Raw genomic sequence first — 72,089 nt, 5'->3', positions numbered from 1 at the left:
ACTAATTTCATATACAAAAGGAGAAAAAATTTATCCAATAAATAAAAGAAATATATAAATTAGATCCAACGCTGCAATTTTCACAAAACATATCAAAGTTCCCGATTTGTCGCACATAAACATAGATAACATCATTAATGATTTTCTAAAGGTTAGCAAATGTCCGTGTCCGTGAAAAAAAAACTTTGCAAAGACGAATACAAGATGTAACTACATTTGCTTGCTTCACTACCTCCAGAACACGGGGAACAGTTTGAAAGTTCCAAATACTAAAATATGGCAAAGATCAATACTTATAGAATATGTTAACACTGTCATGTATGTAAATATTTCATAATTGAAAACCAAGTCTTAGCACCGGCTGTTTACACTAGTAAGTTTGTCTTATTGGTAATTGTGTTTTTCACTGCTGTTTCGTTGCTGTTTGGTAGAAGCATACATGAAATCTCCGTGTCATCACCAAACATATTAAATTTAAAATACCCGATTATATAGCCATTAAAACAATGGCTAGTTATCGGGTAATTCAAACACTTATTTTTTCGCATAGAAACAACTGTTCGTTTATTTTAGCATTGGACGAATACTTTATATCAAGAACTATAAATGGGGATGCAAAAAATGAAATAAAAAATAACAAAATTGTTAATCAAGCATTGCACGAAAAATGTGTTGTCTGTCATTAAATGACACGTGTCGTTATTGGTTGATTGTAAACACGTAGTAGTCCATCATACATTGTTACTCATTAAGTGGATTGGTAAAAAAATTGGGTAAAAATAAATTACGTCACACGTAAATAGAAAATTACATGTGCGAGGAAATAACTATGTTAATTCATGCATTTCCATATAAGGTAGTGTGCATGACCTGTTTAATGCTGCTATAATTTAATTTTTTGATTTAAGAAATAAATTGCTATCATCTGCTAACTAGGAAATTTTCAAATTATGTTTTGAATGGTCAAGTTTGATTTTAAAACCTCTTTTGTTTTAATCATTCTTATTTTACATGCCATGATTTTAACTGCGATCACGAAGATCATGTAAGAGAAGGGGCATTCTTGGTCCGTGTATATCTGCGTCCATTCGTTTTTCGTTTTGAAAAATCAAAAACAAAAAACAAAAAACGAAAGTGTTTTCATTTTTCGTTTTTGATTTCATAAAAACCAAAATGAAAAACGAAAGTGTTTTCATTTTTCGTTTTTGATTTCTTAAAAACCAAAACGAAAAACGAAAGTGTTTTCATTTTTCGTTTTTTGATTTCTTAAAAATTAAAATGAAAACAAAAGTGTTTTCGTTTTTTGTTTTTGATTTCACAAACAAAAAACGAAAAACAAAAGTATTTTCATTTTTCAATTTTGATTTCACAAAAACAAAAAACGAAAAACGAAAGTGTATTTATGTTATCTTTCCAACACAGTTTAATTGTCATTCAAAAAATGACAATGTTGTCATTTGTCATTCATTTAAAGGTCGTTAAAGTATACATGCACAGCGGTTGTCAGATCAATACTACTTTAATCGAAGATAATGTCGACGGATGCAAAAGTCTTTAGCAATCGAGACAATATGGATGCGTGAACTTTATTACTTTTAAGTTTAGAAAGGTCGATCCAAGATTATTAGAATTGATGACCAAGATCCATCTGCCAGTATTTTACGAACTACGAGGACGATAATGTATTTTGCTTGATTTAATTTTCAAAATTTCAGCAATTTCACAATTCAAACTGGGATATTAAATTGGTATGTCATTAGGAGCCTATAAGGTATTAATTTTGCTTATTTGTGAAGACTATAAGGTGACATTAACTAGAGGTCGTTGATGGGGGATTATGGAATTGAGAATAGTAGACGAAAAATATAAATAATAGAGACAATGGACAAAGAAATAAATAAAATAGCTGGAATAATGGTGTTAAAATGTAATGATCAGAGAATAATTGTCAAAAAGTATAAAGAATAGAGAAATATGGCATAAAATATCAAAGAATACAGAAATTAGAACCCCGAATCCAGACCATCATACTAGTTGCCTTAATGAACGTTAGTTTGTCTCTGGGAGATTGCTATTGGTTATCATATGGTTTCTCTTGATTTCTATGTCTATTAATTCAGAATAAAATTGAGAAAGGAAATGGTGAATATGTCAAAGCGACAACAGAAGCATGTTTTCATTATTTACCAACATTTTACATAATACATTATAAAAAAAAGACTATTATTTTGCAAACTACCATAGATTTCCGGTAATTGTTCTGCATAGACCATACCACATTAGAGTCCCTGTAATTGTTTTTCAAGTAGACCGCAGTTACCCACCCTACCCCATCATTACATAAAAGTTAATGAACAAATGTCTACGGAAATACTTCTGTCCGAACAATGTGTAAAGGGGAGCTTGGTAGCTGATGTCTGCTTGAGAAAAAAATCAAGGTTGCTGTTTAGCTTTTTTTTTCAAAGATAGGTCCAAAGTTGGGGTCGAACACCGAACCCCATCCTTACCGAAAATGTAATAAAAATTGTCCTCACTAGGTGCAAAGGGAAGCTTGGTAGCTGGAGTCTACAGTAGAAAAATCCAGGGTGTTGTTCTGCTTAGTTTTTTTTTCTAAAGTAGGTCTGAAGTTGAGGTCGTATACCCTACAAAAACCCTTACCAGACAGTTAATAAAAAATTTCTGCGGCAATACTTTTATCTGCTCTAGGTGAGAACGTAAGCTAGAGATCTAGGGCCTACTTGATCAAAATTACAAGTTAATTTATAGCACGGATCAATCTTTGTTAAGCTAATAAATAATTTACTTGCCCACCATACTTTGAATACAAAAAATAAACCTTTTGTCCAGTAATATTTAAGCGAAATCCACTAGTTCAGAGGTAGAATGTTTTGTAAAAACAGTTTTGTGTGGCAAAAAAAAGTTAAAGCACGAGTGCAACTTTCTATTCTTTTAATGCAGAATTATTGTTACTTTTCATGAACTATTTGACATGATGCCGAAAATAAGGAAAGGTATTTCACCCAATAGTGCAATTTTGCCATCATTAAAAAATTCATAATTATTTTCGATTCTATAAACACGCCAAGTGTTGACTATTTAAAATGTAAAGCGGGCAGTACGCTGTGTATTATATCGAAAGCGATTGATTTTGGCTTTATATAACTAATAATAACATAAGATGTATGTTTCATTATAATTCGTTATTCTGATTGGCTAACTGCACATCTCATGTTACATTACACAACGAAAATCATTATTCATGATGACAAGAGGTCCAACAATAAAGTGCAAAGGTGAATTTAATAAAAACTTGATAAAAATCGTGTTTCATTATCTTAGCTAAAACGTGTAATTATAAATATTGAATGCTTCGTTTTGTAACTTCATAGGGTTGTAAAAGCGTTGACCGTGCGTACATTTTCAGACTGAAGCGCTTCCGCTTTTCATACAAAATGTATTTCGGTTATCGCTTTACACCTTAATGAAGTAACAAACAAAAAAAAACATTCAATTCTTTAATAAACCAGAAATGAAAATTCATTGAAAAGTGTCTTTGACTGCTTAATTTTATTTTAAAAACTGATGATATAGTGGTTTTATATTAATAAAAACATTTTAAGTATGTTTGAGTCTAATGCAATATTTGTTTTTATATATTTGAAAACTGACTGCTACCGACTGGTTACTTGAGCCTGGTCTCACAAACTCTGCATTTTCATTACAGCCGATTACATTTAGTGTGCAGACAAAGGTAATATCTTTGGATCAATTGTTTGTTAGCTGAACTATGAAGTAACTAGGTAAGGTATACCACCCTCCTGTAGAAGGAGCATAGTCCTACAGACAGATTGATTGGTTTTTTGTCGAAATAGTCTACTCTTAAAGGAGGGTAGTTTACCGAACCTAATAATACAAGCAAGCTAACCAAGAATAGGCTACCTTTGCCTACATACTCAGTGCAATCGGCTGTAACTTTTTTACATTACAGGTTGCAACACCTTGCCAAATCATTAGGTTCCAATAAACGTTTGGAAAATTTAGTTAATGTGCTTTCCCATAGGGTTTTATGCAGAACAATTACCGGAAATCTATTATGGAAACTTGCAAAAACAATATCGAAATCTAAGTGAACAATGAAGTTACTCACATTAAAAAAGGTTGAGACATTGAAGGCCAAATATATTTTTTTATTCTTGCGTGTCTTATTATAATCAGACGGTAATTTTAGAGTTTACAAAGAAATTTAATATTAAGACACACATTAATGTCGAGTTTCATTGGTGAAATTAACACTACAATACGAATAAAGGATTCTCAAATGATCATGACTTTTGCTTGTAGTAAAATGATCAATCAATCAATCAATCAATCAATTGATCAATCAATAAAATTGAGAATGGAAATAAAAAATATGTCAAAGAAACAACAGTCAGCCTAACCAAAGAGCACAGCCGAAGGCCACCAATGAGTCTTCAACACAACGAGAAATTCCGGGCTTCAGCTAGTCTCTAAATAAAAATATATACTAGTAATGTGAAAATGGACGTCACACTTAACTTAGACAAAAAAAAACTAACAAAGATCAGAGTCTACTGTCTTGGGACATGCGCAAAAATACGGCGGGGCTAAACATGCTTTGTTAGATCTCAACCCTCCCGCTATACAATAATATCTAGCTCATGTAGAATAAACAAACACACAACAATATGCACAGAGAAACTCAGATTAAAAGAAATCCGAGTCCGATGACAAAATAGTAAACAAAAGAAACTACACAAAACGAATATGATTCATAAATTAACAAAGACATACTAGCAGTAACTGACATGCCAGCTCCAGACCCCAATCAAAAATATCGAAAGAATATATAGATATAAGAAGATGTGCATGGTATGAGTGCCAATGAGACAACTCTCCATCCAAGTCACAGTGTGTAGAAGGAAATTATTATAGGTTAAAGTACCCTCTTCAACACGAATCCTTGGCTCACACCGAATAGCAAGTTATAAGGATCCTCCAAAATGACTAGTGTAAACCATTCAAACGGGAAAATCAAAGGTCTAAACTCTATATATAACTAGAGGCTCTGAAGAGCCTGTGTCGTTCACCTTGGTCTATGTGTTTTTGGTGATGGTGATGTGTTTGTAGATCTTACTCTACAAAACATTGTTGATGCTTACAATTATCTCTATCTATAATGAACTTAGCCTAGTAGTTTCAGTGGAAAATATTTTGTAACAATGTACAAATTTATGAAAATTGTTAAAAATTGACTATAAAGGGCAATTACTCCTCAAGGGGTCAATTGACCATTTTCGTCATGTTGACTTATTTGTAGGTCTTACTTTGCTGTACATTATTGATGTTTACAGTTTATATCTATCTATAATAATATTCAAGAAAATAACCAAAAGCTGCAAAATTTTCTTAAAATTACCAATTCAGGGGCAGCAACATAACATCAGGTTGTCTGATTCATCTGAAAATTTCAGGGCAGATAGATAATGACCTAATAAACAATTGTACCCATGTCAGATTTGCTCTTAATGCTTTGATTTTTGAGATATAAGCCAAAATCTTCATTTTACTCCTATGTTCTATTTTTATCCATGGCGACCATCTTGGTTAGTTGGCAAGGTCACCGGACACATTTGTTATACTAGATATCACAATGATGATGGTGGCTAAGTTTGGTTGAATTTGGCTCAGTAGTTTCAGAGGAGAAGATTTTTGTAAAAGTTACGACGATGGACGACGGACGCCAAGATATAAGAGAAGCTGACACTTCGGGCCAGGTGAGCTAGAAAACGAGAAGCGAGAACGACATCAACAAACGACAACTACTGTTTTTTGTGAGATTTTTTTATTACTAGACCAAATATTTCATGATTTTTTATTATCAAGGACTGTATTTATGATTAACAATTGATAACCAAGTTTAATAAAATCATATGTGTGTATAGCAAACATATTAACTTTGGCTTGAAAGACGTCTATTTAATTGTTTTCGACTCGCTCTGCTCGGTCGGAAAAATTGACAAGAATAAAATCCTAAGATTGAACGTGTTCGTTCAACAATCTTATTAAAATTTATATATATATTAATTTTCTCATACACATAAGTATTACGAAATCAGAGATATACATTTTGATTAGATTAGTTCGTCTAATTTACAAATGTAGTGTTATCTGTAGTAAATTTACTGACTTTTTTAATAAAGGATTTGAATAATAATGTGTCCATACCACATAAATGCCCCACTCGCACTACCATTTTCCATGTCTAGTGGACCGTGGAATTGAGGGTCAGAACTCTATATTTGGCATTGAAATTAAAAAGATTATATGATATAGAATATGTGTACTGAGTTTCAAAAAAAATATATATGTACATTAACTTCACTTTCAAGTATATTGATGTGATTTTTTTTCTGAGACAAGTGCTTATGACAATCCAAAAGAATTTGCAGTCATTCGATGTTCAGTACTTCAGTACTTTGATTGTTTGAAAACGAGTTAAAAATACCCTGACACATTCGGTATGTGTTTTTGTTAGACCTTTTTTTTCCTTCTGTTTTGTATCGATCTCATACGTTAAGCCCTTTTCCACTGATTTGTATAGTTTGTTCTTATGCTGTGCTGTAACAAAACTGTCCCGGCTGTTTACAAGCATGTTAGACGCCACAATATATTGCATGTGCCTGCTCCAACTCAGGAGCATGTAGTTCAATGGTTTTCGTTTGTTGATGTCTTTTATATGTGTTTTTCGTAATTCATGTTGTTTTAAAATAGGCTGTTATTTTTCTCAATTGACTTACATCTAGAAATTGACAATGAGGGTCGGTTGAAAACAAAACTTTACGACAAAAGAGATGATTTCAGCTTTCCAATTGTGAACTTTCCATTTCTAAGTAGCAACATTCCAGCAGCACCTGCATACGGGGTATATATCTCCCAATTGATACGATATTCCCGTGCTTGCATTTCCTATCATGATTTTCTTGATAGAGGTTTGCTGCTCACAAGGAAGCTATTAAACCAAGAGTTCCAAATGGTGAAGTTGAAATCATCCCTTCGTAAATTTTACGGACGCCATCACGAGTTGGTTGACCGTTATGGAATAACCGTTTCACAAATGATATCGGATATGTTCCTTACGTCGTAACTACAATCCCCTTCCCTTTCATGAATATGACCTACCGAATTAGACTATTTACCGGATTTGTAATCACATAAGCAACACGACGGGTGCCACATGTGGAGCAGGATCTGCTTACCCTTCCGGAGCACCTGAGATCACCCCTAGTTTTTGGTGGGGTTCGTGTTGTTTATTCTTTAGTTTTCTATGTTGTGTCGTGTGTACTATTGTTTTTCTGTTTGTCTTTTTCATTTTTAGCCATGGCGTTGTCAGTTTGTTTTTGATTTATGAGTTTGACTGTCCCTTTGGTATCTTTCGTCCCTCTTTGAACTGTTTCCTATTTTTCAATTCATGCACTATTGTAGCCGACAATACCGTATGTTTTTTTCTCATTGTTGAAGATTTTATGGTTGCCTATATATAATTGCTTACATCCACTACATTTGAACTTTGTTGGATAGTTGACTCATTTGCATTAATACCAAATCTCCTTATTAAAAGTTAAAGGGGTGTGTGTGTTTCTTTGGAAAATTTCAATGTTTTTCTCCCAGGTCACCCAGTTTGAATAGAATATTTTGACATTTTGCTGTGCTCTTGGATTTGAGTTAAGAGCCAACCAAAGCTCACAGCCTATTGGTGGGTAGTTGATGACTATATGGTAAGCTCTGGTTGTTTTTTTGAGTATTGCATACGGTGATTTGGTGATGTCTTCATGCCATGCATTGTCCCATTACTTTATATAGACAGCTTATCATTCAACCTGATCTTTCAAGTAGCTCTCCTCGCCTTTTGTATAGTCAGACGAAAAACAAGATATAAACTGACTTAGCTTGGTATATACATGTTTATTTAATATACTCATATAGATATAAAAAAAGAAGATAACTATAGGTCATCGTACGGCCTTCAACAATGAGCAAAGCCCATACCGCATAGTCAGATATAAAAGGCCCCGAAATGACAATGTAAAACAATTCAAACAAGAAAACTAACTTATTTATGCACAAAAATTGAACGAAAAACAAAAATTTAACACACAAACAAATGACAGCCACTGAATTACAGGCTCCTGACTTGGGACAGGCACATACATTTTGAATGTGGCGGGGTTAAACATGTTAGCGGGATCCCAAATTCATGTCAAATTGATATTTTAAAACAACATGAAAGTTAAAAAGTGTAAAAAAAAAAATATTTTAATAAATGTTGAAAATATTATTGTGTTTAACTACTTAAAATTGTAGAAATATTCAAAAGTAGCTCTCGCGTTTTTGTTCTGCGGCTACGTTAACGGAACATCAATCAAGTAGTCGATCTTCATGACTATGGCTTCAATATTTAATGGTATAAAATATCATATTCTGCTTGTCGTAGACTCAAAAAGACTTCAAGTTGGAATAGATCTACGAAGACTAAAGAACGTTAATGTGTGGTTTAGCAATTGTACATGCCCATGAAACCGACGTCCAGATATTGTTTGGAAGATGTTTTGAGAAGTTCCGATGCGACCGGACAAGTAAAATTAAACTGTTACAGTATATTACAGAACACAAAACTGGCTATCTTTGCTGTAAATACAAGTTAAAAACCTGACATGGTTTACATAAAAGCTAAAAAAACCAATCCCACGGTATCAAATAATTTAAAAAAAAAACATATGACCTTTAACATTGGAGGTCTAAACTAGCATTGAGCCCTGTCCAGGTTCGAAATAGAAAATAAAGAGATGTGGAGTAAATGTACAGGGGACAAAATCGCACACAATATATAAAAAAAATACAAATTATTAATGAACAGGGCTTTTATGCCTGTTCTTCATCTTGAAAGGAGCTGGAGGGTCTTCAACGAGGAACTAGATCATTGATCCTCATTATACAAAAGTAACATAGGTTAGTGCATCGGACTATACAACAACATAAGTTCCTGGTTCGATCACCGTTCCGGTGAGAAAATTTCCAATCCACTATTAATAAATATGTTTAAACTAACAATAGCCACACACCTGACTTTGTGGATTACATTATTTTTTTCATCATCCTACATATGTCTTTTGATATTGTTCATACATGTAAATACTAAAAGTCTTACACTGTATCTATATATTTTGCTCCGAGACCAGAACATAATAAAATAGATAAATTAAAACTTGCGCTTTAGATTAAGAAAGGGTGTGAAAGATTTTGTATCATTTTTTCCAGTTCTTCTGGAGTCCTTGAGCCCTTCCCTCGCCAACAATATATAGTTTGCTTTATTTGTAAAAGAGGCTAGTTACGCTACAGTATTATAATCTTAGATTAACCTCTCCAAACTTAAAAGTAAAGATCACGCACCCTTATTGTTTAGATTGATAAAGACTTTTGCATCCGTCGACATTATCTTCGATTAAAGTAGTATTGATCTGACAACCGCTGTGCATGTATACTTTAACGACCTTTAAATGATTGACAAATGACAACATTGTCATTTTTTGAATGACAATTAAACTGTGTTGGAAAGATAACATAAATACACTTTCGTTTTTTGTTTTTGTGAAATCAAAAATTAAAAATGAAAACACTTTCATTTTTCGATTTTAGTTTTTGAGAAATCAAAATTGAAAAATGAAAATACTTTTGTTTTTCGTTTTTTGTTTGTGAAATCAAAAACGAAAAACGAAAACACTCTTGTTTTTCATTTTAATTTTTAAGAAATCAAAAACGAAAAATGAAAACACTTTCGTTTTTCATTTTGGTTTTTATGAAATCAAAAACGAAAAATGAAAACACTTTCGTTTTTTGTTTTTTGTTTTTGATATTTCAAAACGAAAAACGAATGGACGCAGATATACACGGACCATTCTTGACGTACCCCCTTCTTATACTAATAGATGCAGAAATCCATCCATTATTGAACACTGAGCTATTTAAATCAGACTATAAGGTCTTGATTCAGTTAATGGATGAATTATTAAAGCCGAAATGTTCGATAGTTTTGTACATAAAGGTCCATTTTAAAGTATCAAATGTATTTGAGAAATCTAGAAACAAAATAACACTTTCAACATTAAATTTGTCGGCGTAATCTATGATGTCTTGTATTTATTGTCATTTATTTTTTACTTCGGTACTGTTAACATTGTTAATATATTTCCATGATTGGGTAATGTTTTCATTTTCCTTTGAATACAGTTTTTCGTAAAATTTCTTTTCAATTTGTGGTGGGTTTTTTTTCTAGGCCTGAAATGTAAGCTGAATTTTTTCGCCCTTTTCTACTCAATCTTGTTTCGATCTTAGTTGGGCGCCTTTACCTTTATATTCATAATATTTTTTCTAACTGATTTTCAATTTGATTTATCTTTTGCAAAATGTCGTTGTTTTCATTTTTCTGATATTTTTCAGTGAAGCTTGTTAAAAAATTTTCCATTTGCTTTATTTTATTATTTTTATTGTAAGCTCTACTTTTGCAATAATTTATTGCAAACGGTTTAATACCAAGTTTACTCGCGTCCCAAAGAAAGATGTACATCCGTAGTTGTGTCTTCTTGCATGATGGTTTTGTATTTTGCATTTTTAATTTCTATTTCGTACAGTTATTAAATTTCCAGTATCCTGAAACTCTACTTTCGGCTGTTACGATTTGTAATTTAAGAGAAACGCCTTTATTAATGCGGGTCTTATGTAGCTCAATTTTCTATTAAGCACAATATCTTTATTAATTAAAAAGTAATCATATTCGACTTGCTTGACTGAAGTTTTGTCTTTTCCAGGTAAACTGTATTTTTGGGGGATACATATATATAAATACTAGCATCAATCCAACAGATAGGAATTGTTGCACGAATATTCAATATTTATAAATGTGAATGTTTAGTTAATTACAGACATAACCATTACAACAAAATAATTAAAAAAAGACAGATCTAATTTTTATTAATTTTTTTAGTACTAGAATGTAGGGAAATATTACAGCACAAACTTTTCTTCACATTTTTTAAAATTTGATTGCCGTGATAGATTACAAAAACAGATGAACTAGCATAGTGTCAATCAAAATGCATGTACCAATAGTTACCAAAGATACCAGGATTATAATTTAGTCCCCCAGACGCGCGTTAGTCAGGGACATGACAGTTATTGTTCGTTTGATGTGTTTTATCCTTTGAATTTGCCATTCGATTATGGACTTCCCGTTTGGATTTTTCATTGCAGTTAAGTATTTTTGAGATTTTACTTTTTGTCATTGTTCCTGACCTTGAATGATACTATAAGAAACTAGACACATTGTGTATTATCATATATACTGATAAGAAACCCATGTTTTTGTTTAAACATTTGATTGTTAAGAAATACTTTGCGTCCCTTGATCAGCATGAAATGACAGATTTATAGCTTTAGTTTACAATTTTATAATTGTAAGAAGATCTGAAATTTTAATTTTAAAGGGATTGGAGGCAAGACTAGAGTCAAATTATAAAAATCAAATGCCCATCTACGAAAGATCTAATTAATCCCCTCAGATCAATTTTTATTTACTTAAATGGACAGCTTTATACATGTTATAAGCAATTTATAGGTGCTGAGATTGGAGCAGTACCGAACCCTAAAATGTGTGATATTTTTATGTACATAATTTTGAACATGAAAAACATATCTTTTGCTGATATTTTTCAATTTCTCTGGAAGGTTTTGTTAAGATATTATATTAACAAAACAACGGCAACATTTAGGAAATTTAGGAAATATTAGAGTAAGCAAATAATCAGCACCCGTTCCTACAGAAATTATTTTTCTCGAAGTTAATATTTTCAAAGAAACCAAATTCTAATGAAAACCTACTTGATGTAAAAGCACACTTTAAATCAACAAAGCATTCATTTATCTTGTCGTACAAGCTGCCATAGTCGACACGTGTTTAGAGGTTTTATAAAGAGCGAGGTCATCACAGATACATCAAAACTACAAATGATGATGATGATTTACAACATAGTTTGTTAAAGTTCTGATTGAAATTTATCAATGGAGGATATAAGGAGATTGAAATTCAAAAGTACATAAATGAGGCATTAGCAAGTGACAGATCTGATTTAGTAAGAAAAAAGGTCAAAACATACACAAAGAAAATTCCTTAGTATTGGCAAAGAAATTCAATCCGTGCATTCACATATTCAAACATATCATCATTAAACATTGGGATCTACTCAAACATGACGAGATTTGCATTTTTTTCCAAGTCAAACCAATAATAGCTTATACAAAGCATTAACATATTGCCACTTTTTTAACGCCGACAAAATTCAAATACTATTATAGGTGAATCACGTATGATGGCGGGCCTAAACATTGCCAAAACCCATTCACAAATGTAATACATTTATATAAAGTATATAAAAAAAAACCGCTGAAACACGAAATTACTGTAGGATTTGTGTAAGCAATTACAAGTCGTGTAATACTGGTATCTTTTTAATTGTGATATAGTAATATTATAGTAGTCTTCTGAATAATATTGTTTGTTCATTTGGAATGTTGATGGATGTGGGAATGCGTGGACGTTAGTTGTCATTTATATACCACGACTTTCAATGCAAAGTGAAGGGGAACCCAACATGATCTATAATTAGAAAATACGGACACAACTCATCACATGATGCGAGATCAATCTGCTTGCGATCGAAACAGTAATGGTAAACAGTCCGAGACACCAAATGTTTTCGGTAATGCCAATATTTAAGCATTGAGCGGTTGGGCTTCTATCATCGTAACACCTGTTTCTAAATACAGATTAATTAAGATTGGTATTTAAGAGATAACTGTATTGTATTTGAAGCTTTAAGGACGTCCATCAGTAGTTTTACTCTCGCAAATTTAGTTTACCTGGCGACACGGAACGGAGACAGGCAAACGGGTATTTGTGACAGTAAAACTACAGATGGACGTCCGCAAAGCTTCAACTACAATACAGTTATCTCTATTCTAAGCAAAACAAGTTTATAATTAAATTTCAATCATTATTTCGGTGTAAAATGTTCATTAAAGAAAATTCCGCGAAAAAATGTTATGTTCTTTGGTCCCTACACTAAGTGACGTCATAGGTATGCTTCCGGCGTCAAACATAGACACCGGGCGTTTTCTGGCTTCTGTGCAGCTTCAGAATGTAATAAAATTTGATAAAAAGAAGATTTTTAGGCGCAACAAGTGAGTTTTTTGTTTATTATTGTAGAAATAACATGTCAATACATTCCGAAATTCAAAATGTCGGCTTCCTTAGTTACAGAAAGGAGATAGAGAATTTTACGCTTGCTGTTATCCAATCAGAACAATTGTTACAAAATAATTGCATTAGAATTTTTGTTTTACTTCGTTGCACTAAACACATGCGTCTGTTTCCAAAATTTTGATTCCAAATTATATCAAATAATTTGTTTTGATATATATTTATTGACACCTTTTGCATGTTCTGCATCAGAATACGACTGTAACCACGAAGCATAATGTGTTCTCAATATATCCTAATACACAAAAGGTTTCAGTACATAGTATAAGAAATAGGATTTTTCAACAAGTGTTAACATCAACTGAGCAAATCAAATCTTGATATCCAGTTGAATCTTATTCAAACAACCTTAATCCCAAATATGTATGATGAACACACTAGATCGAAAACGTATTTGTGATGACAAGTCATTATCATCTGCGCTGTTTGATGGGTTATTGTCTTATTCATGCTATTAGCGCTTATATTTACAGTCATGTGAAAGAGAAGACCTACACCAACTTGTTTAAACATTTGTATATAATCCCAAAATCATCACAGTACATAGATTTTGATAAAGCATGTAAGTGTAGTACAGCAACATTTGCAAATATGCAGATATTTGTAAAACTTTTGGGGATTTTACCAAGAAGATTAATGACTACATAAAATATCTAGAACATTAACTTACTTAAATAACGTTATCAAAAGGCAGGAGGGACTTGTAAAAACAATGTAAAAAAGATATATTTATTTACAAATGTCTGGATGACTTGTTGATTCATATACTAGTATTCACTTTCAATGCACGTTATGCATCCTTCTTACGACAAATACAATACAATCCAAACCTATAAGGAAGTGGCATATTGTATAAATGCAATAGTAGTATACCGCTGTTCAATCAATAGTCTTTTATCGATTAAGAGAAAACAAACCCGGGTTAAAAAATGAAACAGACTATAAACGAAAATCAATGGAACAACGGAAATACTGAACTGTGGCAAATACCAGAGATGTTGATCTGAACATAAAAAAGGAACAATTCAAACAACTTTTTTCAGTATGCTAGATTCAAAGGAAGTATTTGTTTAGCAAATGTGTTAATCGATTTATAAAATTTGTTCTATGCGAGCAAGATGTGTCATCTGTGCTGTATGAAATCATGGCAAAAAGTTATGATATTAATTAAAATGACAATGAACTTTCAAAAGTCACACAATTTTACCAAAATGGATAACCTTTAGTAGAATTTTTAAACTTTTAAAACGTCATTTTTCATCTTTTTATTTCCTAGAAATTCTCATAGATTTAAACACATTATAAAAAAAAACTTACCTTAGCTTATTTCTTTAACTAATTCACCACAAAAAGTCAATGTTAATAGCTCATCAGTCAATAGAAAAATAAATGTAATCGTATATAGTGCATTATATATGTTGTTATCTGTCTTTAAACAAGGACATCCTTTGATAAATGTTACACTGTCAATTTAGTGCGCAATAAGTCGTTTAAGCTTAGTAGTATAATATGTGATGAGTAATATTTGATATCTGATTTGTAAATATGACAGCACTCTAACAACGCTTAAGTAACTCGTTTTTATGACATTTGTTTGAATGTTTGTGTTATATGTAATTTGAAATCCATTGAGACAGTAGCCCATCCCAACAATTATCATGGAACACATGTCACATTTTTACTTGTCCGTATTTTATGTTTAAGAAATATGTTCAAAACATCCAACAGAAACCAGATACATTCTCTAATCGACTCATAATACAAACATTAAATTGCCAAGACATGGATGAACACTGTTAATGTTGTACTGCCTATGTGCCTCTTTTTAGAAATATACTTATTTTTACTATAATCTGTATAATAAGATTACAACAATGGCATAGTGAATGATCAATTGCGGTTGTGTGTGTCATAATAGAATGTGCAAGACCCTTGTGGGTAGTCACAGTCATCATTAGAAATGTTCAATATACATGAACGTTGAATGGTTAGATGATATCATTTATATTTCCTTTAAGTTTTACTTAAATAGAGACGGATAAGTTTGGTTCATAATTCAAACTATATGATACCACGGGACACGAAGATATTATACACCGTGAAAATGAGAAAAAAACACACTTTCCTATAGAGCACAATGTCAGTCAGTGGTGTAAGTAAGGTAAGGTTAAAAGTTAACAGACGCAAACTTTCATTCTAACCGTTCCAAAACCATACCAACCATGTTTAAAAATCCCTTCATTGGAAATGGCAGCATAAATAAATATGGAGGTAGTGATGTTATTGTTGGGCAATTATAGTGTATTGTTCGATTTATAATTTAACTTTTTTATAAATTTAGTTATTTTATTTGTAAATTTGCCATACATGTCGGAAGTATATGATAACGTGATTAATACATGGCCTTTTTCATATCGGCCCGGTCCGATATCGAAACGGTCATATATTTATCTCTTTATAATAGTTCTTGAAAAAACTGGTCATTATCGTGATATATTGATGGCCCACAGGACAGTGTTATTGACTAAGATAGTGATAATGACTGAGCCGATGTCTGGAATAAAAACTTGATAAGATTAATATCATAAAAATTTCTTTAAAAGACTATACAACTATTTTTTAAATGTATATATTTTATTGTTGAAATGCATTGACACCTTATTTGCACAATGACGTCATGATAATCATTATTTATTTTTGACAAATGATTCTATGTTTTTTTAAGTGTTGAGATATGCGCCATATTCAAGCATATCCATGGAATATAGACTTTATCAATAACTTCATGTAGTTTTGTCCTATTAAATCGGTTTGCTATTCTTTTTACCATGTGCTTTCTCTTCCGACATTTTGTAAACAATCAGAACCAATATTGTATCAAACACTTTTCTAATGAAGGCAAAATACACCTTACTCAAATAGATCATGGTTACCAGGGAGTGTTTCATTGCAGTAAGCTGTATATTGTTGAATTCATTGTATAATAATGACAACTATGGGTTGCTTATCATTGTGTGTAAAGAAGTGTTATCCTCTTCACCTCTTTCTTATTTGTTTGTCTATTTGCTCATATAAACGAGGCAATAACAAGAGAGAGAGAGAGAGAGAGAGAGAGAGAGAGAGAGAGAGAGAGAGTATTAATATGGAAAAAAACAGATCTACTGAGAAAGCAGAATTAAAAAGACAGTAGTTTTATTGTAGATATTCACCCCACACGTACCAAGTTTTCGATTAGTTTTTTTGACATACAATAACTTCTTGGTATTCCTTTACGGAAGATTATATAGACCGAAGAAGAAGTATACTCAGTTATTTTAATATACCTGCGTATAATCAGTCAGGGGCATTACTTAAACAAGTAACTTTTAAAACTACCTATATAAGTAATGTTTAACGAGGCTATTTTAAAAATTACTTATATAAGTAACTTTTCTAAATATTATTTTTATAGGTGACCAATTTCACTAGTTTTAACAAATTTTTACAGACATCTGATTATTTTTCCAATGAAATATAAACTCTAATTGCTTTTCTGACGCACTTATCTTTTACGCTTCTTGGTCAAAGATTGGTCTCTTGGGACTTTTAAAATATCGTTTTCCATCAAAAAATTGAAGGTAGACAGATATAAATAGATTGAAACTTATGAATGAATTAAGACTGGAAGTTATTTATAATTTGTAACCCAAAACAATTATATGTGTTCCTAAAATAAGTGTTATTACTTATTCTTTCAAAGATTTAAAAAATAACTTATTCAGGTAACATTTGTGTCATTATTTTTAAAGTAACCCTTTATGTCTATTCTCCTCTCAAATCTTACAAATTCTTAAATTTATGATATAAAATGATGTAAAATTTCACGAAAACTATATTTAGTCCCTGCTTTTATTGAAATTTAAAATAACTCTATTGAGAAATTTTATATCTTTAAAAACAAAAATTACCTATATAAGTAACTAAAAAAAGTTACTTGTTTAAGTAACGGGCCTGACTGATAATATGATGTAATTTGTTTTTCATAGTGTTTTTTTTTTTTATTAAATTTGTTGAACATTTCACAACGGTTTTATACTTTTACTTTAATCCTTCCTTATTGTTATTAGCTATGTATTTTCATTGTATCACAAATCTATTCGTTCATTGTGTGATTTTTGTTTTCTTACTACGTTTTTTAATTGTGTTTAGTCATTCCAATTGATATTCTATAGTGTGTATTTCTTCGTTGTGATGTTATACTATAGTTTCAGAAAAGTGAGAAGGTTTGGCACCATTAAAATGGGTAATATGCTGTAATTGTTTGCACCTGTTCTATGTCAGGAATTTGATGTTCAGTGGTTATCGTTTGTTTATATGGTTCATTAGTGTTTCTCGTTTTTTGCTTTTGGTGCCCTTTATAGCTGCTGTTCGGTGTGAGCCAAAGTTCCGTTTAAGACCGTACCGTGACCGAAATCCAAAGAAGTTTAAGTACCAAGACCGTTGAAGAGCTATATGTCAAAAATACCTAAAATAAATAGCCAAATTCATCTTAAGGCAACTTTGTCTGAAGGAGTTGAAACATTAGTTTCTTAATATTAATGTCTAACAACCCGTGCATAGGAAAAATACGTCTTAAAAAGATATGCATATCTTACACAGTTACAGAATGATATGATTTGTTATCAGACAGTCATAGAAAACAGTCTATATAAAAAAGAAGAAGATTAATTGTGACCTCGATGGAAATTTGTCTCATTGGTACTTATACTACATTTTCTTGTATCTATATAGCAGAAACATTTAGCAGAATTGCATAATTTTAACTATGACAAAACAATAAGAAATATAACACAATAACTGATGATAACAGACCTACGATTAAAACTCATTAAAGAATCCGCCGACACAATACTTACGTATATATATAAAAGAAGATGTGGTACGATTGGCAATGAGACAACTCTTCACATGAGACCAAACATGAAACAGATATTAACATCTTTAGGTCACCGTACAGCCTTCAACAATAAGCAAAACCCATACTGCATAGTCAGCTATAAATAGGCTCCTATGTGACAATGTAAAACCACTCAAACGAGAAACTAACGGCCTTATCTATACATTGTGTGTGTCTCTTCTCCTCCTCCCAAAATAAATTAATTATCATGCCTCTGTATCCTAAAGGTACGATGCATAGTCGCATTTGTCATCCATTCTTATGGCTTTTCAGTTTGGTTTATTTTTGGAGAAAAACGAAAATAAAGGCGTGCGAATATTGTTTCCGTTATTGAACTGACTTTTATGTCAGACATGACTTCCGGTTTTAACATTGAGAACCAATGGTATGACAGATAACAAAAATTAAACAAAAATTAAGCCAATCAGAGCGTTGTCCATATTGTGGTTTTTATATCGTAAGAACCACTACTATTATACCTTGGTTTTAATTTTCACAAAATTGTCATAAGTACTCGGACGGGGAAAGGACAATTATTTTCACTTTTATCTGCATATATACTATGATTAATACACTACTATAATATATAGAGACTATATAATCTATATAATAAAGCAGCGAGTTTCCGTCATCGAATGAGACATGACTACCGGTTTTTACATTGAGAACCAATCGTATGATAGATAACAACAATAATAGATAAATAAGCCAATCAGATCGTTGTTCACATCGTGGTTTTTAAACCGTAAAAACTACTATTTATAAACCTCGGTTTTAACCTGCACATGATTTTCATGAGTACTCAGTTTATCGGCATGTATCCTTTGATTAATATACTACTATGATATATAGATTCTGTGTCCGAGCGAGAACTTCTCTATTTTCATTACTTTAGGAATATTTATCAAAAAGTAGTATTTTATTATTTAGCCCCATTGATATATTTAGTCAGACGTCAGTCGCTACCTTGATATACCTTATCTTGAAATAAATTTGTCGGGTAATTTATGACAAAAAAGCGTTTGACGTCTTTAGTGGAACAGTTTTCTCATTTTCATATTATTCAGTTTACTGTGTGCTGTTTCATATGCTGGACGCCAGTCTTTGCTCCTTTCTAATAAAGTCCACTTACCAAAAACAAATATGAAGCTTAGAAATTGAAAAATATTAAATACTAAACTCGTTCAAGGGATATCTACACGTTGAAATCTTCGAAATCGCTTATCTAAAAATGCTACCATCGCTAACATTTTAACATTTTGGTTACCCTTCTATCGATAATTGCCATGCCAAAAAAATACTTACATGTCCCCGTCTTTCCACCAACAATACGGTACGGTCCACGTTAAATGGTCGCACATTTTCTTTAAATTTTGAAACTGATATCACTTGAAAAACAAACAGTATTATTTATTTACTCACATGAGACAAACCTGGACGCGGTCTTCAGTACGTAGGTAAAACTGGACGTAAGTTATCTAAATGCACGCAAGAAGTCCTGTATCGTTTTAATGAATAAGACCCAATCAATTCAAAGTATCATTTATCAACATCTTAAGAAGCACAATCATCCTATTAAATATTTAACAGTTCAACCTTTATAAGTAGTAAATAAGCAGCCTGGTGAAACTCATTCAAAGCAACACGACGGGTGCCACATGTGGAGCAGGATCTGCTTACCCTTCCGGAGCACCTGAGATCACCCCTAGTTTTTGGTGGGGTTCGTGTTGTTTATTCTTTAGTTTTCTATGTTGTGTCATGTGTATTGTTGTTTTTCTGTTTGTCTTTTTCATTTTTAGCCATGGCGTTGTCAGTTTGTTTTAGATTTATGAGTTTGACTGTCCCTTTGGTATCTTTCGTCCCTCTTTTTGTACGATCACGGAAAATAATTGAATTAAATTATTCAATAAAAATATTACAGTCTACCCTCTCGGTCTTAATGATGATATCATGGGAATTGGTAATATATCAAGAACCGATTCTGTTAACATTTTGGATATAGTTTCTAAAACTGTTCGTAAAATTCGTTCAAATGAACGTAGAAAAAATCGGTCCAACTATACAAATATTTCGGACCTAATTTCTATTTCAAAAAAACAACGGCAGACATTATCTGCTAACTAAGGTCTGTTCTTTACCTTTAAATAGATTAAATAAAATTTTAGAGGATTGCAACACAATTTCATATTGCAGTCCTAAGAATGAAATCGTTCAAATTATAATGGCATATTCTATTTCAAAACTGTTTCCCAAAATTGATCGCTCTAAGGATCATAAAAAAAACATTTTATTAAAGTAAAGTATGTCAATAAAAGAGGGACGAAAGATACCAAAGGGACAGTCAAACTCATAAATCTAAAACAAACTGACAACGCCATGGCTAAAAATAAAAAAGACAAACAGAAAAACAATAGTACACACGACACAACATAGAAAACTAAAGAATAAACAACAATAAAGGTTTAGATTTTGTTAATATTGCCGGTATTTGTAACGACCGTTCTGTTTAAGATCAAGTTTCTGGATATTTTGATAATACTGAACTCCCTCTTAATTGTGATATTTACAAGAAATCTACCAGGAAAAATGTGTTTAGTTATAGCCATTTATGTAAAGATGTAAATATTAGTGAAAATAGACCTATGTCATGTAATTTCAGTAATTCCGATTACACTTATTGTCCCGTTTCCCATGTCATAAGAGGAGACCGTAACATCGTTTGAGACCGAGAGTTAAAATCATTCCTTAGTAAAGGGCCTAAATATCGTTCCCCGTCAATTATTAATTGAAATGAGTGTCGCAATATCATTCACGACTCACTTACTGTTTGAAATTGGTAAAACGGGTAAAGCTGACAAAAAATCTTTGGACTCTTTTGTTTAATTCAGTAATAAAGATAGCTGATATTCGTATAAAACATTTTAAAGAACATTTTACTCTTAATAACAACCATAAAAACCCTATTTCGCGTATCAAACATAAACTGAAAGAACTAGCCAAGGAATTGTTTTTGTCCCGGCTGATTAAGCTGCTAATAATATCATTATTGTTTGACGTAAATTTTATATTGAGGTTCTGCGAAAAGAAATCACGAATTCACCAACATTCCAACTACTTTATTTTCAGAAAACGACATCTGTAACATACACAAACTTTTAGCTACTTATTCACAAGCAGAATCAAAATACAATGAAAGTCCACTACTAAATTGTCTATTCTACTTACTAGTACACTTGGTACAAAAAAAAACCCTGGTAATAGATTGTTCAAATAAGGCCTTTGAAAATAGTGGAATTAACTACTTTTTGAGTGTCAAAAACTCGTTGGAAGTACTTGATTAATTGCATGCATATATTGGTGATGTTGAATCTGTTCAAAGTTCATATTCTTATTAAGAAAAAAATAACTTCCCTAATTAACTGGGCATTTAAAAAGTCAGAATGCGAGTACATATGTTCAAACTGTTTTAGGTAATTTTTTAATAGCAATAAACAAAAGAACTATGTCAATTGGACATGCTTTGATACTATATATGCGCTTGGATTTTTACTTGATAACATTTTTGTTCGTTTGGAGATTCCGTATATCGTAAAATCATTGGAATTCCAATGGGGACTAACTGTGCACCATGTATTGCGGACCTGTTTTTGTATTGTTATGAGTTACAGTTATGACTAAAATTAGCAAAGACCCATCGAAACAACATTTGATACAAAAATTTAACAAAACTTTTAGATATGTTGGATGATATATTGGCTCTCAATAATGACGACTCTAATATGTATACTACAGAAATTTATCATGTTGAACTTACTTGAAATAAAGCTAATACTAACAATGACAACTGCCCTTTCCTCGATCTTGATATCTATATCATTAACGGGAAGCTTAATACAAAATTTATGATAAAAGAGATGAGTTTTTATTTCCAATCGTTAGTTATCCATTTTTAGATGGTGACTTTCCCTTGTCACCATCTTATGGTGTTTATATACCTCAACTTGAACAATTCGCTCGTGTATGTAATAACGTATAATATTTTAGCGAGAGAAATTTATGTATTTCTGAAAAATCATTACACCAGGGTTTTCGATATAACAAACTAGTCAAAACATTTACTAAATTTTATCATCGGTATAAGGAAATAATTCGTAAATATAACTCAACAGGCAGACATCTTATACGTTCAGCTATTTCATATCCAATCGTTTATGGTAATATTCTTTACAAAGCACAAAATGTCAGTATTTACCTCAAAAGCTTACAAAACCTTTAAACAGACTTATTAGGAAGGAATAAAGATGTCAGGTCATTAAACATTGCATATTTTGGCTTAAATATTGATTTACTTATAGGGTCTTTGCATTGGAACTAAACACATATATTTAAAAAAAACAGGTGTTGTCATGTCACGGGTTAGGTTCTTCTCCTATATGTTATGATAGTATGATACTAAATCCCTAACGGAGGGATTGTGTCTGATATTCATATGATGAAGACATAATCTTTCAATCAGTTTAATTGATGTCTGGCATGTCAGTTAACTGCTAGTAGTTGTTATTTATGCATTATTGTCATTTTGTTTATTTTCTTTTGTTAAATCTTCTTACATCAGACTTTGGACTTCTCTTGCACTGAATTTAAATGTGCATATTGTTATGCTTTTACTTTTCTACATTTGCTAGAGGTCTAGGGGGAGGGTTGAGATCTCAGAAACATGTTAAACCCCGCCGCAAATGTGCGCCTGTCCCAAGTCAGGAGCCGCTGGCCTTTGTTAGTCTTGTATGATTTTTAATTTTAGTTTCTTGTGTTTAATTACGAGTTTAGTATGACGTCCATTATCACTGAACTAGTATACAAAGGGAGTCAGCTGAAGGACGCCTCCGGGTGCGAGGGTTTCTCGCTACATTGAAGACCCATTGGTGCCCTTTCAGCTGTTGTCTGCTCTATGTTCGGGTTGTTATCGCTTTGACACATTCCCTATTTCCTATTTCGCCATGGAGAAAAAAAACTTTATAGAATTAATAGTTAATAGAGAGATTTATACGCTTTAATAATTATAACATAGATACGTATGTTCATAGTATACAGAAACGCAAAAAATATTAGAATATAACAGAAAACAAAATAATAAAAAAGATAGGGCTTTAATTAGCTACCAAAGGTATCAATATTTTAATTTTATACGCCAGACGCGCGTTTCCTCTATATAGGACTCATCAGTGCATTCCGATCAAAAAAAGTTATAAATAGAGGTATTGATTTTATTAATTTGTCTAGCATATTCAATGACTTTTCTGTCTATAGCTTAATACCTCCATATTTTGATAATATAGAACAACCCATTGTTTCGTATTCTTATAAAAAACCGAGCAGAAATTTGATTTTCAATTATACGTCAATTACAACAGACGTCAATATAAAAAATAATGTTCCTTCCACTTGAGATTGCGAAACATCTAGTTTTAAATATGTTCCCTATGGTCATGTTATCACAGGAGACCTCAACATCGTCGATGACCGTGAAGTCATAACTTTTCTAAAGAAAGGACCGAAATACCGTCCTCCATCTACAATAGATTGGAAACAGTGTCGTCAGGTCATTAAAGACGCTCTGTCTGCCTATTGTAAAAATTGGTGCAAACGTGAAAAATCCGATAAAAAATCTTTAGACAGTTATTTGAATAAAATTATGAATACGGTTGATATTTGAATATCTCATTTAGAAAACAATTCTAAAATTAATAATAGGAACCATGATATACCCATTTCTAGAATAAAAAACAAACTCAAGGTACTCGCAGAGCGGTTTGTGTTCGTACCGGCAGACAAGGCAGCAAATAATGTAGTAGTGGTGTGACGCATATACTACACGAAAGTTTTTCAAAACGAAATTATCAATTCCTCTACATTCAGGTCAGTGCGCACCACAGAGAGTCAAATCGTTAACAAGCATACCACTGCCACTGCCCAGCTTAAAGCATCTTCCGAACATTTGAAAGTCCCTACCATGTACTGGTTACCGAAATTACACAAAAAACCATTTAAATTCCGTTTCATCTCCGCTTCCAGTAAGTGTTCTACTACTAATCTATCAGTGCTTCTAACCACCTCCCTTACTACTATCAAAGAACTGGTTATTAACTTTTGTAATAAAGCTTATAAAAATAATGGTATTAATTATTTTTGGAGTGTTAAAAATTCTTTAGAGGTTTTAGATAAAATACATGCTTTCAATGGTCCTTACAATTCTGTTGACAGTTATGATTTTTCTACTCTGTACACTACACTTCCACACAATCTTATAAAGAAAAAGTTTTTGTATTTGATAAAATGGTCTTTCGAAAAATCTCATTGTAATTTTATTTGCTGTAACTCGTTTAAGGCCTTTTTCTGTAACGAAAAAGGAAATAAAATTGAGAAAGGAAATGGTGAATATGTCAAAGCGACAACCACCCGACCATAGAGCAAACAACAGCCGAAGGCAACCAATGGGTCTTCAATGTAGCGAGAATTCCCGCACCCGTAGGTGTCCTTCAGCTGGCCCCTAAAATATGCATAATAGTACAGTGATAATGGACGTCATACTAAACTCCGAATTATACACAAGAAACTAAAATTTAAAATCATACAAGACTCACAAAGGCCAGAGGCTCCTGACTTGGGACAGGCGCAAAATTGCGGCGGGGTTAAACATGTTTATGAGATCTCAACCCTCCCCCTATACCTCTAGCCAATGTAGAAAAGTAAAAGAATAACAATACGCACATTAAAATTCAGTTCAAGAGAAGTCCGAGTCTGATGTCAAAAGATGTAACAAAAGAAAATAAATAAAATGACAATAATACATAAATAACAACAGACTACTAGCAGTTAACTGACATGCCAGCTCCAAACCTCAATTAAACTGATTGAAAGATTATGTCTTTATCATATGAATATCAGGTCCAATCCCTCCCGTTAGGGGTTTAGTATCATACTATCATAAAATATATGAGAAGAACATAACCCGTGTCATGCCAACAACTGTTTTTTTAGAAATAAATGTGTTTAGTTCCGATGCAAAGACCCTATCAGTGAATCAATGTTAAAGCCAAAATATGCAATCTTTAATGACCTGACAACAGTATCGTAACTATATCCCCTTTTAATAAGTCTATTTAAAGGTTTTGTTAGTTTCTGAGGAGAATACTGACATTTTTGTGCTTTATAAAGAATATTTCCATAAAATTTTGGATGTGAAATACCTGAACGTATAAGATGTCTGCATGTTGAGTTATATTTACGAATTATTTCCTTATACCGGTGATAAAATTTAGTAAATGTTTTGACCAGTTTGTGATATCGAAAACCCTGGTGTAATAATTTTTCAGTAATACATAAATTTCTCTCGCTAAAATCTAATACATTGTTACATACACGAGCGAATCGTACAAGTTGAGATATATAAACACCATAAGATGGTAAGTATGCTAGATACACTTACCGGAAATGTGAGGATATGATTGAAGCTTTAAACTTTCTGCTTGATAACATTTATGTACGTTTCGGCGATAAAGTGTATCGTCAGGTAGTAGGTATTCCTATGGGCACCAACTGTGCCCCTTTAATAGCAGATTTATTTCTATATTGCTATGAATCTCAGTTTATGACCAAACTCAGTAAAGACCCATCATTGTTACATTTGGTTGATACATTCAAAAATACCTACCGTTATCTGGATGATATTTTTTCGTTGAATAATCCAGAGTTCTCTAAATATACTTCAGAAATTTACCCAAACGAACTTACTTTAACTAAATCTAACATAAACAGCAGCAGTTGTCCTTTTCTAGATTTAGACATTTCAATTTCAAACGGGAAACTTCACACTAAAATTTACGACAAAAGAGACGATTTTTCATTTCCTATTGTTAATTTTCCTTTTTTAGACGGCGATGTGCATTTGGCTCCATCATACGGTGTTTATATATCGCAACTCGTTCGGTTTGCCCGTGTGTGTTCTGATGTCATAGATTTTAACGAACGTAATCAATGCATCACTGGTAAATTGTTGTGTCAGGGATTTCGATACCATAAATTACTTAAAACTTTTACTAAATTCTTTCATAGATACAAAGATTTGATTAGTAAAGGAGTAGGTCCGGTAAGGACCGATTTTGGCCTCAAATTTCAAGTTTATTTTCTGAAAGATTTTTACCACTTTTTAAACACTTAAGTGTCTATTTCATTTGAATCAATTAATTTATGTGAAAGATTTTAACTGATATAGTCATTAAAAACAACCCGATTCAAGCTCAAATATGAAAAATCTACCAAATATGCCGAAAAATGTCATTTTTCAGATGATTTTTGTCAAAAATGAAAGTGGCCGCATCCGTGTTCATCCTCAACCTTTATATATGTTATGTATTATCATAAAATACAACTTACATTTCAATATTAAGGATGAACACGAATGCGGCCACTTTCGTTTCACACGAAAACTGTCTAAAATTTAACTAAAATGCTAGAATTGTGAAGATTTCAGTAACTTAGCATGACTTAATGGTGCTAGTACCCGATATATGTGCATTGTATTGTCAAAAACAGCCCATTTTTATGTAGCAGAAGCATTCTACTGTCCAATGAATAACCAAAAGTTTACATTTTAACAATTTTGTAAAACTGCTATATTTTGGGGCCAAAAAGGGGTCTTACTGAACCTACTCCTTTGGCTATACCTGTAGAAAGCTTATTAAAAATGGTATTTCACATCCTAAATTTTATGGTAATATTGTACTTAAAGCAAGGAAATCACTATGTGATCCTTGTAAACTCATCGAACCTTTAAACAAACTTATAAGTAAGGGTTATCGTACCAATATTGTAATAAGATCTCTGAATATAGTTCACATTGGCACTAATATTGATATTGTCATTAGCAAATTAAAACATAACTAAATTTCATTATCTTTTGAGGCGAGATGTATAGAGACACAGACACGTTAACTTTTATTTCTAAAGAAGTCGCTCTTCACTATACTACTACCTGTCGATACATTTATTTTTGGCATTGCACAAGTCATGTCTTCTTTGACTATTAATGACGTTAAAATATTAAATCCCTGTGATGTGTTTTAGTCGATTTTAGTCTCTGATGCATGATTTTTTATTATTAATTGGTTTTGGCTTTTAACTAGCTGTCAGTAACTGCGAGTACTCTCTTATCGTATTTTCTTGTTAATTCGACCTGTTGATACTGTTTATAATGCTTTTTTGTTATTTTTTATTTATATGGATCTTGTCTGTACACCAGCTTTGATTATTTGTAATATCTTCAATTTTTCACTTATTCTTACAACATTTGTATAAACTTCAAGATTATAAAAAACCGTTTTTTGTCTAAAGTGAACATTGATTGGTTAAATATTTCTCAGTCATGTCCTGTGTTTGAATTTGTTTGTTAGCTTTTTGGTCATGAATGTTTGTCTCTAATATTTAATTAACTGTGCATTTGTATTCAGATATCGCAGATCAAATTTATTCGTTCATTGTTTAATCATACGTTTTTTGATTGAGTTAAGTCTGCCAATTGATATTTTATCGTATGTTTTTCTTTGTTGTGATGGTATGCTATTGTTTCAGAAAAAGGGAGAAGGTTTGGATCCATTAAAACGTTTAATCCCGCTGCAAATGTTTGCACCTGTCCTAAGTCAGGAATCTGATGTACAGTAGTTGTCGTTTGTTTATGTAATATATACGTGTTTCTCGTTTCTCGTTTTGTTTATATAGATTAGACCGTTGGTTTTCCCGTTTGAATGGTTTTACACTAGTAATTTTGGGGCCCTTTATAGCTTGTTGTTCGGTGTGAGCCAAGGCTCCGTGTTGAAGGCCGTACTTTAACCTATAATGGTTTACTTTTTAAATTGTTATTTGTATGGAGAGTTGTCTCATTGGCACTCACACCACATCTTCCTATATCTATAAAGCCAAACAAGTACAAAGTTGAAGAGCATTGCGGACCAAAAATGCCAAAAAAATTGTGCCAAATACGTCGAAGGTAATATATTCCTATATAATCAATATTTAAAATATTGTCCTCTCTCCATGTACCTATATGACTTTTGATATCATTTCTTAAAATCTTTATACTCAAATCTTTTACAAAAATTCATCCTAAAATAGTTAACACATTTTCAGCCAGGCTTAAAATGCCCGCGATTTCGCTTTTAAGTGAAACATGACATCCGGTTTTGAACTTGCACATAAATTTCATAAAAGTAATCGAGGACAGGACAATAATTGCTGCGTTGATATAGATTATCCATATAATATAGCAGTGATCGCCTAGGAGAAAAAATTGATAGTTAATAGCAAATACACTTTACTTATAATATACAGAAACGCGAAAATAATGAAATTTAACAGAAAGAAATAACGGTCTTAGGAAACAAGAGAGAGGACTTAAACTGTTTCAAAGTACCTATGAATTTTGATACCTTTTCTGGAAATCTCCGGATATGAAATCTTTTGCTGAAATTCTTCAGACACAAAATTTCACATTCTATAAATGCATGCACGCGATTTTGAGGGTGTGTTCTAGTTGATACAAAAAAAAATTGAACAAAAAACAAATATGTAACACATACATAAACGACAACCACTAAATTACAGGTTCCTGAATTGGGCCAGGCACACACATACATAATGTGGCGGAGTTAAACATGTAAGCGGGACCCCTAACCTCGGACAGTGGTGTAACAGTACAACATATTAACGAACTATAAAAATCAGTAGAAGATTGATGCAAACAATTATACAAAGTTATCCATTGAATTCTAGAATTATACACCCGAATATACTAATACCTAGTGTAGAATGTGTTTTCATTCAAACATTGTTTTCATAGTATGACATATATTATATAAAGATGAGGGAATACATTGCTATTATAATTTAAAAGCGGTTTGTCCCTCTTGAGGTAAGATGTTTAAACAATGTACAGTTTAAGCGTGTTTGACACCTCTCTGAATATATCACTTTCGTTTTTCAATGCACTGCCTTCAAAATTTGGTGTAAGTGAACAACATCCGAGCGTTAAGAGGCATGATTACTCATTTCCGTTGTTGAGCTAGCGGTGGAAACAAATATGGTGCTATATTGCACGGACTATTCGGAGACATACATTATTCTAATTGATAATCCTCACATCTGTTATTTGAAAATTGTAATTAAATACCTATAGAACAAGAATTATTCTGCATAACAACGATCACACAGACACTTGGTGAACTATAACAGAACAGGTATATAGGCGCTCGATTTTGCCTTGTAAATGAAGTCATAAAAGCGCGGATAATTTAATTATTTATTCGGGAGCTACTATTAAGAGAAAGAGATTCATCACTACTTTTTTACCGAATGTCTTAGTTGTCTCTGCGTACTTTAGCTTCCTCTAACAATTAAACCTGACTATCATGATATGGACATGAGTGATTAAAGTACACTTAAATCCAGTAATCAAGCTATCAATCAACATTATTGGCTAAGTTTTACCATTTTACAATCAAAATGTTATGGTCATTTTAATTACTAAACCAATAAAATGCAAATGTGTTTGATAATACTATCCAGAAAGCATTTGATTCTGAAAAAATGCATTGTTCAGCACATTGTAGTGACGACAAAAGTTCAAAGCATTCGACCTCATTAAAAATTAAGAACTTGTAATTGTTTTTATCAACAAACAAAACACAAAAGCACACACACACATTTCAGAACAGTCAAGTACTGTTTAAACGATAGGGCACTCCATGTGACAGGGAACCTATTTGTTTTAATTGAAAAGTTATATTGTTTCAGCAGTAACTAGTGAAGATCAAAATACTAATGTTGCTTGGGAGTAAACATGTACAATCATATATTGTTTAATCATTTTAAGAGAAACGTCAGAAACATCTTATTAAATGTTTGTCTGATGATTTAATTGATGAGAAAGTTAAATGTCACGTTGATTGTTTTTAAGTAATTTTGAACAGAAAATATTTATAGGATGTTATGAAATAACTTTGTTTGGAGACTTCAAATAATCATTTAAAAAAGTTTTTATATTATAAATCAAAATGTATTTGAAAAAAAAATATAAAAATAAAAAATGGCCTCATCACTGGGTCGAACTGAAAACTAAATTCAAAAGTCATGATTTCGGAGTTATATCACAAATATTGTTTATACCAACCCTTATAAAATTGAAGGTAACACTATGGTCTTACACCAGCCAAGTAGTCAGCACCTTTAACAAAAGATAAATATTTTTAAGTTAAATAGGCTATGGCAATGACTTAACTCTAAAAACCAAACCAAAATTCTCAACAGTCATATTAATGTATGTCCTTTTAAAATGATAGCTTATCCTGGATAAACTTCTTTCTATAAAAATTATCATATTAGCATCAATAAACTTCAATAAACTGTAAACTATTATTTACATATATATATCATGTAATAATATCATGTATATACATCACATAAGAAATAAATAGGTTTTTAAATAGTGTTTATGCATGTTTTTGAATGCTAATTTATCTTTATTTGAATGTAAAAAGAAATGAACATTGACGTTTCTTCAAGTTCTTTTATCCATAAATAAGTTATAACGAAAGTAACAAGAATGAGAAAATCTTTTTAGAAGCAAAAATGAGTCAGTTATATTAAAACTGAAAAGTTCAATAACACATGCTATTTATTCATGTTATTATAAAAAAGAAGATGTGGTATGATTGCCAATGAGACAAATGTCCACAAGAGACCAAAATGACACAGACATCAACAATTATAGGTCACCGCACGGCCTTCAGCAGTTAGCAAAGCCCATACCGCATAGTCAGCTATAAAAGGCCTCGATATTACAATGCAAAACAATTCAAACAAGAAAACTAACGGTCTTATTTATATAAAAGAATGAACAAAAAAACAAATATGTCACGCATAAACAAACGAAAACCACTGAATTACAGGCTCTTGACTTGGGACAGGCACATACATAAATAATGTGGAGGGGTTAAACATGTTAGCGGGATCCCAACCCTCCCCTAACCTGGGACAGTGGTATAGCAGTACAACATAAGAACGAACTATAAAAATTAGTTGAAATAGGCTTAGCTCATACATGTCATACCAATAAAAACGATCGTATTACAGTTGTAACGGAGGGGGTCGGTGACGAAACCTCCCGGGACGTGTAGCGGCCAGTACTTCGCCCCTATTCGACCATCGGGATACCTGATATCAGATTATGGCTGAATAACAGACAATAAATCAAATGAAAACTATATTTTATTTACAAATGTACAATAATTGCATGAATTTAAACAAAGTCGGAAATAAACAGGAGTCAAAAAACTGTCTTAAATGAAGTTCAAAAATAAAGTAATTTCAAATGTAAAATGAAAAATAGAGTGTTCCCAGAGTTAGTCTTAAAAGTAAAGTAAAGTAAATTGGCTTCGCGTTGTGTTTTAATGTAGTAAAATTGCACCAAAAAGGGGTGACTAACTCTGGCGAACTGCACCGAAGTGGTGGCTAACTCTGAACTCGGGTGGGCTGATGAGTCCGGCGAGTATTTGGAGGCCTGTGCAAGGCCGACTCCGACTGAATATCAAATGATATCCTAAACTTGTCATTAATCAGGCTAACTTTAACATAAAAGGTACAGAAGAAAAGTTAAATAAACGAATATTCTTAAAACATTATAAAAACATCAAAAGTTAAACAATGAAACAGTTAAATTAACATTCTTCACTTTTATCCTACTATATTTAAATCAAATTTAACTTAAAATAAACATTTAAATACTAAATAATTAATCTGTCCAAATTAAGGGGAATTAACCTAGGCATATCAAGGCACATCGATTACAATCCTCCACCCTTAGGACAAATATTAAAGAAATTAATATTTGGGAAAAGAACTATATAAAATAGATGTGTTGAAAACAATAAACAACAATATAAATCAATCACAAATGAAATGTCAATAAATGTCACATAATCACACAGTCCAACCATAGGAAAAGTTCCACACAGTATAAATGTCCAGGAATAGGCGGTAAACACAAATTATAAAGTACGGTCCATAGAATATAAATGTAAACGGACACAGTTATACAGCATTCAATAAAACACAGTTCTAGATTCAAACGGAAACGGAATGTTAAAACGGATAATCTGCATGGTCCAAGTTGTACCAGGTATAGTCCAACAATTGTTGTTCTCACGAAAACACTTTAAACGTGTGTTTTCGGGTTCTAAAAAGTCCATCGTTGTACCAGGTTTAGTCCACCATTGTAGATCTCACGGAATCACGTATAACATGTGATTCCGGGTTCAAGATAATCAAAGTTCAAACGTTGTACAAAAGTAAGAAAGGTGTCCTTGATAACAAGAACTGCTTACTTTATCAGGTGGTTGTCTTCACACATAAACTTTCTGCCACTCAATAGATTTCTGCCATGACTTATAAAAGTCACAAAAGGAACACCATAACCAAACTAAACAAATTTAAAACAATAAAACTTGTTCAGAAAGGTTAAAAATCCAAATAAATGAGTAAACTCATAAATAAACCTATTAAAACAAGAAACTGATCCACAATCTAAACAAACCAACATCAAAGAAAAACACTCAAATCAAACAACGTTTTTGATGGTGGTTTTGATGGCAAAACCGGCTCAGTAACGTGACCAAGAAAAACAACAAATCCAATGAAAACTTTGAAACCATACCTACTAAACAATATAAACTGACAAAATAAGTAAAATACTAAATATACAAATTAAAACTAATAAAACATACTATATGAAAACTTTAACTGGCTTATCCTTCAAACAAGAAAACTCATCCATGGTAGGAATCAAATAATTAGATAAACAGCTTTGCAAATCAGATGGAAATAAATTTTGAACTTTGTTGACAACTTTGCATGATTTTTTCACTTTCTTATGAAATGCAGTAGAAACTGGTTTTTCTGGTTCAACGACATGAACAGAATTGACACTTTTACAAACTTTATTGGGACAATTAGCTCTGATATGTCCAACTACCGAACAATTAAAACATTTTCTAACTTTAAACTTCTCATAAACCAGCTTTTTAAGAACTTTGACAATTTGATTAAAACCAGACTTCAAACAACTAAAATCATAGTTTTCTTCACTTTCCTTAATTTTGCATTCAATAGGTTCAACTGTCAATTTAAAACATTCAAACTCTGTAGCCAAATATATAGCATCATCAAAAGTTTCAGGATGCTTAAATTGGACAAACTTTCCCATTTCCTTCTCTAATTTTCCAATAAAAAGATCCATAAAATAAGTTTCCATACTGTGAAAATTATTTGGATATGCACGATGGCATAATAGTTTGAATCTATGTCCAAAATCGAACACAGATTCATCTGACAAAATTAAACAACTATTCACTTGAAATTTATAAAATGCTATCCTTTCCTTAGGATTAAAGCGTTGAAAAAGTAAACTTTTCAAAAAATCATAGCTTTGCAACTGAGTTGGAGTAAGAAGACGTAAAATAGTTCGTGCTTCTTCTCTTAAATTTATTACTAACTGAAGAGCCATTTCAGATAAATTCCAGTTATTCCAAAGACTAACTGCTTCAAATTGAATAAAATAATCTTGTACATCAGCACTAACACCGTCAAAAGTACAAGGTTTCTGTTCAAACTTTATCATTTTGAAAATCAAAAATTTAAACAATATCAAAAATAAATGCAATAAAAATATTCATACCAAAACTGAGGGATCAGGTATCCTGGTCACGGCACCATTTGTAACGGAGGGGGTCGGTGACGACACCTCCCGGGACGTGTAGCGGCCAGTACTTCGCCCCTATTCGACCATCGGGATACCTGATATCAGATTATGGCTGAATAACAGACAATAAATCAAATGAAAACTATATTTTATTTACAAATGTACAATAATTGCATGAATTTAAACAAAGTCGGAAATAAACAGGAGTCAAAAAACTGTCTTAAATGAAGTTCAAAAATAAAGTAATTTCAAATGTAAAATGAAAAATAGAGTGTTCCCAGAGTTAGTCTTAAAAGTAAAGTAAAGTAATTTGGCTTCGCGTTGTGTTTTAATGTTGTAAAATTGCACCAAAAAGGGGTGACTAACTCTGGCGAACTGCACCGAAGTGGTGGCTAACTCTGAACTCGGGTGGGCTGATGAGTCCGGCGAGTATTTGGAGGCCTGTGCAAGGCCGACTCCGACTGAATATCAAATGATATCCTAAACTTGTCATTAATCAGGCTAACTTTAACATAAAAGGTACTGAAGAAAAGTTAAATAAACGAATATTCTTAAAACATTATAAAAACATCAAAAGTTAAACAATGAAACAGTTAAATTAACATTCTTCACTTTTATCCTACTATATTTAAATCAAATTTAACTTAAAATAAACATTTAAATACTAAATAATTAATCTGTCCAAATTAAGGGGAATTAACCTAGGCATATCAAGGCACATCTATTACACAGTGTGTGGTGAATTGGTAACCTTTAAGAATAAGTTTATTTAAAGGAGCGATAAGTTTACAAGGATCATTTCTAAATTTCCGGGCACGGTTATTAGTTTAAAATTGTAGAATTCAAGTTCAAATCACTTTCCAAATTCAATGAAATTATTGAATAAAATCAATTTACTAAACCACATTACAATATTCATGACATAAACATATATATATACGGTTTATCAGAAACCTCTAGACTGTGTTAATCTTGGGTCATGTTTTTTTTAAATTTTGGTCCATTTATATATTTCAGAGTTTAGTGTGGCGTCCATTTTCTAGAAGTAGATAAAAGAAGATGTAGAATGAGTGCCAATGAGACTACTCTTCATCCAAGGCACAAGGCACAATTTTTAAAAGTAAACCATTATAGGTCAAAGTATGGTCTTCAACACGGAGCCCTAAAATTGAAATTAGAAATACGGAATATGTCAAAGAGACAACAACCTCGACCAAGGACAGAAAACAGCCCAATTCCACCAATGGGTCTTCAACACAGCGAGAAAATACGGCGACAAATGTGTACTAGTTCAGTGAAAATGGATGTCACACTAAACTCGAAAAACATATAACTGAACTAAAATTAAAAAAAACATACAAGACTAACCTTGCTAACAAAGGCCAGAGGCTCCTTACTTGGGACAGGCGCAACAATACAGCAATGTTAAAACTGTTTTGTGAGATCTCAACCCTCCCCCTATACCTCTAGGCAATGAAGAATAAACACACACACAGCAATACCCACAGTAAAACTTAAGTTTAAAAGAAGTCTGAGTCCGATGTCAGAATAGATACATGTAGCAAAATAAACTAAGCAAAATGACAATGATACATAAATTAACAAAGGACTACTAGCAGTTACAGACAAAGTGACATGCCAGCTCCACACCTCAATTAAACTGATTGAAAGTATGTCTCCTTTATATGAAAGCATAATTCCTCCCGTTAAGGGTTTAGTATCATACCAATGATACCATCATAAACATGATAAAATATATATATGAGAACATAACCTGTATCATGCCAACAACTGGTTTTTGAACTAATGTGTTTATTTTTGCATGTTTTGATGCAAAGACCTACTATGGGTGAATCAATATTAATTCCAAAATATGCCATTTTTAATGACCTGACAACAGTATCGTAACTATATCCCTTCTGAATAAGTCTGTTTAAAGGTTTTGTTATCTTTTGAGGTGAATGAAAACATTTTTGTGCTTTGTATAGAATATTACAATAAAAGATTGGACGTGAAATACCTGAACGTATACGATTTATGCATGTTGATTTATATTTACGAATAATGTCCTTGTAGCTATGGTTAAATTTAGTACAAAAAAGTAAATGTTTTGACTAATTTGTGATATATAGAAAACCCTGGTGTAACAATTTTTCATTTTTTTTTATTCATTGTTACTTACACAAGGGAAGATGGTGACAAGGGAACAGATAATTAACAATAGGAAATGAAAAATCATCTCTTTTATCATAAATTTTGGTATAAAGCTTCCGGTTAAAGATATAGATATCAAGATCCAGTAAAAGGCAGTGTTTATTGTAAGTATTAGCTTCATTTGAAGTCAGTTCAGCAGCACATGTATACATGTATACATGTATCATTGTACATGCATGTCAAATGACCAAAATTGTCAACTGAATCCTTAAAATAATAATTTACTGTCCTTAAATTTGCTTTTCAACATTTATTTCTTTCATATTTGACCCCGTCCAATGCCACAGTCATGAAAAAAAGTCAATTTATTTAAACCATCCAATATTTACCAGCTTTTTACAAATATACCTTGTCAACGTCTTACATCTAACATGTCTAATGGTAAAGATACTATCGTCCCTTTTATTGACAAAAAATTCTATAACCGACAACACGTTTATGTCAGAAAGCAAGCCTACCTGTATTGGACATTCAAAAATGAAATGGGACTATAAATACATTTCATGTTTAAGATATTAAATGCATGAATGGTTTTTACATGTTTTAATAGTGATAAGTTTCATGTACTTGGACAATTGATGTTTTCTTTTAATTTTGCCCCTATCCATGATTTTTTTTTATACATTTGTATTACAATGTACATTATCTATTACTGAATAAGAAGAACTATTAGCTTTACAATGTTTATAATTCAAAGTTAAATATCCTTCAAAAAATGTTGCTCTGTTTGTATTGTTTTATCAAACAAATTATCAACAAAAACTCTATATAAAAAAAAGAAGATGTGGTATGATTGCCAAAGAGACAACTCTCCACAAGAGACCAAAATGACACAGAAATTAATTTTGGACTTTCATAAAATAACAACAAAGTCAGCACAGGCACAATCTAATTAAAATTAGTTCTCCGCACTTGCTCCTCCTTGTTTATATGTCCTATGCGCGACATATAAACAACGAGGAGCAGGTGCGGAGAACTAATTTTAATTAGATTGGCACAGGCAGTACAATGTATTACTGAGTAGGCTAGCAAGTCACAGATACTGTGAACTTGATGATCCCAATAAAAATAAAACAGGGGAGAACACATTTTAAGTTGCGACGATCTAGCATGTCTTTAGTATAACAATGAGAAGATGTGGTTTGATTACCAAAGAGGCAACTTATGAACATTGGTCAAATGAAATAACATTGTTATAACTATTTTTTTTCACATTAATCAATTTTGTTTGATCAGAGTGGGACTTTATTTATTTTCTACAGATTATTTTACTTGTCCCATTGGACAAGCTTTGTTGGGTTTTTACTTGTCTGACCCTTTTTACCTCTGGTACTAATCCAAATAATTATGACTACTTGCAAGGCTGTTTTATTTTTTTTCTGTGTCATTTTTATTGGACGTCTGACGTAGCCTAGGCCATTTTTTGGGCAGGCATCACAGAAAAAAAATAAATAGCCTTGCAAGACGTCATAATTATAAGGACATCTGACGTAGCCTAGGAAGGCATCACAAAAAAATAATGAAATAGCCTTGCAAGACGTCATAATTATTTGAGCTAGTCTGGTACTGAACAAAACACCTTTAATATTGCTATTTGTTCCCCGGTACTGGACATTGCACAGGTTCTCGTAAATTTTGACTTCATAATACAAAATATCTGACGCCACAATGGAAAAGTGATTGCTGCATAAGGTCAATAGTTCAAGCAGGACAGATTCTCAGGTCAGCCATATAGTAAGAAGATGTATTGGACAAGCCCTGGATGTTGATGTAGATAGAATATTAATGAACGAAAATCAAAAATGATATACAGCGACAAACAACTACTGAAACACAGGCTACTGACTTGCATGGGACAGGAAAATAAAGAATTCACAGGTTTAAACTAGTTTAGAGGTGCCAACCCTTCACCTAACCTGGAGCAATGGTGAAACTTTAAATAGGACATATCATGTAAACAACATGTATCTATATCAATATCATCATGTACATGTGTACAGATAAATTTAGTCCAAATAAATATGACGTCTTGAAAGGCTATTATATTTTTTTTCTTTGACGCCTTACATCGACGTGTCAAAGAAAAAAAATATAATAGCCTTTCAAGACTCATAATTATTTGGACTAAGATAAATTATGACTGTTTGCAAACAGTTTGCGAATTTTGTCCCCCTTTTTTATCAAGTTGTTGACGCTACACTGTCGTTTTGTGTGTTTGTAACAGTGTCACCGAATCATACCCTCTCGCTAAATATGATGTAAGGAGATTTTACCTACTTTTTGTCATTTTTTCCTATGCAATAAAATTGTCCATATGGGAATCGACAGGTGCCAAAAGTCTGTTTATCCGGGTTATCACAGAAGCAGAGCTAGCATCGTTTTATTTACGATCAATAATGCTGTGACGTCACAATGCAAGTTGTTGCGTAGGTGGCAAAATACAGTGCGATCGATATAATCAAATTAAAAATACCTGAGATAGACATGAATTATCTTATATCAACATAATCAAACATTTCCAAATAATATATATTTTACAAATGAATACACACAGAAACTATCGTCGTACTCTATATTGTTATAACATTTATTAGGTTATATTTTAAAATATATTTGTTTATATTTATATCTGAAAAAATCCCCAAGTGTGAACGGAAATAGACTAATGAAAAAAGATATTTTTTTACTGAAGTGAATATTGCGATGAACATGTGATTTTTTTCGTATTAGCTTATACTATATGCATACCTTTGTTTCTACGTGAACTCTTTTATATATAATAATTTCACAAAGCTTGGTTTTAACAACGTTTAAGCCGTGCATTTCCCCCCGGTTAGATGCATTTTTCACTTACGTTGAATAATAATTAGAGTATTCATTGCAATATTTAATTATAATGCAAAATAATTCATCAAAAATGTGTTTTTTTTTTATACTAAACATGCTAAATGAGAATTGTAAGGTGTAATTTATCAAAAGTATACAACCAAAGATTATTCACCAACCAAACGTTGTCTTTCTTATGTACTAGCGATCAGGGTGGGAATCCCCACAGGTATCGTTGGTCTTATAGACAATTTATAATACTTGAAAATTTTATAATACAAATTGGCTTACGTTAAAAAACCGAATTTAAAGCATTCAATGAGTGACAGCAGGCTCTATATTTGAAAAACTTATGAGAACAGATATGTGTTGAATATTAAAAAATCTTTAAAGAAAAAATATGAGACTACACAGAGGTCTGCGATTGAATATTCATTTACAGGCGGGGGTATAACTGCTAAATTAGATACAGTTTCCTTTGAGTTATTCATATTCGCATGTGAAACAAACTTTGATACATGTAATAAAACAACTGCCAAGGACAAAACTGGCAACAAGGTACAATATACCTATTAAATCACTGACTCGACAGACTTGAGCTTCACAATCAATGCCTACTTAACAAAATGTACATTACTGATAAATGGAAAAGATGCTCATCAATTCATACATCAGCATGCTCAAGAAATTCACAAAATTACGAGTAACACACAGATAAATGGAGCAAAAATCAATATAGAAATGTTAAATCAAAATTTGTGGCCATAAAAGTTAAAGAAGCACTATACTCTTTACAACAGAATAAAGTCAATGGGAAAAAATCTAGATAAAGAACAAGAGAAGCAAAATGAGCTCCAACAAGATAAAAAATGTTTAAAATGTAAACGTCATTGTCGAACAAGATCTGGCATGTGTAAAAACAATCACTGGGTCCATTATAAATGTTACAAACTAAATGAAAAAGAAATTGAATTAATAGAAAAAGTGAACATTATTATGTGTGTAAAACTTGCACAAATGAAGAGTTTGATTCAAGAAACAACCTTGAACAATTAGCAATTTTAGATAATAACTGTGCTATTAATAATTCAGAATTGTCAATAGCTGACATGATGTTACAAGAAGAAATTCAATGTTATGCCTGCAATAATTTTGAACAAAGTGTTGAAAACAGATGTTTAATATATGATATGCCATTTCATAACAATTGTCTAGATAATGACACTCAACAATGCTATTCATGCATAGAGTTATCTGAACAGAGAGATCTCAGTGACAAAACCCAACAACAAACACATGAAACAATCCCAACATCTATAGAAATAGAGACTGAGACAACTAGCTTAAATGAACCAGAACAGATTAACATATCTTTTGAAACAACTCAAAAAATATACAACCTGAATCTAGACCGACTGTCAGTATTGTTCAAAGAGTTGAAATACGCCAACCAACACAAACTGAATCTCCAAATTCTACAAATCTGATTACTGATGATTCAACATATACCATTATAGCTGATAAAAACAAGCTAGATGAAAATCACAAAATTCGTATGAAGGAATTGAAACAATTAGAACAAAAGTTGAAGAAAAGAGAGGAACAAATTAAAATGAAAGAAGCCATGATTAATGAAAATATGAAGGAAAAAGCAAACATCTTAGATAGATTACATAAATCAGAATTTCGAAATCTAGAACTGGAAAATACAATTAAAACTCTGTACACCAAAATTAAGTTTCTTCAGAACAAGCCAAATCAACATCATCCTGAACACGAAAGCTATGCTAGCAAGGCAAATGATGACCTCGTAACTGGTATACGAGAAAAAGTAACAAAATATGTACTTAGTAAAGTTGATGATGAAATAAATAAACTTCAAAATGAAAATAAAACTACCAACAATGATTCTTTCAATAGACAAAATCAAACATATTATTACCAGAAAACGTATCCTTCAAACCAACAACTACATTATAGACAAAGCAGCTATAGTCAAAACTGTGGTGAACCATCAGCAACAAGTCAATACAGTATGTATGGAGCACGGTATAGTGAACCCAATCAATACTGTTACCGCTCAGAAAATGAATACAGGAATTATCAAAATTACGATCAAAGAATACCAAGTCAATTCTCATATCAAACAGATCTAGAGACTCGAAACATCTGCAAGGATAATCTAATAGAAGTTGTTCCGAATTGGACAAACCAAGATTATGTCCAAAATCACATTTCTGCTCAAAACAATACAACACAACATAACAATCAACCAACATCAGACAATCTGTATAGACACATACATGTAGGACAAGCGTTGTACTACCAACCTACAAGACACACAGATAATTTTTTATACCACCCAAGCCTCAACCAGACACCGCACTAGATGAAAAATTGCTTACCAATGTAAATAGTAACTGTACAATAATGTTTTAGATTTTGATGATTGTGAGCAGAGTTTTAATTGTAAAAACATTTTAACTTGTGGACCATTATTCATGGAGATAAAGGAAGATATCGATATTAATTTACTACAGGAACATTGGTTGTTTGACTGTCAACTCAACATGTTGAATAAAATTCACTCTAAATATATAGGAATTGGAAAGTCGGTTGACCTGGCGACCCTCTGCCGCCAATACAAATGCCGAGAGGATATGGCGGAGTGGCAATATTGTTGCGAAAAGAACTAGACCACCTTATATCGACTTTAAAAGCAGGAAATAGTAGAATCCAATGCATTGAAATAGAAGGTGAGCCCAACATCATCATTATTTCTTTATATCTACCATGCAAAGGACCCACTTATAGTACACAAGAGTTACTAGAATGTATAGACCAACTGAATGAAATTGTATGTACATACTCCAATACTCATCAAATAATTATAGGAGGAGATTTCAATGAAGACATAATTAATGGTGCTTCCTCTCAAAGAAAAAAGTGTATCAATGACTTTATGCAAGATTATGAGCTATCTTCAAAAGAAACTGAACTTACCTTTATACATTCAAATGGAAAAGATGCCACGGCCATTGACTTTATTCTTTATCAAAACAAATATTCAGAGAACATAATTTAGATATAAAGAAACTAAACGTAACTTAAAATGTCTCGAACCATTACCCTATATTATTGTCTGTTCTACATCACCAGAAAAAGCTCAATACTTCTGGAAAGTCGCAAACTTCACCAAAAACATTTAACTAAATAATTATATGGGAAAAAATTGATACAGGAAAATATGCAAGTCTCATCTCTATAGAAATTAGCTCAACAAGATGCAAAATACAAAACCGTGAAGACATTGTGAGTGGATTTAGCACTTTAAATAACATTATAATTAAAGCTACAAAAGGTTTTGCTCCTAAATCAAATAAAGGAAAAAAGAAGCCAAAATTACAAGTGATGAATGAGGAAATCCGTAAAGCTATCAATAATAAGAAAGTTGCGTTCTATAACTGGATAAATATCGGAAGTATTAATGATCAGCACAACTACTATCTGAAGCAAAAGAAACTAACAACTTACGAACTGAGGAAGCAATGTCGTTTAGAAATAGCACTAAGAAGAATAAATGAGAGGCAAAAACTAATTGAATCTAAAGTTTCCGATACCAAAACTTTTTTTAGAATGATCAAAAATCAAATAGGATAAATGTCCAAACATATAGATGAGCTCAATGTTGATGTTTAAATTTATAACAGCGACAATCAAATAATTAACGGCTGGCATATACATTTCGGAGAACTAGCTAAAAAATCTGTCAATACAAAGTGTGATCATAAACATTTGGAAAATGTCGAAAAAGAAGTTAAAGTTATATCTGATATTTGCCAAGAAAGATATATCCATATGCAAGTGACTGATGAAGAAGTAGAAAAAGCAATATCAAGTTTGAAAAAAAATAAAGCAGCAGATATTTATGGAATAACAGCAGGAAATATTATATATAGTGGTGAAGATCTGAGAGCGTATATACGTGAACTCATAAATATGTCATTTAAATACTGCTATGTTCCAGACCTACTAAAAATAGGCACATTATTTCCAATATCTAAAAACAAAGGAAATATTAAGGATGCTATTAACTGTCGCGGAATAACTGTCACTCCAACCTTATTGAAAATAATAGAAAAGATTTTGAAATTAAGAGAAAATGTGAAAATTATAGAACCTCAAAACCCATTACAAAGTGGATTCACAGAGGATACCACCCCATTAATGTGTGAACTCATCATAGAGGAATTTGAAAGAGAAATTAAAGACCTAAAAAGACCAACTTACTTAGCTATGCTTGATGGGAAATCAGCCTTTTGATGTTGTAGTACATGCAAATCTCATTAGAAGACTATACCAAATTGGAATATCTGACCAATCTCTACTAATGATACAAAATCTGTACCAAAATGCTGCTACATGTATTAAATAGAATGGTCACCTTTCAGAACCTTTTCTAGTAGAACAAGGAGTACGTCAAGGTGGACTATATCTGCAGACTTGTATAAAGTATATGTTAACCCTTTATTGAACCTCTTGTGTGAAACAGGACTAGGCGGAAAAATTGGTAACATAAACTGTCGTGCACCTACCTGGGCTGATGATGTCGCTATTATAGCAACTAATCCACTTGAGATACAGTCTTTGGTCGATATTGCAGTTGACCTCAGTAGAAGAGAAGGATATCTGCTACAACCAACTAAAAGTGTCATACTGCCAGTAAGAACAACCACAAAAACAATAGAAACTGAAGAAGGATTTTGAAATATGGATGATAAGCCAATGCCAGTAGTTAAAACAACAAAGCACATTGGAATACATAAATCAGAAAAAAACTCAGTCCTTTTAACAGTCGAAGAAAACATAAAAAAAGCAAGGCGTACTTTATATAGTTTAATGGGATCAGGTCTACACGGAATCAATGGATTAGACCCAGAAACAATACTCACACTAGTTAAAACTTATGTACTACCAATTCTAACATATGGACTAGAAATTTTGATTCCAAAAGGAAAATCGCTAACAACTTTAAATCTATACCACAAGAAATTATTAAAACAGCTATTATCATTATCTACAAATACAGCAGACCCAGCAATTTATATACTCTCTGGCATGATACCAATTGAAGCTGAGTTACATATCAAAATATTGACATTATTTGGAACCATCTCTAGATCAGAAAAAGCTTCAAATGAGTGGCGAAAAGCAAAAAGACAGCTTAAATTAAAATCCTTTAATAGTAACAGTTGGCTCAATATCTTTAATTGTTTTTACATAGGGGGTAATGGTAACGTTTTTTCCTGTAGCTCAGTCCATATCGTAAACTTGGATATGTGTGATAGCTCGTTTCGAAGCTGTGACATTTTCACATATGTGGTTAAATTTTCGGGGTACGAAGTGGAATTACATTTTTTCCGGAAATTAGCAAACCCCGAACATCCTTTTGTGATGCGGCTCCTTGTGGTAAAATATCCCCTTTTTAACACAATAAGTTTATTGAAAATTTAATACTTTGAACACATTCAATAGCTCCATAGTTTTTACACATTTATTCTATGTTCCTCTACTTTCCTAATCACCACAAATAATTAAGTTCAGTCATTTGTTAAAAATAGAAACATGTCCAATATCACTACACAGAGATTTTTTCTTTACACGTGACTTTTGAGTTCCTCATTTCGAGGCGCATTAGGGATGTTGTCCCATATTGCAATCCATAGTTCTGATTTTTCCAAATATTTTTATGTGATCTTCATCGGTATGACATTCTGAATAAATCTGTGTATTTTTGTCCATTTCTGAAAAAAAAAATAAGTTGTTTCAGCACTTTAAGGCAATGACACTTTTATCGCTTATTTATTTATTTTGAATACAAAGTGTATGCATAATTAATTTCTTCCAGTATACCTTCACTAGTCAAAAGAAGGTCAAAACATCTGAATGTAACCTTAAATTACAACACACAAACCCTGTTAAAGAATTCAATAAAATTTTCTGTTGCCTAAAAGTGCATTTTGACAGAGACATTATGCAAAAATGAAGATTTCATAAAAAAGACACCAAAATACTTAATTATTCTAGCCAGTGCAAACCTTGTATTTTATACCGTAGAAACCACTATAAACTACTGTAAAAGTCATTTGAATCATATAATTAGAGTGCAATGAAGTGCAAATTTTCAAAACTTGTTCTTTCACATAATTCTATTCGAGAAAAAATGTTTTTACATGTATTTCAGTGAAAATCTTTTATCAGTGAGATATCGGCATGAGGTTTTAAAGGAAACATTGTGGCATCACACGTAATATGGCGTCATTAACTAACGACATATCAAAATAATGCTAATAATAGTTTGCAGTGTTACATGAAGAACAGTTGCCACAAGGTTTAACTTTAAATATGGAGTCGAAAAGATCAGTAATCAAGCATTTTCATGTAATGCCAAGACCATAGCAACAGTTTTCATATCAGTATATTTTTAACACACCGACTGTAATTTGAATTGCATAAATACCATAAATAAACAATTTAGAGCTTGCCAAATAAAACAAAATGCTTACCAGTTATTCAGGACTTTTTAAAATCTCTAGTTTGTCATATCAGGTTAAAAAGTAATGATAAGTCTGGAACTGAAATAACACAAAAACATTACTCAGGCTGTGTTAATATTTGGTTTAGATACATAAGTATTATTGAGAGAGCAAAAATCAAATTCTTAAAAGTTTTATCGCAAAGAAAGAAAAATGCTTCTCCCTTGTGGCTTATCAACCTTCATTTAAATCTTTTATATTAGTAGCAACGAGTGCTAGCTAACTAGCTTAATAGTTGAAAAGGTGCAGCAATATTGTTTTCAAAAGTTGTGTTGATCCTCCCCATTTTTCACTGAGAAAAGACAATATCTTGTGATTTGCTAGTGTGCATTACAAATAATAATTCATGATTTCCTTAATACATGTACATGTTTGACTGTTTATTAACTGCATATGATATCTACTGACCATGGGTCAAATTATTGGATAAAAGCACATGTGAAGATGTATTTCACTTTACTCGTATGAAGTGTGTTATCTCCCTTGATTATCAGTTATTCCTGTAAACCGGAGTGATAATTACATAACAAAGACTGTATTGTGTCATGTTTACTTACAGCTAAAACTATGATGTTAGTTCATGCCTTTTTCAATTCATAAACAAATTTCTTTCGGATCTCTCGGGATTGTAAACAAAGTTAGAATTGTGCCTAAAAAAAGTGTTCAGCCCCGTGCCAGTAATGCATTTTAAAAGCGAAAATTTCATTGAGTATTTGCTGGTATTTATCTATAATGGTTATCTAAAATCATCTGGGATATCTAGGTATAAATAAAAAAATACTAACCATCATTTTCACACTTTTTCCGGGTGTACAAGGTGAAATCATCCATAGATCACTCTGAAAACTTCTGATTAATCTTTTTGTAAATTGGCTCAATATCTTTAATTGTTTTTACATAACCGGTAATGGTACCGTTTTTTTCCTGTAGCTCAGTCCATATCGTAAACTTGGATATGTATGATAGCTCGTTTCGAAGCTGTGACATTTTCACATATGTGGTTAAATTTTCGGGGTACGAAGTGCGATTACTTTTTCCGGAAATTAGCAAACCCCGAACATCCTTTTGTGATGCGGCTCCTTGTGGTAAAATATCCCCTTTTTAACACAATAAGTTTATTGAAAATTTAATACTTTGAACACATTCAATAGCTCCATAGTTTTTACACATTTATTCTATGTTCCTCTACTTTCCTTATCACCACAAATAATTAAGTTCAGTCATTTGTTAAAAATAGAAACATGTCCAATATCACTACACAGAGATTTTTTCTTTACACGTGACTTTTGAGTTCCTCATTTCGAGGCGCATTAGGGATGTTGTCCCATATTGCTATCCATAGTTCTGATTTTTCCAAACATTTTTATGTGATCTTCATCGGTATGACATTCTGAATTAATCTGTGTGTTTTTGTCCATTTCTGAAAAAAAAAAAAAAATTGTTTCAGCACTATAAGGCATTGACACTTTTATCGCTATATTTATTTATTTTTAATACAAAGTGTATGCATAATTAGTTTCTTCCAGTATACCTTCACTAGTCAAAAGAAGGACAAAACATCTGAATGTAACCTTAAGTTACAACACACAAACCCTGTTAAAGAATTCAATAAAATTTTCTGGTGCCTAAAAGTGCATTTTGACAGAGACATTATGCAAAAATGAAGATTTCATAAAAAAACACCAAAATACTTAATTATTCTAGCCAGTGCAAACCTTGTATTTCATACTGTAGAAACCACTATAAACTACTGTAAAAGTCATTTGAATCATATAATTAGAGTGCAATGAAGTGCAAATTTTCAAAACTTGTTCTTTCACATAATTCTATTTGAGAAAAAATGTTTTTACATGTATTTCAGTGAAAATCTTTTATCAGTGAGATATCGGCATGAGGTTTTAAAGGAAACATTGTGGCATCACACGTAATATGGCGTCATTAACTAACGACATATCAAAATAATGCTAATTATAGTTTGCAGTGTTACATGAAGAACAGTTGCCGCAAGGTTTAACTTTAAATATGGAGTCGAAAAGATCAGTAACCAAGCATTTTCATTTAATGCCAAGACCATAGCAACAGTTTTCATATCAGTATATTTTTAACATACCGACTAAAATTTGAATTGCATAAATACCATAAATAAACAATTTAGAGCTTGCCAAATAAAACAAAATGCTTACCAGTTATTCAGGACTTTTTAAAACCTCTAGTTTGCCATCTCAGGTTAAAAAGTAATGATATGTCTGGAACTGAAATAATACAAAAAAAATACTCAGGCTGTGTTATTATTTGGTTTAGATACATAAGTATTATTGAGAGAGCAAAAATCAAAATCTTAAAAGTTTTATCGCAAAGAAAGAAAAATGCTTCTCCCTTGTGGCTTATCAACCTCCATTTAAATCTTTTATATTAGCAGCAACTAGTGCTAGCTAACTAGCTTAATAGTTGAAAAGGTGCAGCAATATTGTTTTCAAAAGTTTTGTTGATCCTCCCCATTTTTCACTGAGAAAAGACAATATCTTGTGATTTGCTAGTGTGCATTACAAATAATAATTCATGATTTCCTTAATACATGTACATGTTTGACTGTTTATTAACTGCATATGATATCTACTGACCATGGGTCAAATTATTGGATAAAAGCACATGTGATGATGTATTTTTAGGTACAATGTGTCTCCAATAAACAAACAATATCCTTTGTTTCTTTTTCTCTTAAAAATCTAAAGTCCTGATATTTATTGTACCCTTTACTTTTAAAACCATTTATATTCCAGCAACTGATATGTAATTTCGATTTCTTTGTGAATATACACATTTTTTATACTTTGACACAAAGTTTTTATACTATGTCTAACAAGAACAATTACAACCACAATGTATATAACATGTGATAAGAAAGATAGCTCTTGTAATCTTATATATATTGACTTGTCTGACTGTACTGATAATCATCAAAGATTTTTTTTTTATTTTAAATTTTAAAACTTCTTACACTTTACATTTAAGCTTTTCACTTATTTAAATACTTTTATAGACTATCTATCTAAAAGTTCTTTAAAATAACATTTATCATTATATTACCAAACATGCTTAATTTTGAAGATTTTTTCGCAAAACTTGTGTTTTTAGTTAAGTGAATCTCCTTTCTAAATATAACAGTCAATCAGTACAGTCATGACATTAAATATAAAAAAAATATGCAAAACAAATAATAAATAATAAAATTTAAATTCAACATGTGATTCTTTAATCACTGTTTATATATTCATATTTAGTGTGTAGAGTTATGACAACATATCTTGAATATAAAACATAGAAAATGCACCTTTTTGTTCTATTCATGATTGTTCTATCCAGACCCATTATACATATAGCTTGGATATTGATTACCAGTATGTCTTGCATTAGTAAATTCTCTATTATATCTATCATGTGTGAATTCCCTATTATATCTAATATGTGTGTCATACATATATCTACCATTTGACCTTGACCCTACATAGTTATTTTGAGAACTATCATAATGGTTTTGAACATTCAAATTTCTGTAAGAAGGCTTACTCTTTTCAATCTAACTATTCAAAGCTTTTCTGAGCCAGAATTCATGTTTGTCACAAACAAACTGGTTCCCTGTTTGGACAAATGAAGTCCATCAGAAATAAAAAAAATCTTCTGATTGCTTGATCTCTACTAGAAAAAACAGAATTTTCACAAATAAGCACTTCAGAACTCTTCAAAAATTTGTATTGAGTTAAAATATTACTCTGAAGTATCTTTTGATTCAGGTCTGAATCCTTCACTGACAAAAAAGGAAGAGAGATAATTAATTTAGCAAAAGAACAATGATCTTTAAGCTTTTGACAAAATAATTCAAGTTTTTGAATGAAAACATCTGGAGTTTCAGCTCTAATATCATTTGTATATACATGAAAAAATATACAATCATAATCTGTGTCCAATTCATGTAACTTTTCTTCCATTTCTGACATAGAATAACTTGTATATTTATGAACTGTACATCCTTGTAGAAAATTATCTAATCTTATATATCGAACATGACAATTGCCTAAAATGAGTGCTTTCTTTGTTTCGGGTACATGAGAACTTTCATGTTGAAATTGAGAGTTTCCTATTTGTCCTCTTTCATCTACATCTGCATTTGGCGAAAATCTGTTTGAAACTGCGATATTTGGAATGCTTTCTTCAGAATGAGTAGATTTCCTTCTTCGCTGGATTGTTTGCACTATTTGCACTTGAATACTGTTTATCCAAACTAAGGGTTGTAGCTATGTTCTCTAGTGTTTTTGTTATTTCCATGTTTGTGCGTGTGTTGTCAGTTAATTTCGTGCCTGCAACTTCCAAGGCCTTTGTAGCAGTAATAGAGTTTTCATTAATTTTCTGCAAAGTTTCTGCAATGGGATCTATTTTATTCTGCAGAGTTTTTGATATACTTTCGTTTACACTTTTGTTGAGTTTTTCTGTAAAGTCTCTTATCTGGTTTATTGTTTTTGTTGACACTTTGTCATACCCCTCTTTCATTATGCTCTTAGTTTCAGATTTTATTACACTTGAAGCGGTGGAAATTGTGCCTTTAACTTCTTCAAATTTCTTTGAGATTTCACTCATATGCTCCTTGTGATTTCTCTCATTTTGTAAATCTAATTTTAGTTGGATAATCATATCATCTTGATTCTTTTCATGTGTTTTTGTAATAGCGTCCATCACACTATTTTCTATTCTGTCTAGTATTTCAAGTGTTCTATCATCATGATCATTTTCTGTAGTGTTTGAATGCCTGTTTTCTCTTTATCATCTCCCTGGCCCTGTATTTCTACGAATGAGCCTTTACACTTTTCTAAAAAAAGATGGTGGGACAGTTGTACAAGTTTCACAATTATACCGCCTTGAGGTACTAGTTAATAGATACATTTGATAAACTGGTAGGCGAGTACACTTGTAGTGAGTCAACAGTTGGCATTTACAACATTGTATCATAAAAGCATTTCGATTGTCATTGCACAACTGTGTGCATGCTATTTTGTTGATTTCGAGGGATTGACTTTGTGATTTTATTTCTTTAGGGACAGTATCCTCTGATTGTAATACATCTTGTGTGTGAATTATGCTGTCAGTGAGATTATCTTTCTATATCTGGTTTTGGGGTGTAGTTTTTGTACTACTGCATGTATCATTATTATTTTCATCATTGTCCTCATTTTCATTGATAATAGAGACATCAATTGTGTCAACAGAGCATGGTGGGTTTTTACATTCGTGTTCATAATCTATGGGATATTTTGTTGTCTCTGTATCGTCAAAGACGGGAATATTATGACAATTCTGAAATGCACTACCGGCAATAAGGAATGCCACTGCTTGGTCTATCGTGTGAAATCCTTTTGAAAACAGCGTGGGGGAATTTGTGCACATTGAGTTCGCATTTGCTCCATAACGTGTAAACACCGGGTCTCACCCCTCTTGCAACACTATAAAAAAGTTTACTGGACATTGCTTATACTTGTTATAATATCATTTAGATGTGTTCTTCTTAGCCACTGGTAATTTTGTTTCTCAGTAAAAATTTGATTAACCGCCATACCGGAAGCGGAAGTATTAATCTTGTTTGAAGTCGTTTAATCCAAGACAGTTCGATAATTTTACGGGAATCTTCAAATTGTTTATGCGATTGTCCTTGTTGTTTCTGGACCGTTTCGATCGTTTGTTATTGGGTAAATCTTGTTTTAAACTGGCTTTTCATGAGAATACCCTGCGATGGTATTGCATTTTCATTGTTTATAAATTGGTGGAACATTTGAAGTCTGGTTTTTAGCCTGTGTTCTTGTTTGGTTTGCCAGTTTAGCTTTTGAAGCATTTCAGATACACTGGTGTTGTGAAATCTGTTGCAAGTATTCATCGTGCAGCTCTTTTTTGCACTTGTTCTACTAGATTACTAGTTTACCTTACTGATTACAGCTCACAAAACAACACTATTCTTGTTCTACTAGATTACTAGTTTACCGTACTGATCACAGCTCACACCACAACACACTTCTTGTTCTACTAGATTACTAGTTTACCTTACTGATTACAGCTCACAAAACAACACTATTCTTGTTCTACTAGATTACTAGTTTACCTTACTGATTTCAGCTCACAAAACAACACTATTCTTGTTCTACTAGATTACTAGTTTACCTTACTGATTACAGCTCACAAAACAACACTATTCTTGTTCTACTAGATTACTAGTTTACCTTACTGATTACAGCCCACAAAACAACACTATTCTTGTTCTACTAGATTACTAGTTTACCTTACTGATTACAGCCCACAAAACAACACTATTCTTGTTCTACTAGATTACTAGTTTACCTTACTGATTACAGCTCACAAAACAACACACTTCTTGTTCTACTAGATTACTAGTTTACCTTACTGATTACAGCTCACAAAACAACACTATTCTTGTTCTACTAGATTACTAGTTTACCTTACTGATTACAGCCCACAAAACAACACTATTCTTGTTCTACTAGATTACTAGTTTACCTTACTGATTACAGCTCACAAAACAACACACTTCTTGTTCTACTAGATTACTAGTTTACCTTACTGATTACAGCCCACAAAACAACACTATTCTTGTTCTACTAGATTACTAGTTTACCTTACTGATTACAGCTCACAAAACAACACACTTCTTGTTCTACTAGATTACTAGTTTACCTTACTGATTACAGCTCACAAAACAACACTATTCTTGTTCTACTAGATTACTAGTTTACCTTACTGATTACAGCTCACACCACAACACACTTCTTGTTCTACTAGATTACTAGTTTACCTTACTGATTACAGCTCACAAAACAACACACCTCTTGTTCTACTAGATTACTAGTTTACCTTACTGATTACAGCTCACAAAACAACACTATTCTTGTTCTACTAGATTACTAGTTTACCTTACTGATTACAGCTCACAAAACAACACACTTCTTGTTCTACTAGATTACTAGTTTACCTTACTGATTACAGCCCACAAAACAACACTATTCTTGTTCTACTAGATTACTAGTTTACCTTACTGATTACAGCTCACAAAACAACACACTTCTTGTTCTACTAGATTACTAGTTTACCTTACTGATTACAGCTCACAAAACAACACACTTCTTGTTCTACTAGATTACTAGTTTACCTTACTGATTACAGCTCACAAAACAACACTATTCTTGTTCTACTAGATTACTAGTTTACCTTACTGATTACAGCTCACACCACAACACACTTCTTGTTCTACTAGATTACTAGTTTACCTTACTGATTACAGCTCACAAAACAACACTATTCTTGTTCTACTAGATTACTAGTTTACCTTACTGATTACAGCCCACAACATAACACACTTCTTGGACAAACCATAATGGAATACCCAGATAAATTAAATGTTTTATTGGATGCCATGAACGTTTCTGGAAAAGAACCTGCATGGAAATTTTCGGCAAGTACTGACCAATTGACAGATCAGTTAACGTGGAATAAGGCTAAGGAACCAGAGGCATACTCTAGTAAAACCAAGCCGGATCTGAGGGGATCGTCATTAAGGCGGACATTGTTATCAGTCCATTCAAACCCAGGAAGGCATGGTATCGCCAGTATTATCTCCATCCAACCAACCACAGAGGAAACAATGTCGGATTTGCCTTTGACGAGGGATTTGATCTAGATGATCCCGAGTTACTCCTTACACCACCACACACATCGCCATTAATAATGCCATCTCCAGAGGCAGTAACTACAGCTGTGTCAATCTTGGAATACACCATACCAAATTCTCGATGCAAGATGAAAGCCATAAATTTGATTAAAAAACAGCGCTCTATATAATATACATATGAATCCCCTGGTAGCAGGATTTCTTGCAAGTTGTTGTCAGTTTTATTTTGCGACTTACATATTAGTTTAAATGTCCCTCTGGTACATCAACTTCACGAATAATACATGATAGTATTTGAATACATATTATAGGTACGGATGTTGCTTAATATCATCTAAGTAACGTGTTATATATAGTTTTCTATTTGTCTGTGTATATCTTCCAACTTTACTGTTTAATCAATTTCTGATAATATCCTTTTGGCGTGGCGCGGTATTTATACATCCCACCATTGCATGTTTACTGTGCTTTTTTTGTATTCTTGAGATTCGTTTTTGCTTATGTTTTTTTTAATGGGGTGTCTGCAAGTCATTTGTTTTTTTCTTGTTTCTAATAGTGTTAACGTCAAGTGCCCCTTTCCGATAATGTAAGTGTCAAACGCCCAATGTTTAATACTGTTAACGTACAATTTAATCTATTTACTTTTCCGTCATTCCGAAGATTGTATTTTAAGCTACTGGACTATCTTCTAACAAACAAAACAGTTGAACCATAACAAAGGCAAACTTAAAAGTCTTAGAAAAGAAAATCCAGGTCACGTGGTCAATTCTTTGTAGGTAGTGCATACGAAATGAATCAGGCGAAGCAATCATTTTTAAATACTTTTATACAGATTAAGTGAAAGTTTTGTAAAAGGTTTGTTATCTATGAACGTGATGCTCTCCTCAATTTGCACGTACTTCACACAGGCCGTTAGAGCAGGACAAAAAAATACAACACGTGTTGTACAATTTGATACTGAGCACATACTTGATTACAAATTATAATTTGTACATAATTACAGTTTGTACACAACAAATCTTACAACATCAATTCACATACATGAATACTGCTGATAGCTCAAATCTGCAGTTTTGACAATTTATTTCAAATTTTAAGTATCTACCAATCAATGTACACGAAGGTCGCAATTATCATACACAAGAACTAAGTTGGCAGTAGGTTGTATATTATGATGCAATTACTCCTCTGTGCAGTTTAATAATTAGTGTATGTCAGGGACACATATTGATTTGTAAAGTGTAACGCATCCACGTTCCAACCAGCGCTGCCCAGCAACTTATTTGTTACTTGCTTCGTACTTTATTGACATTTGTTTTGTTGATAATCTGATTTGCTGTTTGTTTGGTAGATTTCAGTTTATAATGCTGATAACTATCTATCTGCCTTGGTCCATGATGTATAGTCTTATATGCTAATTAGCCGACTAAATGATCATTATATGCTTTTTATCTGTCTTTACATTTCATACCGGCAGATTGTCTTCAGATAATAAACCAATATATGATGTCTACATTTATTTTAAGTCCTAATTGGAAATACCTTTTTAAAGTACACTCTTAAAGAACGATGGGGGACATGTTTGGTTCTGTTCGACCTTTGGTGTTAACAGATAAAGTGCGTGTTTTCCTTTAATGTTGTAGTGACTATTGTATATTGTTGTTGTCTTTTATTAATTATTTGTATTTGTCACGGAGTTAGTTGTCACTTATGAGGTAGACTTTTTCTTCCCCAATACAAAAACATTGATTTACAAGTTCTACAATAGCTTTTGAAATTTTGATAACTTGTTCAAAACTCTTAACTAGTGCATGTAGTGTCTTATATCGATACTTGTTGACACTAAGAAAGCAGGGACTACTTACCGTTCCTGAGCACCAGCTATCATACCGTTTTTTAGTGTTATCTTGTAGCTCTTAACCTAAGCACCTGCGACCATACCCGTTTTTTTAGTGTTATCCTGTTGCTCTTTAACTGAGCACCTGTGATCATACCCGTTTTTAGAGGTATCTTGTTGCTCTTTACCTGAGCACCTGCGATCATACCAGTTTTTTAGTGTTATCCTATTGCTCTTTACCTAAGCACCTGCGATCATACCCGTTTTTTAGTGTTATCTTGTTCGCTCTCTACCTAAGCACCTACGATCATACCCGTATTTTAGTGTTATCTTGTTGCTCTCTACCTGAGCACCTGCAATCAAACCCGTTTTTTAGTGTTATCCTGTTGCTCTTCACCTGAGCACCTGCGATCAAACCCGTTTTTTAGTGTTATCCTGTTGCTCTTTACCTGAGCACCTGCGATCAAACCCGTTTTTTAGTGTTATCCTGTTGCTCTTTACCTGAGCACCTGCGATCATACCCGTTTTTTAGTGTTATCTTGTTTGCTCTCTACCTAAGCACCTTCGATCATACCCGTTTTTTAGTGTTATCCTGTTGCTCTTTACCTGATCACCTACGATCATACCCGTTTTTTAGGGTTATCTTGTTGCTCTTTACCTGAGCACCTGCGATAAAACCCGTTTTTTAGTGTTATCCTGTTGCTCTTTACCTGAGCACCTGCGATCAAACCCGTTTTTAGTGTTATCTTGTTGCTCTCTACCTGAGCACCTGCGATCATACCCGTTTTTTAGTGTTATCTTGTTGCTCTTTACCTGAGCACCTGCGATAAAACCCGTTTTTTAGTGTTATCCTGTTGCTCTTTACCTGATCACCTGCGATCAAACCCGTTTTTTAGTGTTATCCTGTTGCTCTTTACCTGAGCACCTGCGATCAAACCCGTTTTTAGTGTTATCTTGTTGCTCTCTACCTGAGCACCTGCGATCATACCCGTTTTTTAGTGTTATCTTCTTGCTCTTTACCTGAGCACCTGCGATCAAACCCGTTTTTTAGTGTTATCCTGTTGCTCTTTACCTGATCACCTGCGATCAAACCCGTTTTTTAGTGTTATCCTGTTGCTCTTTACCTGAGCACCTGCGATCAAACCCGTTTTTTAGTGTTATCTTGTTGCTCTCTACCTGAGCACTTGCAATCAAAAAGTAAAAACACAAAAATACTGAACTCCGAGGAAAATTCAAAAAGGAAAATCAAAAATCAAAAGGCAAAATCAAAAGTCCAAACACATCAAACGAATGGATAACAACTGTCATATTCCTAACTTGGTACAGGCATTTTCTAATGTAGAAAATGGTGGATTGAACCTGGTTTTATAGCTAGCTAAACCTCTCACTTGTATGACAGTCGCATCAAATTCCATTACATTGTCAACGATGCATGAACAAAACAAACATACTCAAAGAGTAAAAATGTCAAAAATAGGGGTACAACAGTCAATATTGTGTTATCATCTTAATATCACTACATAAACAACAAATGTAACAAAGTAGCACAAAAAGGCATACATCAAATTTAACATTCTCATTTTGCTTTTCTTATACGGCTGAATTCATCTATGTAAAGTCTACCCATAAATGAAAGAAGGTTTTCATTACTGGTGTAAAATTGCGCGTTTGAAATTCGCACAGGTAGACATAAAAATAATTTTGTCGTATGACGGCATACATAAATGCAGACTCACGTAAAGTAGATATAACAAAAAACAGACTTACAGTAAAAATAATAAATAAAATAATGGTGTGGTTCAAAGTATGACGGGACACATAAGTACAGTTTCACGTCAAATACGGCTGAATTTATCTATGTAAAGTCTACCCATAAATGATAGAAGGTTTTCATTACTGGTGTAAAATTGCGCGTTTGAAATTCGCACAGGTAGACATAAAAATAATTTTGTCGTATGACGGCATACATAAATGCAGACTCACGTAAAGTAGATATAACAAAAACCAGATTTAACAGTAAAAGTAATAATAATAAATAAAATAATGGTACGGTTCAAAGTATGACGGGATACATAAGTACAGTTTCACGTCAAATGTATATCATAAAAAACAGACTAAACAGAAAAAGTAGTCTTATTGAATAAAATAATTTAGTCATTCATAGTATGTCAAGATCCTTAAGTAAAAGTAATATCAATAAATGAAATAATTTTGCCGTTCAAAGTATGTGGTTTTACGTAACCACAGAGTCACTTCAAATGAATATCTAAAAAAGACATATAAAAGAATACTATAATACGTAATTAAGATGATAACAAACGTCAGTACGCAAAATCTATACTTCAAGACCATCTTGTATTATTTGTGAAGTTGATACGGAATATTTATCAACAAGTTCTGGGTATCTTCCGATGAACTTTTTTAGAAAAAGGACGAGACGTTCTTTGACATACCCCTGGTTCATCAATTTTCTGCTCAGACACTGGTGACGTTTTACAAAGTCTGAATAGGAGCTGCAAGCTCTTGAATACCTAATAAGTTGGGAAATGTATATTCCATATGCAGGTGAAGTTGGTATATTACTACTAAGGTGGGGGAAATTGATAATTTCAAAATTAAAATCGTCTCGTTTGTCATAGATTCTGGTACTGAGATGACTGTGTATGTCAAATTCGAGGTATAAGTCTAAAAATGAGGCAGAGGAAGCCGTGTCTGTGGTCTCTTTAATTTCTAGTTCTGGTGGGTATATTAATGGAATCCAATCAGAAAAGTTCGGATTGTTAATGGACAGAACATCATCAATATATCTGAAAGTGAAATTAAATAACCTGGCTTCTTTGATCTTCTTGTTTTTGACAAGTGTCTGAAGGAACTCCGATTCATATGAAAATAAAAAGAGGTCGGCAAGGAGAGGCGCACAGTTCGTTCCCATAGGAATGCCGACAATTTGTTGAAAAAGTCTACCTCCAAATTCAACAAATATGTTGTCAATAAGAAACTCCAGCATACTGATCACTTGTTCCTCTGTGTAGTATGTTTTACCCTTTTGTTCCTTATTAACAAAATATGCCTTATGGTATCCCAAAGTGATAAATTTATAGCGTATGCTACCATTTTTATGATGAAAAGCATTGTGAATTATTTCTTTTAGACGGGTTTTCAATTTCACATGGGGAATGGTTGTATACAAGGTTGAAAAATCAAAAGTTTTAATAGAACTAATTTCAGAAAAAGACCGAGATTTAAAATTATCCAGAAGTTCTTTAGAGTTTTTCAGAATCCACATATGGTTAATACCACTACGTGAGTAAACAGTTTCACAGTATATCTGAAGACCCTCTTTAACTGCGGACAGAATTTTAGTCAATCTAATGGACAATTCTTTAGTAGAACAAGCAGATGAGCCGGCAATGTACCGTTGTTTGTACGGAATTTTGTGAAGTTTAGGTATCCAATACAAACAAGGTAAGTCCTCGGATTTGTTGTTCAATGCAATGTTCATAGAAGCCATGAAGACTTATGATTCGCCAAAATCTCATCCTTGTCAAATGATATGTTTTTGTATGTGGGATTACCTGAGTGTTCATTTATTCCTTATTCTTTTATAAGACACTCGTAGTAATACGATTTACATACAAAGACAATATTATTTGAAGCTTTGTCCGCAGGAACAACAATATACTTATCTTGAAGAGATGATAGACATTTCATAGCCTCTTTGTCACTGAAAATGGACTTAGGTCGATCATTCACACAGTTTTTCAACTTATGAATGCGACGTTTTATCAGAGACCTGATTGTTTTGACCCATTCTGACAAAGTGTCCAGTTGCACTTCTTCTCGCTTAGCCCATGCTCTGGCGTAGTTCTCAATGGAATCCATAATTATTTTGAAGTTATGGTTCCAATTGATGTGTTGGGGTTCTCTAAACTTAGGACCACGAGAAATCACCTTTCGGAGATTTTCATGTTGAATTATGTTTAGATCCCCAGTAATAACATGACCAGAGGGGCTGTAATTGTAAGGCGAGTTGAAACAGTCACATGTCAGAGGTTTATTTAGGTATTGTTCTAAATCAAGGTCCTGTAATGCTTGTTTATAGTTAAATATTTTGGGTGCAATGGTTTTGGTGTAACTGTAGGATACAATAGGAACAGACTGATTTTGAAAATAAATAGGAATTTTAGATGTTACCTCCTTGTGATGTAGAACGTTGCTGATGTTGATTGCATCAATTCCTCTATTGTTAAAGTGAACAGGAAGGAATTTCCTCTTTTCCTCATGTAAAGGTTCCGATCTTACTGGTTTAAAGAGACGGAAAAGAGCTACATCACAAATTATACTGACAAGTCTGTATATTGGAGAAAATGTATTAATACCTCCTTTGTCAAGTGCATAATCTCTCAAACATTTTAGAAAATTAACCGGCAGTGAAAAAAGAATAGTTCTAATGTAATGTAACCCTAACGGATGATGCAGATGAGAAAGAAGGTCATCAAAGCTTCCAGAGGCCGATCTCGATTTGGAAGACTTTTTTACATTAGGCCGATGGTAACGTTTTTGTCCATGACTACGTTGGTTTCGTAAGGTAGTATTAAACAAACTCATTACATTAACATCACTGCAGGCTGGACTTGACAAATTTCCTACTCCTTTGACATTATCATTGCAACCATATGGCATTGCAGTACCTAGTTCCCTTATCCAGAAATTTTCTCTATCTTTTCGGAAAGGAGTACTAAGTACTGGACTATTTGTGTGGTGATAAATTTTCTCGATGATGCGTACTTTCATAGATAACGAAGGATCATGGTCCGGTTGATTAAAGTGGTTATAAAGAACCCTGAATTGCGGATCTTTATTATCAGACCGGTGTTGATTCATCCTTTTACGTAAAGTTTGTCGAGTTTCACCAACATAAAGTAGTCCACACAAAGTACATTCGATTCCATACACTACATTGTCCGTGGAACAGTCCAGAGGTTCGAAAGATTTAGTATAATACGTTTTTCCTGTTAAGTTACTGGTGAAATCAGGAGTCGTGATTAACATATCACATGTCTTACACGTGCTCCTTTTTCCTTTTTTGTGTTTACAAGAAGAAATGATAGGTGTTGATTCACTTGTAGCAGGTGTATTCAAACAGTCGAAAATATTAACGGAACATGGCTTTAATTTATGAAAAGTATCTGAATTTTTAAAGTAGTAATTACCTTCTGGCTGAACGTACGTCAAATCAGGGGTATCCCGGAGGATATTCCGTGGAACACACAAATCAAAAGCTACAGTGTTCCGTGTAGCAAAAGGGGACCTTGGTAACCCGGGCGACGTCCCAGCCGGTTTGTTCTTAGTATTATTTGTATTCATCAAACCCGTTTTTAGTGTTATCCTGTTGCTCTTTACCTGAGCACCTGCGATCAAACCCGTTTTTTAGTGTTATCTTGTTTGCTCTCTACCTGAGCACCTACGATCAAACCCGTTTTTTAGTGTTATCTTGTTGCTCTCTACCTGAGCACCTACGATCATACCCGTTTTTTAGTGTTATCTTGTTGCTTTTTACCTGAGCACCTGCGATCAAACCCGTTTTTTAGTGTTATCTTGTTGCTCTCTACCCGAGCACCTGCGATCAAACCCGTTTTTTAGTGTTATCTTGTTGCTTTTTACCTGAGCACCTGCGATCAAACCCGTTTTTTAGTGTTATCTTGTTGCTCTCTACCTGAGCACCTGCGGTCAAACTCGTTTTTTAGTGTTATCCTGTTGCTCTTTACCTGAGCACCTGCGATCAAACCCGTTTTTTAGTGTTATCTTGTTGCTCTCTACCTGAGCACCTACGATAATACCCGTGTTTTAGGGTTATCTTGTTGCTCTCTACCTGAGCACCTGCGATCAAACCCGTTTTTTAGTGTTATCTTGTTGCTTTTTACCTGAGCACCTGCGATCAAACCCATTTTTTAGTGTTATCCTGTTGCTCTTTACCTGAGCACCTACGATCATACCCGTTTTTTAGTGTTATCTTGTTGCTCTTTACCTGAGCACCTACGATCATACCAGTTTTTCTTTTATATGTTGCACTTTTCCTGATAATGCACATGCGGTCATTCCCGTTTTTCTGTGTCATTGTGTTTCTCTTTTCTTTACTCATGTTGCTTCGTATTGTAAAGAATGTTGTGATTGCGTCTTGTTTTTCTCTTGTTTTTCCTTTTCGACTTGGATGGTCTGTTTTTCTTCAAGTTATAGATTTTGATTTCAAATTATTCATCTTGGCCCTCATTTTATATAGCCATGTCATTTACCAAAAACATATAACATATTACTAAAACATCAGTTATGTACCAATTCATTTATTAAATGTGGAACAAAATGCTTTTATTTACAAGATACAAAACGTCAAACATATGTAACAATGACAAACTCTACATCAATAGTACAATATATATATATACAAACATTTATTTATTAATTTATTAAAAGTAAAATAAATGTTTTTATTTACAAGATACAAAATGTCAAACATATGCTACAATGACACACTCTACATCAATAGAACACCATATATTTACAAACAAGTTATAAACAATTCAATGTATTAATTCATTTATTAAAAGTGGAACAAAATGCTTTGCATAGACGTCTTCGGAAAGTCGACACTACTGCTGGCGCTAGTGTTGGATGGAAGACGAATATAATATGATGTCGGGGACCATCTCACACTACATATATGTGTTACCTGTATGGATAGGTGTGTTTGATACCTCTGAGATTAATCGTAAACAATTATAGCTATTAAAGTACGAAGGAATAAACTAATTCTTTTAAGGACCAATAATGCATAGATACGTTTTTAGATCAATTAATATTTATCTTGATCTAAAACGACGAAAACCATAAAGGAACACTAAAACAAATGGACCCGTGACTATCGGATTGAAAAACCGTCATCTCGGATTGCTAATCTGTGTTCCTGATTTGCTAATCTGTGTTCATGAATTGCTAATCTGTGTTCATGAATTGCTAATCCTGAACTGAAAAACAATGACAATTGAATCACTTTTTTTTTGATACATGTAATAAAACTTCCATTCATCGAAAGCTAGCTCCAAGCCATTTTAACAACTAATATATAGTTCAAGGTTAATTTAAACATTCAGATGATATTGTTATTTACTTTGCGTTAGCGTTCAGTACCTGGTAATAGTTTTTTGTGTCAACTTAAGAAATAAAAAGTTAGCAAGACATTAAAAAAAAACTTTAGATTCAGTTGACATTGTTTTCCGCAGCTACAATCGTATACCCTAAAACTGGCTTTCATTTATGTAAATACATTAAATACCATTCGTGTACCCCCACCCTTATTGCCATCATTTAAAATAATATGTGTTTGCATTTCCGATTCAGATGGTTTTTATCATCTCGGTAACACAATTAGAGGAGATCTTGTTTCGATACCGTCTGTCCATCAGTTTGTCAACTTTCGTCCGTAACACCCTTGTTAACACTTTATATTCACTCGTTCAAGGATTTTGACCAAACTTGGTAATAATTAGTTCTTTTGAATATCCAGAATCCTATAAACTTTCGAAGTCAAAGGTCAAGGTTACTGTTAGACTTGTGATTTATTAAATATCTTTGTTATTACTCTAGAATCGATTTCGACGTAACATAACATATACTTTACCCTTATGAATATCTAGAACCAAATTCATTTTCAAGTTCGGCGGTCAAAAGTCAATTTAAGTGTTACATCATATAAGAGACATCAATGAAGGCGGAAAACACTGAGCGAAAGAAATGTGAAAATTTAAATAAAAGAATATCAGATAGTGTTGTATTTGTTGAACACACAATGAGACGTTTAAAGATAAACCGGGTCGTTTGGCACTTTTTGGAGACATCAAAGGAACGAACTAAATCAACTAGTTGAATTGTAGGCCGAACTTGTTCAGAAACAAACTGAGATATTTACGTATTTAACCAATGCAACTGAATACTTATGTTAAAGGCAAGGAACCACAATATCCCATATTTGTATTTAAGAATAAATCATCGAATATTCATCAAGGGGAACATGTGTCTAGTTTCCAAAATAAATTGTGTTATCCTTTTTTTTTAAATCGTTCCAGAATGACAGTAAAACGATGGTTTGTTTCCATCGGGAGATAAGGCGGGACAAAACTCTTTATTATTTGCAAGAGTGTGTTGATTCTGAAACTAAAATAAAAACCTGCCCCTCCCCTCCCCCCAAAAATAAAATCCCATCCCCTTTTCTCCACAAAAGGCAAAGATTTGGCTAATTGTTATATTATATTTTGCATTGTGTAATCAAATAATTACAGTAACATGAAAGGTTTAAATTATCTTCAATACTAGTATTCCACATCATTTATTTTTAAATTCTCATTTAGTCAGTAATGTGGGGTCTTTAAAAATGATTGATTTGCATACTCTAAATAAAGTATTTCAGTGGTCATACAGATAATAACATCAATATAGTTTTTATTCTTTTAGAGATAACCCCCTTATCATATTGTATTCATCTTCCATCCAACACGAGCGCCAGCAGTAGTGTCGAATTTCCTAACACGTCTATTTACAAGATACAAAATGTCAAACATATGCTACAATGACACACTATACATCAATAGAACAACATATATTTACAAACAAGTTATAAACAATTCAATATGCTTTTATTTACATGATGGAATTTGTCAAACGTGTGTTATAATGACACGATCTACAACAATAGTGGAAAATAAGTGTAGAAACAGCTACATTGGAACACAATGTTATCATTGATATGAGTCAATTTGTTAGATAAATGTAAGGAAACACTCTACTGCATTACTGTAGTAAACAAATACAATATATACATCATTCCTATATTTACTTTTTTTGTGTGACACTGCAAGAAATGATTTTATTCTCATACAATGGAGGTTTCTTGGTAAAACTATATGAGGGTTTAAAAAACCTGTGTCGTTCACCTTGGTCTATGAGCATATTCAACAAAGGACACTCTCAAACCTGGAAGACGATAATGGAATTCATTGCAAGACTCTCTATTTCGTTAATCTTGCATTGCTGACCATTTATAAATCTGTTTAGGTGCTCTCTGTGTCTCCTTTTGTTTTTGCTCAAAACACAAAAGAGGGTTTAAAAAATCCTTTTAGAAATGAAAATCCACTAACTACAATGGCATACCTTGGCTTGTAAGTAGATCCCGTCTTGCTGCTCATGTTTATTTAGTAGATATAGGAAGATGTGGTATGAGTATCATAGTGTCTATATATCTATTATGATTTTTATCAAATAAGGCAAAACACAAAAAATGGTAAAAATCGTCCAGTACAATGATAATGGTGGTCAAATGTGGCTAAAATTTGTTCAGAGCTGTAGATTTTTGTAAAGTAAAAAGTCGACCACGGACGTACAAAGACGACGATGGACGATTGATGACAAACACCAAGTGATGACAATAGCTGACTTAGACCTATTGGCCAGGTGAGCTAAAAAGGGGAAATACGGATATCTCGCAGTTACTGACAGCTAGTTCAAAGCAGTTTTGAAACAAAATGTATCATAGACAAGAAAGTTATATGCACTAGTTTTTTTTCAATGGTCAAAATATAGGGCTATTCGGAATATTGACAACGTATATATATGCCCCGAACTTCTGAGAGTTTATACTTACACTCAAATTCTGTATACTACCCCTTCTTGTACTTTATGTTTTATATATATTTCAATTTGACCGATATGCATATGTATATTGACTAGTAACATTCCCAAGTTATGTCTCTACGAGATGAAACATAGACATCATATCTGGGAACCAGTATGTCAAACAAATTAATTGCCATTGTTTACTGTATATCTCCCCAAAATTGGTGTTGGTTGAAGAACAGCTGTATTTACAAAGTGCAATCTATAGATATCGTAATATATCAAGCGCTGGACACAATGTGAAGTTTTTAGCACCTTCCTGCCTTAACTCATCAAAAAGGTTCACATTGTTGCTTTCTACTGATGTTTTACAATATCAGTGTGTAGAAAACCCGATTATCGGATTTCAGAATACGAGTTCTTATCATAACAGTTCCCAACCAATTTTGCGACACCAAAAACATAATTGCAATAAATTATGAATTTACAGTACCCTATGTTCTGGTGATGCGAGAAGTGAAATCCATGAACATGAAATTGGAAAGATCACAAATGTATGAAAAAAAAATTAACTTGATTATGTAGTCAATCTTACTATGTTAACTGTTTATAATTAGGTTGAATATAAACTCATTATCTATGCCAGTATTGAAATTTAGTTTGCCAGAATTTGAATGTTATTCACACAAAGATAAGTCTACACCAGGTACTATTGCAATCGTCTCCTGATGGCAAAGCAAAAGGATGGTGTAAGTCTTGATTATAAAATTCCAATTAAAAAATGTCTGTACTATTTCTTCTTCTGAAAAGGATTCAGTTTTTTAAGAAATGTTTTTAATTTTCTTTCTTTTTGTGGCACATATTTCTTCACTCCAACAGTTTTAATGATCTCTTCTAAACATTTGGTACCTCTTCCAACATTAAGCAGAGCTTGAACCAGAACGCCTATGGTAGGCCTGACCCCCTGAACTCTCCATTGAAATAATATTTGTTTACACTGTGCAACTAAATTCCGTCCATTATTATGCTGTATAATATCTATTGATGTTATCGGTAACTCTAATTCTATACCCAGTTGGAAGGATAACACACCTATGACTTGTGCAAGAGCATCTAGAATTTCATCTGTTGGAATCCAATCCATGTATATTTCATCGATATCTGTTTAGATAAATATAAATCATAAGACAAATCTACTGTGTAGTCAAATTAAAATTATTTCTGTAAGTTGCTATAAAACTCATCACAAATAACAAAGTAGACTGTAAAACAGGAAAAGTGTTAATATTCTCTCCAAAAAGGCATAGCATTGTTAAATAAAATGCTTCACCAATCCCACGAGCACAGGCTTATAAGACCACAGACTTCGAACCTTTAACAGTGTTGAAGGCCGTACATTGACCTATACTATAACTTTTATTAATTGTAATGTTGGATAGAGAGTTGTCTCATTGGCACTCATACCACATCTTCATATATCTAGGCAAATTTGGACACACTATTCAAGCTTGATACTGTCTGAATTTGGATTGAGATTAATTTGAAGATGTTATAGGTTTCTAACACAAAATAGTCAAAGATAATAAAATTTTAAATGGGGCATTTAATTAACTACATTAAATTATGTACGGGACATAATCGAAGTAGTGAAGTCCAAAATTAAATAAAAGACATTGAAACTTCAATCCAAGTACACCAAGAAGACATTTCATTGGACAGGTACAATTTTCGGAAATTTAGAAAGTATAAAGTGTTAAAAGGTGATAAGAAGAATTCGAATTGGGATCTTTTAACATCATTTAAAATTCTAGAGCTGGCCAGGTATCTAAGCTGTGAAACGAAGTATCTTAGATGCATGAACTTTATTTTGACCATCAAAATAACTTAAATGATTTGTCATACAGCAAACAGATAAACTGTTGATGCAGAAAGCATTTAAATGTTCAAGATTAACGAAAGAAGTGGGCTAGGGTAGAAATAAGAAACTGTGTCTGTGTTAACAATTACAAACACAGATATTAGCAATACATACCACATTCTCCTTTTATAATTCTTCTTATCTGTAATATAATTTAAATTCTATTAAAAAAGAAATCTAATCAAACCCTTTTTTTTGTAAACATATTGCTGTCTAACAGGCAATAACAATCAAAACAAGGTTATGTGATCTCCAAGTGATATATAAAAAAATCTAAGTTGTAAATGTTACTGTATACAGTTGTGCAGTGAAATTAAAGTTTTATTGTAGATAACATGACATACATGAACACCTATCTAAATGGAAGACGGCACGAAACTAGTCACTCTAATAAAAGTTTTAACTTTCAATCAGTTCTTAAATGGTTACATACTAGTTGTAAATACATAATTATAAGACCCACATTTGGTAAAAAATATATTTTTTGTAACTTTATATGTGGGGTCTTCATAACAAATTAAAAACCGAGTAAACCTACCTGTACTAAGAAAGCAATTTTAGCGATTTCAACACATATTTGCTAGTTGGAATTTTTTTTTAGTGAACTATGGAATAATTTGTTTATTTAAAAGTCTATAATCAACAGTTTTCACTACCTAGCAAACATTCAAGATCAAAAAGTGCAAGCAGGGAATTAAAAAATACACAATTTGGTTAAAACCCTTATAGATTCAGTGAAGCCGTCAATATTCTCCTTTACAGCATTTATGTACGTTTTGGTAATATAGGTTAATCGATATGTTGTTAATATTCCTATTGGAACAAATTGTGCCTTTTAAAAGCAAATTGTTGCTATACTGTTATTTACCAAACGTAACAACCAAACTCAGTAAAGACCTGTTAAAATTCATTTCTTTGATCATTTTAACAATACTTTCCATTATCTTGATGATACTTTTCGTTAAAAACTAAACTTTGTCTAAATACACTGCTGACATTTACCCAAAGGAAAGCAATAAATGTTTGTTTTTAGATTGAGATATTTCAGTGCTTCACCGAAACTCTACACAAACATCTACGACAAAAAAGGGCAATGGTTGAGAGCTCATTAACATGTTTAACCCATCCACATTGTTTACGTGGCGAATTCAAGAGCCTGTAGTTCAGTAGTTGTCGTTGGTTCAAGTCTGTCATATCTGTTTTTCGTAAACTGTTCTGTTATAAATTAGGCGGTTATGAAATAAATTGTTTCACATTTCTCATGTCAAGGCCTTTTATAAACGATTGTACGGTATGGGAATATTTTCATTATTGAAGGCTACATGGTTGTCTATAATTGCGTACAACAACTTCATTTGAACTTTGTTGGATAGTTGTCTCATTGGGAATGATACCATAGCTCCTAATTTTCATATAATACCCAATCTACAAACCATATATCACATGTATTAAATTATAAGTTGAACACAGCCTGAAAATAATTCAGAACAAGAATGTTCAGTGGACAGTGAAAACGGGTTTAAAACTCTAAATTGGCATTAAAATTAGAAAGATTATATCATAGGGAACATGTGTACTAAGTTTCAAGTTGATTGGATTAAAACTTCATCAAAACACTACCTTGACCAAAAACTGTAACCTGAAGCGAGACAGACGGACGAACAAATGGGCGAACAAACGAACGAACGTACACATAGTCCAGAAAACATATTGCCTAAAATGGGGCATACAAACGTTTAATTGAGTTCAATTTACATTACCTGTATCATGGACTTATGTAGCAAGAGGCTGAATTACCACTTTTATTTTGATATTTATTGTTTAGGAAATGAATAACTGAACTTCAACTACATAGCTTTTCAAGGACAATTAAGTTAAAGCAAGGTATTTTTTTTCGTGATTACTCATTATACATAAATGTTAGGACTCCTTGGTGTTTTTCCATACGATACAAGGTAAAAATAGTTTACCCATAACAACTATTTATCTTTTAACGTAAGACTAAAAAGCTCATAAAAGGTCATTTGACAAAATTTAAGCAAATTCTTGATTTTATTTCTTTTGATTGGAGACCAAAATAATATCAATGCAAATATAGAGTAAAAGTTCGAGTCAGCCTTTTCCCAACATATTTTATAAATCAAAAAATCTAGCAACGGAGCTCCATGACCTATCAATATTTTTAGCTTATTTTGATCCTTAACTAAAACTCTTCCAGCTTTATGTATCAATTTTTGATTTTCTTGATTTATTCAATTTTACCTTAGATCAGCCAAGTACACCCTTAGGCAGAATACAATGATCATTGGCAATTGCTAAAAAATTCAAAGTCTCTGGAATGTGACCTAGTGTGCAGAGCCTTAACATAGGCATGAACTGATATGAACTGATAATATTAATGCAACTTCATTCAAAATATCATTGATCTGACACATGTAGATCCTATCAAACTAAGAATAAGAAAATTGCTAATCAATTTAAAAGTCACTGTCCAAAGGGACAGAGTATCAAAATAGTCTTCAAACTGATATGAACTGATAGTAAGCATCTCCATACAAAACATAATTGATCTATCATACGAGGTTCCTATTAAACTAACTTCAGCAGAAAACATAACAGTTCTTAACGCCGGAGCCTGAACTGTCATCGTTAGAAAAGCTATCCCTTTGTCTCGCTTCCAAGGACTTTTGTCGCAGGTAAGACAAAAACGAATTGCCTGATTACTGCGAAATTAAAACAAAAATCAAATATGACATATAGCATTCAATGACGAATTCTAACTCCTGAGTTTGGCAGGCACCTGCAAAAATTTGTTGTTTTGAACATGTTAGTGAGCGCACAACCCCTAAATAACCTTGGTTGGGGGTTATACATCACAAAATACAAGGAACAAGCTTGAAAACAAAGTAGATGGCAAGGGACCAACTTCTCAGATCAGCATAAACCAAACAAACACACAAAGAAACAAAGTAGATGGCAAGGGACCAACTACTCAGATCAGCACAAACCAAACAAACACACAAAGAAACAAAGGAAACAAAGTCCAATGTAATATCAATGCTTGAAAAAAAGGGTCAAGGTAATGTGACAGTGGTCTATTAATCATAATTTTAGTCTTTAAAAATTTGGAGGGTAATCCTTTATTCATTATTTCGTTATGATAGTATGTCTATTCCTTATCTTTTTGAGCAGTTTGATTTCAATGCTTTATTCTTTTTAGCACCAAATGTATCTTCCTAATTGATACCAAGTTTCAGGTGTGGTTCGTATTGCTTAGTCTTTTAGTTTTCTATGTTGTGTCTTGTGCACTATTAGTTGTCTGTTTTTATTTTTATTTTTTAGATATGGCCTTGTCAGTTTATTTTCGATCTATGAGTTTGACTGTCCCTATGGTATCTGTCGCCCCTCTTTTTTAATTATTGTGTCCATTTTACTTCTTTTTTTTCGCCAGTATTCCAAACTCTGTAAACTCAATCAAAACCCTAATCCATAATAGTGTTTAATACATGTGATACTTTAGAACACAGTTGATCAGTAGTTAATTATAATCAGTGCATGTGGCCGTAAACTCTAAGGTCAAATCAACAAATGTTCAATTACCTGACACAGTTTATGGGTATGTAAATCCATATCTGTTAAAGCTTTAGCTATGTTGCGGAATTTTCCTGAACATTTTTCTCTCCAGTTGACCAGTATTCTATACTTCACAACCTCAATCCGATCATAATTAGATCTGAGGTCTTCCCATTCTTGGAAAGACATACCAAGATGTATGGTTAACTCTCGAATAGTAGTTTCATCACATCGTGATGCAAATCTCTGAAGTTCAATATCACTCGGCATCTGATTCAATGCACCTTCCTGTAAACCTAAAATAACACAAGAAGATAACTTTACTGAAAGATTTGATTACTTTTTAAATCAAATATTTGAAAAAAGACATAACATGATCATCTGAATTCTAAAAAAAACCTTTTAACTGAATGGGACATGATTAATTCCTTAGATATCTGACTTATTTTTGTTAAATTTTAACTTATGTATTATAAGGCTTAAAACAAAGATCTTCTAATTAGTTATCAAAGGTACCAGGATTATAATTTAGTACGCCAGACGCGCGTTTCGTCTACATAAGACTCATCAGTGACGCTCATATCAAAATATTTATAAAGCCAAACAAGTACAAAGTTGAAGAGCATTGAGGATCCAAAATTCCAAAAAGTTGTGCCAAATACGGCTAAGGTAATCTATGCCTGAAAAGAAAATCCTTAGTTTTTCGAAAAATTCAAACTTTTGTAAACAGGAAATTTATAAAATGACCACATTATTGATATTCATGTCAACAACACCGAAGTGTTGACTACTGGGCTGGTGATACCCTCGGGGACGAAACGTCCACCAGCAGTGGCATCGACCCAGTGGTGTAAATAGTTATCAAAGGTACCAGGATTATAATTTAGTACGCCAGACCCATCATTTGCGGACACAGACTACTCTGAGGAATTGAATAAAAATAACGGACAAATAAACATAGTTTGTTATCTTGTCCTGCATGTCGTTTTGTTCTTGTTAGTATTCTTTTTATCTCTTTTTTTTTAAATCTTTAAAACATGAAAACAATAAGAAATAAAGAATAAAGGCAACAGTAGTATACCTCTGGCAATATTCATAAAGTAATCAAAAACAAAACCGTGTAACAAACTAAAACCGAGGAAAGCACAGGAACTATCAGAGGAAAGCAACAGAACAACAGAAACCAAGAACTGCCACAAAGACAAACACTAACTTCATAAGCATGGACTGTTTGATAACAACTACCATTTTCTGACTTGGTACAGGACATTTAAAGAAAATATGGTGTGTATAACCTGGTTTTTATTTGTGGTCTCCCGCTTTTATGGCAATGTTAAAAACACCGTTAAAACAGACACAAGAACGCTCAGCACCGAGAAATACATATATAAATATATTAACATTACATTACATGTACAACATATAAAACCATCAGAATAACAACTGATACCTCCCATCATTTTTCGACGGCACACCAGGACATCACAAACGAAATATAAACTGAAAGCAAGTCACATGAATTGATCAACGTCACAAAAAGTTAAAAATTGTAAATGTTAATTGCGATTGAGATTGTAATGTGTTGTTATATGTATGTTATAACCATGA

At 32.6% G+C, this 72,089-nt stretch overlaps 1 protein-coding gene and 1 long non-coding RNA gene across 3 annotated transcripts in view; both read right to left on the bottom strand.

Annotated features, from left to right (window-relative positions):
• Positions 1–44,668: 44,668 nt before the first annotated feature.
• On the bottom strand, positions 44,669–48,040 carry LOC143084028 (uncharacterized). Of its 2 annotated transcripts, none has more exons than XR_012980989.1 (2): positions 47,951–48,040; positions 44,669–44,975 (listed from the first exon to the last, which is right to left on the bottom strand). It is a non-coding gene; the product is annotated as an uncharacterized LOC143084028 (long non-coding RNA). The 2 variants fall into 2 exon arrangements; XR_012980990.1 differs by lacking the exon at positions 47,951–48,040 and adding an exon at positions 45,738–45,807.
• Positions 48,041–70,484: 22,444 nt separating this feature from the next.
• LOC143084334 (uncharacterized) overlaps positions 70,485–72,089 on the bottom strand; it is an 18,281-nt gene continuing 16,676 nt past the window's right edge. The window contains exon 6 of the mRNA XM_076260745.1: positions 70,485–70,777. Coding sequence (XP_076116860.1) covers positions 70,485–70,777 — 293 coding nt within the window. The remainder of the gene's footprint in view (positions 70,778–72,089) is intronic.

This window comes from Mytilus galloprovincialis, chromosome 7 (assembly GCF_965363235.1).
Source record: "Mytilus galloprovincialis chromosome 7, xbMytGall1.hap1.1, whole genome shotgun sequence".
NCBI classification, from domain to species: Eukaryota; Metazoa; Mollusca; class Bivalvia; order Mytilida; family Mytilidae; genus Mytilus; species Mytilus galloprovincialis.
This window is presented reverse-complemented; position numbering and strand designations above follow the sequence as displayed.